General features: G+C 43.7%; 4 protein-coding genes across 7 annotated transcripts in view; all 4 read left to right on the top strand.

Moving 5' to 3' along the window:
- Window positions 1-18,258: 18,258 nt before the first annotated feature.
- Window positions 18,259-35,564, top strand: LOC114550957 (sodium- and chloride-dependent GABA transporter 2). 4 transcript variants are annotated; one of them, XM_028571961.1, is made up of 15 exons: window positions 18,259-18,357; window positions 19,870-20,091; window positions 21,634-21,768; window positions 25,109-25,249; window positions 25,332-25,422; window positions 26,202-26,334; window positions 27,173-27,307; window positions 27,595-27,698; window positions 28,187-28,311; window positions 28,944-29,056; window positions 29,133-29,270; window positions 29,397-29,499; window positions 32,884-32,984; window positions 33,308-33,478; window positions 33,712-35,564. In XM_028571961.1, the coding sequence occupies exons 2-15, from the start codon at window positions 19,878-19,880 to the stop codon at window positions 33,865-33,867; spliced, it is 1,860 nt and encodes a 619-aa protein (XP_028427762.1). In that variant the 5' UTR covers window positions 18,259-18,357; window positions 19,870-19,877; the 3' UTR covers window positions 33,868-35,564. The 4 variants fall into 4 exon arrangements, 3 of the variants coding, with proteins under 3 accessions (XP_028427762.1, XP_028427764.1, XP_028427763.1); XM_028571963.1 differs by having other exon boundaries at window positions 18,272-18,343; XM_028571962.1 differs by lacking the exon at window positions 18,259-18,357 and adding an exon at window positions 19,668-19,778.
- A 2,864-nt stretch (window positions 35,565-38,428) lies between these two features.
- On the top strand, window positions 38,429-51,543 carry adamts5 (ADAM metallopeptidase with thrombospondin type 1 motif, 5 (aggrecanase-2)). The gene is made up of 8 exons (XM_028572140.1): window positions 38,429-39,813; window positions 46,554-46,686; window positions 46,953-47,120; window positions 47,677-47,960; window positions 49,208-49,391; window positions 49,511-49,686; window positions 49,772-49,947; window positions 50,380-51,543. Exons 1-8 carry the CDS (start codon window positions 38,707-38,709, stop codon window positions 51,077-51,079), a joined length of 2,928 nt encoding a protein of 975 aa, XP_028427941.1. The 5' UTR covers window positions 38,429-38,706; the 3' UTR covers window positions 51,080-51,543.
- Window positions 51,544-58,586: 7,043 nt separating this feature from the next.
- adamts1 (ADAM metallopeptidase with thrombospondin type 1 motif, 1) lies at window positions 58,587-64,704 on the top strand. Its single transcript, XM_028572322.1, has 8 exons — window positions 58,587-59,589; window positions 60,418-60,758; window positions 60,859-60,991; window positions 61,124-61,581; window positions 61,722-61,908; window positions 62,141-62,319; window positions 62,594-62,769; window positions 62,878-64,704. Exons 1-8 carry the CDS (start codon window positions 58,965-58,967, stop codon window positions 63,617-63,619), a joined length of 2,841 nt encoding a protein of 946 aa, XP_028428123.1. The 5' UTR covers window positions 58,587-58,964; the 3' UTR covers window positions 63,620-64,704.
- Window positions 64,705-68,039: 3,335 nt separating this feature from the next.
- The window catches only part of cyyr1 (cysteine/tyrosine-rich 1), an 8,388-nt gene continuing 5,148 nt past the window's right edge, over window positions 68,040-71,279 (top strand). The window contains exon 1 of the mRNA XM_028572218.1: window positions 68,040-68,436. Within this exon, the coding sequence (XP_028428019.1) occupies window positions 68,349-68,436 (88 nt within the window). The 5' untranslated portion in view covers window positions 68,040-68,348. The remainder of the gene's footprint in view (window positions 68,437-71,279) is intronic.

Consider the following 71,279-nt stretch of genomic DNA (forward strand, 5'->3'; position numbering starts at 1 on the left):
TGTAACTTTAAGTCAGAACATTTTTCTCAATTCCTGGGCTACATTACTCCAAAACCTTGCAATCGAACAACAGTCCCAGAAGCAGTGAATGTATGTCCCAACAGACAATTTACACTTGATACAAAGGGGAGAGGTCCGGTTATCCATCTTATTATACAGTGTATTATTAATTCAACAACGGTATCGGGTATCGACAGATACACAAAGCCCAGGCATCGGTATCAGTATCGGGACTGAAAAAGTTGGATCGGTGCATCCCTAGTTGAGAAGGTGGTTGATAGCGCACTGTGTTGTTCTCTTGTTAATAGCCACGCTGCTGTAAAAACTAAAGAAATCTGCATTTCAACTCAGTTTAACAGAACTTAAAGCACTCAGGGTGGTTCTTTGGAAAAGAGGATTGAGCGGATGGGAGGGCTTCACACCTGGCAACCAAGAGAATAGCAACAGGTTTCCTTTTGCAGCATGATGCCAAGCCGTAAGGTAGAACAAGCATGCTTACAGGGATGTACACACCCACACACACACACACACACACACACACACACACACGCGCAAAATTGCACCTGAATCATTCCGCTGCTGCTGGTGTGAGGTCAGTCCAAAAGAAACCAAGCCAACAGCCAAAGAACATAGACTGTGTGGAAAGAGTGTGTGTGTGAATGTGATGGGTTGGTGTGTATACCTGATTGCAGGAGCATGATATGCGTTGCATGTGCTCTGCTGTGTGCGTGCCTGTGAATCACAGATCACACACACACACGCTGGCATTGTAGCGCAGTGCAGCAGGTCAGGAGTGTGTGTGTGGGCCCAGGACGGCTGAATAATAATGTCAATGGGTTGATGTGGTGAGGCCTGACATGAGAGCGCTGTAGGTTTGCGCCGTCAGCTGTGCTTCATCTGGGAAACCCTCACCGCCAAACCTCCCTTCTTCCTCCTGCTCTCCTCCTCCGCCGCTCTGTTTTTTCCAACTCGCTGTGTTCCCCTGTGATCCTCCATCTGTTTCTCCCCCTCGCCCTCCACACTACCACCTTTCTGCTTCCTTCCTCCTTTTTAATCTCACTGCTCAAATTTCTAGCACTCAGTCCTTTTGTCTTTCAACGCATGTTAATTCATTCATTCGTTAATTCAAAGTCACAGAACATCAAGGATCCTCCTTCTGTTTAGCACATCTTTAATCTCTCTGCACTACTTCCTTCTCCAACTTTTTGCACATTCTTACATTGTTTATATCTATATCCATTTTTGCCACTCCAACAATGTTCGATCTGTTTATTTTTATTTTTTTACATCTACTGTACCCTGCAACACTTTTTCTCAGACTACAGCAAGGGAAGGGAAGGCCCTGTCCTCATTTCCCAAAGGATGTTGAGGCAGTTTTTCTCACGGTGGTCTGGGCCGAGCCGTAAGCTGGCATGGCTTGGTATAGGTTGGCACAGGAAATGGCTGCCTGAACCCCGTGAGGGATTCCAGCCAGTTCCATTTCCTGTCCAACATCCTCCCAGAGGAAAAGGAGCTCCACGGCGTTAGAGACTAAACTCACAGTGGAGAAACTGGTCTCAGTAAACATTTTATTATGTATTATATACCAACAAAATTCCATTCACCTCCATTGTATTTGGGGCAGAAATCACAGAGCAGATGTCTTAAGACCTGGAAAAATGATTTTCTTTATTTGGGTGAACTAACCCTTTAGTTCCGATATTGTTTTTATGTTACTGTTGTTGTTTTCTAAAGCAGTATGTTGGAGTATTTCCCACAGGTATATTGTACTTTTCAAGGGCTCCTATTCCATTGGGCTAAATTCTTTTCTGTCAGATAACAACCACAAATTCTCATTACTGATAACCTGAGGCCACTCTGTGTGTTTTCTTATGAGGAGGATGTTTCTGCCAGGGTTAAGCTGCATTTTTGTGGGGCACACTCCACTATCTACTACCACTGTCTGGGTCTCTGTCTCCTAAGCTCATGTATTTTGGGTGCGGGCCAGGCGAGACGCACGGCAGAGTTTGCCTCCGTGGTTTTCGGTCATGCATTCTCTCACACGACATTCCAGACAGATCTCCTTACATCCACACATTTTGTCTTTTTTATTTCCCCCTCTCTCATTCCTTCTTTCATTTTGTTTTTGTCTCCCAGGGCAGCATACCACAAAATCACTGGCTGCCACAAACAGATAGCGTTACTTGTTTTAGCTGCTGCGTTAGTGACGTCATGTTTAAACTGTACATACTCAAAGTAGCTGTCTACTCTTGATGACACTATCCATGTTTATATGATGACACGTGAAAGAATAAGACAACCCCCATTTCAAACCTCCAACCACAGCATGAACGCTGAAATTAGAAGCTTGATTTGGAGTAAAACTCTTCATATGCAGGCTGCCGAGCGAACACCACGAGCACAAGGGAGCCACAGATTCGCGGGAAAAGTCGCTCTTTGGTTTTATGACGTGCCAATGTCGAGGAATGCTATTTGGCTGGCTATTAAGAGCTTAGATAGGAAAGAGGCCCTTAAGTTCAGGAAAAGAATAAGGAAAAACTTTAATAGAAAACGTGAGCAGCGGGATGTCGTGAAAGGTCAAGTATGTAATAGAATATCGCCAGATTACTAGATGAAGGGTTTAAAGCTAAATTCATCTGACCTCTCAAGGGGTCCAGTTCATTCTCTTAATTTATTGCTTTGAGGGCATTCCTGTGAGTAAAATCAGCAGTGGTTTTCATCAAGAAACGGACAAAGCAGCAGTATGGAGGCCCGTCTCAGAAAGCAGGTTTAGTGAAAACTCAGTTTGTTAACCCTGAGATGAGGGAAACTCTGGGTTTTCTGTTTCAGAAAGGGAGGTTAATTCACCAGTAATATTATACTTATGATTAAATATGAAATTAATACACTATATTGGAACTTACGCATTTACTCTTGCAGCAATTTTATCTCTCTCTTTTGCAGCAGCCGCTGTGTTGCTTTTTTAACAAAATACATGTTCAAACTCGCTGTATGTGCGCATGAGTGTTTTCGCCGACCAGTTTGTTTGTGGTTCTTACCATGGTGAATCGTAGTATCATGGCTCCATTCATGCTGCCTTTTTATAGTGGAGGTGAACGCACTTAATTCTGAGTCAACCTATTCTGAGTTGATTGAATCAACTCAAACCAGCCGTTCTGGAACCCAAAAACTCAGAGTTTCTAATCTCAGGGTAAATCAACTCAGAGTTCAGGGTTAGACTCAGAGTTTGTTAAACCTCCTTCCTGAAACGGACCCCGGGGACACTCCTCATTGTTGTTTGATGGATTTAAGGTCACACCATCACAGAAGAATCCAAAAGAAGAATCCGTGAAACATTTGTTCACTCAACAGACTGCCAAACAAAGTTGAACTTCCCAAAAAAAATCCTTTCCTCACCTTGAAGAGTGCCATCACCTTTTGCGAGAGAAACGGGCGTCAAAGGACAGCGGGTGCCCATTGTGTCTGGGGGCAATTTATCACAAGCGAAGGGTAATAAAAAGCCTGGAGGGGACATGAAGGCTGACTGTAAATCTAGCCAAGCCACAACAAGCTGCAGGCCAGAGCTGTGTGTGTGTGTGTGTGTGTGTGTGTGTGTGTGTGTGTGTGTGTGTGTGTGTGTGTGTGTGTGTGTGTGTGTGTGTGTGTGTGTGTGTGTGTCTCCTCACTTCTAGAGCCTTATTCTTTCTGATATTATCATTAACTCCATTTAAGCACAGCCGATGTGTGTTGAATGCATTTCCTTTCTCATAATACATTTGTATAGCTGATTTATGAATATTTTAAATCTTGCATTGTTTACATCCTCGTTTTCTGGCTTTCAGTCTTGCCTTATACTTATTGTGTTGCCTGCATGCCCCCTATGCGTGCAGATGCATCCATTTGTATGATGCAAACAAAACAGACCAAATCCTAAAAGCAATTGCTCAATAGCACTACTAATAGACAAAAACTCTACAGGGTGCCTTTAAGTTGTGCATGCTCTCGGCCAGCGTAAGGATCTGTACTTAATCTCTTTCTTCAGTGAGCCCACAAAAGTCAGTTCTACTGTTGTGTTGTGAGCTGTGTGAGTCTTTTTATGTCCCTTCACTGCTGTATTAAGATGTTATTTTCACTATATCATTTCATATTTTCAACATTTTCCATGTTTCCGCTTTTCCTTCTCCTCAGTTTGTTCCTCTTAATTTGATCCTCCACATTGAATGATTACCCCATAGGCTTGAGGTTTTGACTCATGTGTATTGGTTTGTTTGTCCTGGTGTTTCCGTGGTATGATGATGAAGTGTCAGACTATGTCGTTTTCTTTATTACTTCCTTGGTGTCTGATGAGAATCTATGTAGTGACAAGTTGCTCCAACAACAAAGACTTTTATAATGCAGACAGCATGCAGGAGGTTACTATTTTATTACGTTGCTCTTTTTGAAATGAAACACTTGGGCTTTTCATCAATCACAACTCTGGCTTGGATTAGGGCTAAAGGACAGAAACCACACAAACACTTTTATAAATAAGGTGCCAGCAGAGCATAGTGAGGTTATAAGCCTAGATTTGGACCAGAGAAGTGGACCCTCCCTCAAGTCCTTATAAATGTTTCCTCTGACTCTTGCTGCTCTGACATACGAACACATTGCAGCTCCCAAATCTTATTTTTCTTCTCCTGTTCAGCTCGTTCTCGACAGAACCTTTGCACTACAGAGTCAATAAAATATGCAAGGGATTAAAAATGTCCGACATACAGTCTAAAAAGCCACTTTTGCCTTGGCCAAAAAACCATAAACACATGCCTCATTCCATTACGCCACTACCCACCCATGTCTTCTTGTCTCTCCTTATAATCCGCAGATTTTTTCCAAAAGAATGTTAACAGACTGGAATCATGTCCAGGACTGCAGTTGTTGATCACAGCCCTTTCTGTTTACTGCTCAGGGATCCAAATGTGTCATTAGGAAGCGAGGCTCTGCTCCTCACAGAAACTCCGTCAGTTTCCTCTCCTCCACCTACTCCATTTGAAGTAAGTGGTTGTTGAAAGTTGACGGGTCTAATAGAGGACTCTCAGCTCTTGTTTCTTCGGATGAATGCTTGTAAATATTTCACCATGAACAAAATACTTGTGAGCCAGATTACGGACGAGCACACATGAGAGTTGTGTTTGAACAGAGGCAAGATAGACGGCGGACATATGCCCTTCTCATTGTTATAATAACTGTTGTAAGTAAGATTGGACAGAGACAAGGTTAGAGCTAAAAGTGTGATGTTGCATTTTGTCCTAATCATTAGCTGCTTTTATAACACTAGGGCTCACATGCTTCTTTACTGCTGAGGGCCTTCTGCCTGGAACATGCAACTACAGACTGAACGCTCGTGCAGAGATGCCTGGAATGCATCCCCCCCCCCCAAGAGGGGAAAAGGGTGTGGGTATAATTACGCCAAAAATGACTCGGTATCTCACTTTAATAATACAGTAATTACAGCTGACAGTTCAGCACAGGCGCGTGTTTCTTAAAGGGGGATTTCATTGTCCGTCAACACTGTCGGTCTTTTAAAATCTTAATTTTACCCGCTAATGGAAACGGAAAAATAAAACTATTGGCACCAGTGAAATTTGCAGGATCATTTCTGGGTTTCCTTTGTCCATCCACCATGCATGACATCATCATCATCATCATCATCAACACTTAGAGGAGCGAAGCATTGTCATCCCTGATTGTTCAAAATTATGCACACTGGTTTAAGGGAGGACTTTGTTGATCTTGATCTGTCCTAGTGTCAAATAGGGCATCGGCGATGGAAAGTTATTTATTATGGGAACCGAGAGCACAGAACATGATCCACAACAGGAGGACAGACATTATGCTTTAGCAAATATTCAGAGGCCCACATGTTTGTGTTTGTGTTTCTGAAAACCTTGACAGCAAATCTGACTTCTATTTCATCTGTAAACAGTAAGCAGCAAAATCAAGCTAACAGGAACAATATCAAGCTTCAAATTCTAGTTTTGGCAGCTTCTCGCTGTGGTGTGGCAAGGTTTAACATTGCATTGTTTGGGACAAACGAGATTTTAAGCAGGCTGCACATTATATACTTGACTGTATTGATGGCTACTGTATGAAGCAAACAATTTAACCACATACTAATTTTCCCCTCTTTTCTGGCCTCTTCTTTGCCGTTTCATTGACCAACCCAGTTTCTCTGCATATTTTCCCTTCCCTCTGACTCTGTGACCACAGCGCTGTGCCAAATAGGTTTTCTGCATCACTGTCTGTCCATCCTCATTTCAACTCTGTGACTCTAAAGGACCAGACCGAAAGAAACCAACAACTATTGGTTCTTCTATGTTCGGGGTCTGCAGAGGAACCAAAAGCCTCACACTTTGAGCATTAATGATTTAACTTGGACAATTTGTTAATTTTAATTTGGAATTAGGCACCCTAAAGTAGGTATGAATATATCATCCACATTACTAGCAACACACAATGGGTGTGTAAAATCCAATACAACCACAATTAACAGCCTCAAATATCACAGTACAGACAGATTAGAGCAATCATCTTTTGCATATTTTAAGAGGTTATTCCAGCTTCAGCCATTTTGCAAGAAACTGTCGTCATGTGAAAAATCAGAGCTCTTTGGTCAAGTTTAGCTAATGCCTTCCTCAAGGACGTGTCTGCGTTGCACAAAAGTCTAACCTCTGGTTCGGCGACTGGGAGAATCCCAGATAATTTAATATTGAGACAACATAGCCAGACAACATAAGCTGCCAACTCTGAGCAGAGGTAACATAATGTTGTCCTACAGGATTGAGACAAAGATACATGGAGCAGACAGAAGTAGAAGTAGTGTCCAATGTCCACTGGAGACATTTCAGAAGCATCTTCAAGCAGTCCGTCCTTTTAGCAGCCACATTGCCAAAATTGGAAGCATTGTCACTGTGAGCATGTTAGCATTTGTCTCAAAGCACCACTGTGCCTCAGTACAGCCTCATACAGCAGCTAGCGTCACTGTAGACTCTTACTTTACTTATCTACCTACTTGTCTAATACGTACCTTTTGTCATTTGTGGTGAGTGTAGATATTAATATCTGACTACATGAAAACATAATTATTGGAACTATACTTAATGTTACATAGACATTGTTAAATAGTACACACACATACATTCTTATTTAAAAAAAGTTCTCAATTTCGACTGTACTCGATTGTCTCTAATTGTATAATTGACATAATCTGTTGCTCCAGGGCTCCTTTGTAAAAGAGATTTGACTATCTCAATGGGACATCACCTGGTAAAATAAAGGATAAATTAAAAAATAAATAAATAAATAACCGATAAATGGGGTCAGATTTAAACCTCTGTCTTTAAAATAGAGCTACAAAAGAATTAGGGATGGAAAATAGGCTCCATAACCAGAGAGAGATGCAGAGGGAACCAAAGAGACGCAGTGGAAAGCTGGTTATTAGAGCATGTTTATTAGAGCTTGTTTTGCTGGGGCCCGGCGTTTTTGATGAGAGACTGCTTTGGCTTCTATCAGTCGACATCTCTCTCTCTGCCTTTCCCAGAAAACCACTGAGGTGAAACAGATACAGGCCTAATTGGGGTTTTACAATCACATACACAGTGTGCAGTATGTAACACACACACAGAGCTGCACATCACACTCCAGCTTGGGAAGCCAAAAGGTTTTAGGCAGCATTGACTGACAGCCAGGTAGATCTTCAACACTTGCTTCATAAATCAAGCTGATTTATACATTTGAGAACTGCCAATAGAGCCACTAATCCAGGGTCAGGAAACTTGTTTCCACACTTGAGTAGTAAGTTACATTACAGGAAACACTTTCTCTTTTCCAATGCACAATCACAATGTGAAACTGAAGAGGTAACATTAACCCATGTCGTATCTCTTTTATCAAGCTTAAATAGAAATGTAATATAATATTTTATAGCTCCCCCATGTCAAACATTCTCCCCTACAGGTACTGTAGGTCACTTTTTTTACAGGCATATCAGTTATTAAATATAATAAATATAGTTTTACTTCACTGACATATCACCTGCTGCTGGCTACATAATTTGCTGACTCATTCTGACTATGTCTAATGGGCAGGCTGCCAGATGACATGCTGCTGCTATGTGATCAAGAAGTGTATTTGTCTCTTTGCACATGTCTCAATGTCTCCATAAATACTTATGCTTGGAGTGGACGTTTGTGCATCTCTCATATAATATATTCATAAAGCCTTTCATGTAATATACAGTAGTAACTGTTCTCTTCCCTTGCCATATACTAACTTTTGTCAACAAAATGTAAAATACTTTGATTGTCAACGACAGTAATGTGATTGTGTGTTACATGTCGTCACCTTCCTAAAATAATTGCCTAAATCATTTTTTCAGGTTTTTCAGAAAACACAAAAAATAAAACAGCCTAAGTCACATGCTTGACATAGGCAACTATACTTAAGGTGTAGAATCACATGACCTATTCAACTGAGGATGTAGGCAATTTTACCAGAGGTGGCCAGCACCATGAGGAGATGATTTAGGCAAAAAAATCATTTTTGTTAAAAAATGACTTAGGCAATTATTTTAGGAAGGTGACGATGTAAAGCTTGGCTCCTCCTTTATCCAATATACCTGGGATGTCCTCAGTGTACGTCAGTTGAGCCCTCCTTCAGAACAGGACACAAGCTGAAGTGTTACCTGGAGGCTGCAAGCCCCAAAGGTAAGTGAGAAGCATTTATGTAAACTTAATGTGACTATCTACTCACATGTGTTTCATTGACTGTCAAAATTGGCTCGGAATCAAAAAAAACAAACCAACTAAAAACCCGCCACACCTGAATGTTTGAAGCTTATCTTCCCCTTCCACGTGACGTGTGTGTATTATATTTCTGCTCCTGCGCCAACTATAATCCAACACCTGCCAGGACTACGGAGAGAAGTGTATCAAATTTGCATTGCTAGATGCAAGATATTGTGTGTATGCAGGTGTGCGTGACTGTATTTAAGTATAACGCTTACATTTGAGACGGAAATGCAACGACTTTTAAAACAAGTAAAGCAAATATTGCATTTCTACAATGCCGTGAGTCATGTTTGCGGACCTCTGTTTGTCATGTAATATAATATGATGTATTATAATTTCACAATATAATATATACAAGTTGATGGTCAGTGGTGGAAGAAGTCTTCAAATCATTTACTTGTATTCATTTACTAGTAAAAGTAGCAGTGAGTCATGAATCACACCCGGTAAAAAGAACAACTCGCTCCTAAAAAAAAGTATTTTATTTACTGGTAAACTTGATGTGTTAAGCAGGTTTGTTGACCTGTACCTTCAGCAGTGAGTCACTACTATATGACTGTATGACTTCCTTGTGCTCCGCTCTCCAGTCCATACCTGGATGACACAGCAAAATGTTTTGTAGGAGATGGTCAACAACAGTAATGTGATACAGTTACATCGTGTAATTGATGGATTGATGACTGATAACGCCTGGCTCTCTGGAATTTGGATCCTTCACCATGCACTGTAGACACTGGGTTAGTGAATGTAAACATTAACTAGAGTGTAGTCAGGGAGTACATACTGTTACAAACAAACTTATTTTGGCTGGTGGTCTACAGGATAAGCCCCAATCTGTCCCCCAGACATTAAGCACGGCTTTGGCCATGAACTGAAGCCGACTGCGTCTTGAAATAAACCTTTGTATTAGAGAAGTTGTCTTGTTTCTATCAATGTTGAACATTTTCATGTGTCATTAAGTGTACCCATGACAATATTCTGTTTAAAACCAAAATCCATAAAAAAAAGAACAACCAGTTACTTCAATAAATGTTCAACTTTTTGGTGTAAACACAACACACAGCTAAGAGCCATTGTTGTTTACATTAAGTCATATATTTACCTACAGACCTGCTTCACCTCTCTGTGCTACTACAGCGTGATGTCATTCGCATGTGTGTTTTATTTTCAGTCCCTATTTAGCTGCATGGACTTTGAAAACGCCTGCCAAAGAGCACCACAGATGTTTCCAACCCTTTCTTCTGATCCGACCACAGTGCTGAGGCAGCTACTTGGATTTGGCAAAGGCACTTTTCTGTCATCACTGTATGGTGGGATTTTGGCTTGAAAGGTAGCAATGTGCCCCTTTTGATGGGTTGTTGGCAGGAGGATTTCATAGAATAACTGAAAGCAGTAATATGGGCCCAGTTTTTCCCCAATTGCACTGAACAGTTGCCAAGATCCTCGTAGTTCCACTGTCTATGGGACAAGTAGGAACCTGATGCTATGGTGTGTTTATGAACCATAGCTGTATACAAATTAGCTAATATAGGCTGTATCCGAAAATGTATTGTGTCATCTTACCATTATGGAAATAGTATGTTGCCTCTTCATTGGAAACGTGTGAGTTAAAGATGCTATCTACTGTAGCTTTTATCATGTGATTCAGCATTCTGGCCTGCACTCCTTCATATCACAGCAAAAACCAGATGGATTATCTACATATGAATCAGATACAGGCCTAGTTGGGGTTTTACAATCACATACACAGGAGCTGCACATCGCACGCCAGCTTGAGAAGCCATAATGTTTTTTAGGAAGCATTGGCTGACAGGTAGATCTTCAACACTTGCTTCATCAATCAAGCTGATTTATATATTTGAGGACTGCCTGCACTGCCAATAGAGCCACTAATCCAGGGTCAGGAAACGTTTTCCACACTTGAGTAGTAAGTTACATTACAGGAAGCACTTGAAGAATACTGTAGCAATTCTACTGGATTCCAATATTTACGTGCCCTGTTTTTTTTGCTACACTAAGCTGTAGACCCACAGAAATGTTGCAAACCTGTGTTTACATGAGCGCAACCTGTATGTGTTGAGATTTTAAAGCTGTAGGGGGGATCATCAACATACCACAATAGTCAGACAGTCATGACAGAGAACCAACCACAGGCTAAGGAGGCTGTGGATGTCTTAAAAAAAAGAGAGACTATGTAATGTGATGTGTAGCTCTGAACTTCTTTTCATTTTTTTAAGCCTGACAATCCCCTCCCCTCCCTGGTATGTTGCTGTACAGAAATGACAGGCTTCCTCTCTGAAGGCCAGACAGCAGCACATCACCATGATATACAGGCTCTTGGGCCCTAGTTTTGCATGGACAGCCTCTTGGCAGAGTAACATCTGAATTTAGCTGACACTCTCAGCCATATTCTTTGGTTCATATGCTATAAGTAGTCAATGTTAGCATACTAACAGGTTAAACTAAGAATGTAAACATCAGCGTGTTAGCATTGTCATTGTGAGCATTCTGACGTTAGTACTTTGTGCAGCCTCACAGAGCTGCTATAGACTTTTGGCAGTTCTTTTCAAGGCCTCAGTCATGTATTTAAAGACACAATTCATAAAAATGTTAATAAACAACAGCTAGAAATTGTCTGTCAATGTTTTATGCTACCTTGTGTGGACCTTGTGTGCAGTTAGTTCAATCCTTTTCACAAGCGTGCAATCTAACCTCATAATACAGAACATTTTTGGACTGGTAAAATATATCCCCAGGCTCTAGGTCACTAAATACCGAATAATGCTGTTTTCCAATGCACACACCAATTTTTCTTTTTCCCCATTTTCTATATTAATTTAGTTGTTCCTCAAATGTCTGTCACCACACAATGGTTCAAGTGGAGTTTTAAATGCCAGGAATAACCCTGGTGGAAAAATCCCTTCATTTTGATTTGTGGTTTTGACCTAATCATTCAAATGTTGACGTCCATAAATATAATAACTCTTTAATTAATGTGTGTCACTATAGAAAGTAAACTCCTCCTCAGGTTGTTAAAATACCCTCATACAGTACAACATGTACGTGAGAGAGGAAGTGAGTTTTTATTTCCAAATGTCCCCGTCTGACCACTTATCATGCAACACGCCATGTTTTTCTGTAACCTGGCGGGTCAAAGAATCAAGGGGCCCCTTCCCAAACCCCCAGTGGAGCAGTATGGCCCTTGGAGCCCCTTGACCGAAGTGCTTAACCTCAATTAAGTCTCCTGGCATCCAAGCGTATGAAACGGCTGGCTATGGAATGCAAAACCTCGCCTGTGAGAGCTGCCAAGTCAGCACAGAACACAATAATAAAATAACCAAACCAGTTTATAATTGATGCGATGGCCTGTAATGATATAATTACCTTGCAGGTACCACACAACGTTGTTATGTGCACAACAATGGAGCTATGTGGAGTACTAGTCACTTCACAATGGCAGCTTCCGTCCAGCTTCCATCAGCTTGCCTTCAAAGTTAGATTCCCGCAGAGCTTTCTTCATATCTTTAACTTTCCATTTTGTTTTTGCAGTCAGTGGTGGCAGAAGGGGGGGGGCTTATTATTTGATGTTATGAGCTAATCCAGCGCTACATTCCTCCCTGGGGCAACCTCAGCCCAGAGTGTGAAGGTCTGGGAGCCACAACCACATTAGATGGTTTAATCCCTGTACAGCTGACTTGCTAACTGGAGGCTTAACTTCCACACTTACTTTTGTCCTCCTTTTTCAAAATCATACATGCACCGCCTGATACACTGCTGTCCTGTGCAATATATTGTAAAATATAAAGTATCATTGTTACGGCAGTGTTAAATTTAGCTGTCACACTGGCAAACATTCGTCAGTTGACCCACAATTACCACTGTTCATGTTGCTGAAGGGTTAATGCTACATTTAAAGTGAATCGAGGTGTCCCATGATTCCTTAGCCCTTAGCGTCAAGCTCAATGAGCAACAGGAATCCGGGTTTGTTTAGCTTGCCTAGATTTCCCTGGGAGCCCATTTCATCACAGGCAAAGGCTGGATGGGCGAGGGAGAGGCAGGGTGTACTCACTTTGCTGTAAAATCATCCGGACGAACAGGGTCTTAATTAATCCATCTCATTAAGGCGCTACATTGAAGGCTTAGTGAGAATCCACATCCACATAAACAGAGGTAAGTTCAGCATAAGGACAGGCCTCATAGTGAGTCTCAAATTCTCAAAATATATTTTTTTGTGCATGACTTTATTTAAAACTAACTTTTGTAACTATAATGTGTGATCCTAACAACTTTTTGCATCGTTGCCTAGAAACAAGTGGCGGCTCATTTTAAACTCTAAGACCGATTAAATTGCCATCCCAGGAAGCAAGATCTTCAAATCCAACTAGTATCAATTCAAGCGGACACATCTATATTTTCAGAATAACTGTCAAACTTATTTGGTACATGCAATCAATACAAGCTCTATTTGTAGGTTTCCTAAACAGCAATGTATTCAACTTTTGGTCTGGAGTCAAGATGCCACATAGGTCATTTTGTATTGTGATTACAGGCAGTTGGTTTCTTGCTTATGATACTAATGAAACCACTAAAATCTGGATCCATAAGGGGGATTTAAAGGGATGAATTTAGCATGCAGACAGGAGCCAGAATGATTGACTGTTGTGAATCACGTTTATTGTGTATATAGCCTATATATAGAAGTTCTCAAGCATGGTACAATGTCCTGTAGGTTTTGCCCCCTTCTATATCATTAATGGGTTTGAGAATGAGTTAGCCAAAATATTAAAGGAATAGTTCAGCATTTGGGAAATGTGCTTATTCTCTTTCTTGCCGTGAGTTAAATGAGCTGGCGTGGCTCTGTCCAAAGGAAATTACCTTTACATTTTAGTTTTTGTACAGCTGAAAGAAATGCGATATAACTTGTTAATTTGTGAGCTTTAGATGTGTTGATCAGATTTTGTTTTTTCGCTTTGGACAGAGCCAAGCTAGGTGTGTTCTACTGCTTCCAGTCTTTATGCTAAATTACGCTCACTAAGCAAAAGGCTGTTATCATTAGTCTTGCGTTTCTTTGACAGATACGGTACGTGTCCACACAGGCGTTTGTGGACGGTAGGGATCGCCCCGTTTTCCAGCATTGGAGACTTGATGGGCTTGCCACTAGCAGTTATCAATTTCTCTTCAATGACCACTGTCAAGCTAAGAAAACAGGCTACAAACGCGATGACTGCATATGATTGGACGCTTTTAATCGTGGGCTGTCTTCGCCCGGATTTCAAAACGGATCACCATTCTTTCGCTTATAACATAGTTCACTGAAATGTGTTTCTGAAAACATTTATGGCAGAAATATGCTGTGCAGTTGAGTCTTTGTTTCAGATCGATAAAGGCCAGTTTAAAAAATGAAAGCTGGATGCCTCTGATTTGCATAAAGTAACCTCAAAGTAATGCAAATGAGAAGTGGGCAACTCAACGGCCGCGTCTCTCTTGAAAGTTGCCACAACTCTACCGGACTGCATTGCGCGGCTGCTTACATAGACAATAAATGAGAAATGTTGAAATTATGCTTCCTGTGGATATGTACTTTTTTTATACGTGAGAAAATACGTAAGGGGATGTAAAATGGCGAAACATCACAGCTCAGATTGTTGACAGGTCTAAGCAGTGTACGATGGCTGAGGTTACACTTTGCATTCAAACATGCCATAGAAACATTCACAGAAACCAACTGGTATTCAACCACTGGTGCAATCTGACCAACCTTGCTGAGCAAACGTGTATAATGTTTAATAATGTGATAGTAGTGATTTAGATATTTTCAGGTGACCATTAATGATGACCAGAAATGCATCAGGGAAAGAATTAAGACAAAAAAAATAACAAACCAGCATACTGAGATTTTGATAAATGACCTTAAATTTCCAGTAAAGTCACGCAAATATCTGAAAGCAGCACTGCCACATCACGGGACCACCCACTGTGGTTAAAAGAATCATGTAGGGAATTGCCCCTCAAAACATTCCCATAAAATCTCCAGGAAAGATTATCAGCACCAAATATCTGGCCTACCACAAGCCTCAGGGGAGCCCTGTACAGTGTGGACATAAGGACAGAGGTTACATTTAAAAAACTCCTCTTTTACAAGGTATGTTTTTCACATAGGTTGAAGAGGAAGGGGGTTAAGCCACAGGAATGTTTACCTAGTTAGGACATGGGAAGTAGAGTATGGGAAGGAGGTAAGGAGTTAGAGGTCTGATGTTGACCACATCAGGACCTCCTCTTTCAACGGGTTCAAACGAGGCAAGAAGACAACTTTTATTTGAAGGTTGAAAAGCAGGTTAATTTGTCTTGTCTGACAGCATAAAACAATTAGCTTGGGAAAACCCTGACGAAATTCCGGCAAATTTGAGATTTGTTCTGCCAGTCCTTCTGACCAAGAGCCCATTCAAGGCCATTTCCACTTTTTTTCCAAATCGAGTCACCAATCAACCGTTGAGGCGGCCTTTGACGATAGCGCAGCGACAGCAAGCAGCTGTTTGTTTACATTCAACATGACAGCCACCGAAGCGCAGCAACCATTTGATGCTACGTCACAAGGTTGACGTTGGTCTGATTGGTTGAAGGACTATCCAATTGCGCCCAGAGGCATTTGAGCGGCGTCCGTTGGTGACACCCCTTTGGAAATGGGCTGTGAATGAACCTTCCCCAGACCCACTCTCAGCTACAACTGAGAAGGGTCTGGTGTCAACCAGACTATAAAACAATAGAATTATCCTCCAAATATTGAACTACATTCACCTTTTTGGTCTGATAGTTGGCAGACTATAATCAAATATATGGCCTTGTGTTGTCAAACATTTGCGCTGTTGAGGTGCTTTTGAGCAAGTCAGCTGCAGGGTAGCTGCATTGTAATGGCCCTGACCTCTTAACTCCCTCAAGGGGGTAAAAAAGGAAGTCTGTCAAGTAACACATTATCATTATTTCACTCAATTAAACTCGTTAAACCCTTTGTTAAGCTGTCAAACTTCATCTGCATCGCCATTTCATTAAGTACATGGATTCTTCATCTGATCATCAACAAAAACATTACAAAATATTACCAGTGGAAACTTGTCGTGCTGTCGTACACACTTACTATCCTTTGTGCCACACGTAGCTTTTGTTATGATTAGGCTTTCTATTCAAATAACACAAGTGATTGAAGCAGCATTTTTAGCGCTACAAGACACGTCCGCAGTGACCCTAGATCAGAGGTGTGTCTGTATAGCTCTGTCACCTTAGACATGTGGCAGGTACCCAGTTTGGCTTACATTGAATTAGCAGCCAGGTGTTGGGTATCCTTCCTGCGGTCAAGAGACATCACTGTTGGACGACGCAGTGAACCAGAGACCTTCCGCTTGTCAGATGATCTCTTTAACCAATCCCCAACTTGCCAATATTGGCGATGGGGGGTGACTGTAATTTGAGTACTTCAACACCCTTCCTTCAACATGATGCAATTAAAAGGCATTTTCTGCTTACTAACTCTGTGTTTTGCAATGTTGCTTCCTAATAAATGTCCTGATAGACACAGGCTGGAAGAGTTTCACAATGCATACCACTGTATATCAGTGGCCCACTGCTCGTGCCCTGGATGCCAGACACCAATAAAAGCCGCCATAAAGCATGCACAAATTGTGTACGGCTATGCCTGGTCTGAGTTACACACCGTGGCACCACATTTACAGGGGCTACAGGACAGAACAATGGTGACTGTATTGAAGGGCCCTTAATGCTGGGATTTTATTTAGCCCCTGGGCAGCAAAGCAGAGTCTGCATTTGGAGAGAGGACATGCAAGTCGTGTGTGTGTGTGACTGGAATTTGTAGTAGAAGTGTAGTTGAGGAATTTGTGCATTGTATATGATTGCAAGACTTTTTTTTACCACTTCCTGACTCTTGACCTCAAGGTTAGATTTTTTTACTAATGAGGGCGGCAAAAGTAAATTGTAACAAATTCAACGAACATATTTTATTTCATTTTTATAATTTTTATATAATTATATAAATTACAGTAATTTTAAGAACTCCATAAATCTTAAGCTTGATTGATGTCAGTGTTCCAAGGTATCATTGTGGATTTCGTGCGATTCTTACTTTTCACAGTCGGAAGTAATTGTAATACAGGTTTACATATTTTAGAATAAGGAAATCGAAATGTTGACATTGTTGCAATCTGTTTAATTTGTACGCAACAATGGTTCAAGAGAGTTCAAATAACAATTTAACATATTCCCAAGGTATAGATGTGGAAATAATAGTGGAAGTAATCAAATTTTGTGATGTAGTTGGCTATATCCAGTGGAACAATGTGACTTGTGTCTTGGGGAAGTATAATGAAGTTGGTTATCATTGCAAAAGTTATCACTTCTCCAATTATGGAGACTTGGATATGCACCCAGAAATGTAGGATATAGAGTTCTGCCGAAACGCTATTATTTGCACCGGTGCTTTGTTAGGTATGTATGTATATGTGTGGTTGTGGGTGTGTTGAGAGATTGTTTTAAGTGTAGGTATACAGGCTTTTATATAATCAGTGGCTTTGCTAATGGTGGTTGAATGCTATCTAGTCATTAGCCTGTGAGTCAGAAGTTGAAATTTGAAAAAACTGTGGAGATAGGTCTGGCAATGTAAGACTATACTAATATAACCTAATGTGTCAATGCAGGGAACGTCATTCTCTGAATAAAGTCCTTGGAGCAGAGTGCTAGCTGGAGCCTGAACTTTTTTTTATTGTGGCAATAAATGCTCAGCTGAATGAGCACAGGCAATGACACAGCCCATTAAATGTGCTGAGAGGTGCTTGAGGTGGCCTAAATGGTTAAGACGCCGAGACCATGAACAGGACAACAATATGGACAATATGGACCCGAAGGCTGGTGTTTCTCCAGTTCAAGCAATGGCCTATATGGATGAAGAGAAATCAAACCTAGTTATTTTAGAGCGGGTTGAACATAGCACATTTATTTACAAAAATATCAATACATATACAGACACATCAGGAAAAATGCCTATAAGCAAAGACAAATAAAATTCTAGTGTATCTGTCCATAAGAAAAATACATTATGGGGGTGTGGTAGGGAAGGGGTGAGGAAAGTGTGTCCTTTGCATGATGACATCACAATCTGAGTTGAGTAGCAGCAGGATAAGAATTTTAAATAAAGGAATTACAATCCTTTACTTCTTGTTTCCAGCCATATACCGTACATTGTAATATACATGTTGAAATAATATTTTATTTTATCATTAGGCTATATCATTCGTAGCCATGCAGAAGATCTCATTATTAATATCAGTCATTAATATATTCTGTAAATATCATAGCATCCACGCGCCAGGCTAGACCTATAGACGGAATCATAGTCCCTCTTTAAATTTGGATTTCGGCGCTGCGGCTGCACCAGCAGCAGCCCATCACAGTGCGTCCCTAACCGGAACAAACCATTTTCCACCCGGACGGGGGTGATCGTGTTGTAGAGATTGAGAACTACAGGAAACGCAGAGGTAGGAAACCAAAGGTAATGTCGATTTCTCTACAACGTCTCCATTCATACGACACACCAAGCGAAGATGAATGTACTGTTTCACCGTTATTATTACAGAGACTTCACCACGCCTCTCTTGTTCGATTCCGCAAAGATAGCGTGGCGGTCTCGTGAAAGTGTTACATGTTGTGTTCACCTACAACGTAGAGAGGGATGACCTGTAGATTAGCCCATGTGTCGCTACCATTTATCCCGCTATGCTATTTTATTGTTGATTGGCGGGTCAGGTGGCTTATAAAAGGCGGCTTGTGGTCGCTGTATCAGCATAATGTGGTCGCAGCTGGACATGCAGGGGACAACGGTGGAGAGAAAGAGATAACATCGTAGGATGGCGAAGGCATGTCCCGCCCTACTCTGCCTCCGATCAGTTTATCCAGGCGTAAACCTAACCAATCCAAACCAAGAGGCCAACGAGGACTAGCCAATCAGAGGCAGAGTAGAGCGGGTCATGTCTTCGCCGCCCTAGGAAGAAACGCAAATGTGTAAGGTTACGAAACGTTCAAAGCAACAAAATTAAGAATTTCAAGATGCAACAACCCTTGCTTCTATAATGGACAAAATTGAAAGAATGGAAATAACGTATGTTGACAAAGCACACCAAAAACGTGACTGTTTTATTCTAAATACACCATAAAACAACCCCAAATAATACCAGATGAAATGAGAGGATTATAAGTGTGAAAAGAGTATTATCAACCGACTAATTAATTGGACTACAACATAAGGTCCCTATAAAACATCTCTGAAATATGGAGATTTTGTTTTGACAGGAGAGACAAAAATCCTACAATGACTTATACTCAAAAACATGACTTCAATTGGATATTTTAAATATTAATATTTATATGTTTTAGGTTATTTGAGGTACTTGGGGTAAGATAGATAGATAGATAGATAGATAAGAGGAAAAGCGCAGGTGAAATTGATAGAATGAATGATTAATGAAGGCTCTGTTCCATTTTGTAAGTAAGCTATTCCAGTGAGCCAGCATGTGCGCTACCAGGGCCTCCTCTAAGTCTAATGCAGATGTCATTATTGTTATTAAATCCACCTGTGTTGTTCCTACTATGACATGCTGTAAAAAAAGGTCTATAGAACAAAGATTTGTATTTTTGCAGTATAAAATAGTGTTGTGAGAGAAATAGTCCCCCGCCAGATGCACAAGCGGAAATCGTCTGGTCCTTGAGTGTGCTGTGGAGTACAGATAAAGGACACACACCCACGTAAGTCCGTCCTTGAGATAAGTGAGGCAGCCAAACCAACAGTCAGAAAATACACCCAAATTCTAGCTGTATAATCCCGATGTGAGTGAACCCTGCTCGGTGCTCCTTTTTGAATAACTTCACAATATGTCAAGTTTTGCTAGAGGGATTACATTTGTTTACACACTGCAGGTATTTTCCTTTTGACATTTGGACTCCTCTTCCCAACTTTTTTCCTAATGACTTGTGTTTTTCTTAAGGGGTGTGTTTGTGTCTCTGCCAGAACCAGTGATGGCCGACCAGCTGCCTTCCCAGCAAGGAGACCCGCTGCTGAATAAGTGCTACCAAAGGTGCCTCCCCAATGGGAAAGAAGGAACCAAAGACGGCCTGCATGCTAGGGGACAGTGGGCTAACAAGGCTGAGTTCCTCCTGGCAGTGGCGGGGCAGATCATCGGCCTGGGAAACGTCTGGAGGTTTCCTTACCTCTGCTACAAGAACGGAGGAGGTACAGCATGTGGGATATGGGGAGAAGAGAGGATGTTTCAGCTTAAAAGTTGTCACTGTCTTTGTCTCTCTCTCTTTCCCCGTCTCTTGGCTATCTGTCTGTCATTTGCCCTTGTCTTTTTCTTTTTTTTTTTTTCTTCCCTCATTTTCCTATCCTCTAAAACTAGGGATGCCATTTGCAAGGTGTTTGTTAGAACTGGGGATATGTGTATTTTGACACTTATGATATCATATAAGTTCTCCAAAATGTGTCTGTTACACTGATTTCTACTATTGTATCGGGTCAGATTGGTGACCAGGATTTTTATTTAGGGTTAAAGTTACTATATGTAACTTTTAAATGTTTCTGAAACTGTGTAATTTTTCAGCTGATGATCATAAATGACCCGTAACAGCAAACGAGACTAACTGTGAAAAGAACACTATTTCAGAACACAGATTTCGGCCAAAGCAGCCACATCAACACAAGCTGAAAAGTTACATATAGCCACTTTAAAGGAACATGCCGACTTATTGGGACTTTAGCTTATTCACCGTATCCCCCAGAGTTAGATAAGTCCATACATACCCTTCTCATCTCCGTGCGTGTCATAACTCTGTCTGACGCACCCACCGCTAGCCTAGCTTAGCACAGATGCTGGAGGTAACCGGCTCCATCTAGCCTACTGCTCGCAATAAGTGACAAAATAACACCAACATTTTTCTATTTATATGTTGTGATTTGTATAGTCAAAAAAACAATAATAAAAAACTATAAAAAATATAAAAACTACAAAAAGCAATAACTTTAACAAAATTATTATATTATTAATATAGTATTATATTGAATACTTTTTACCTGCCTTTTAGTAAGAGATATTGTAAATGAAAAAAAAAAAAGAAGTGATTTAATGTGACAAAGCCATCTTCTAACCGTATACATACTGGGAACTATATTCTCAGAAGGCGAAGCACTGCTACTTGGGCGGAAAGATATTATTCCAATTCTGAGCGAACTCTCTGCTCCTCACCGCATGGCTTCAGGTGCTACGAGCAAATCACTTGGTGGTATTTTGTCACTTATTGGGAGCAGTAGGCTAGATGGAGCCAGTTACCTCCAGCATCTGTGCTAAGCTAGGCTAGCGGTGGGTGCGTCAGACAGAGTTACGACATTCACAGAGATGAGAAGGGTATGTATGGACTTATCTAACTCTGGGGGATACGGTGAATAAGCTAAAGTCCCAATAAGTCGCCATGTTCCTTTAATATTAAAATCATTGAAGTTTCAGTGTAAGGGTTACTTTTGGGTTATTAGTTACTTCAGAATTAAAACTGGTGTAAAAGTGATTTCAGGGTTAGATATTGGGTTGAGTGAGTTCGTAAAGGTCCTCACAAGAATATTGTGTGTGTGTGTGTGTGTGTGTGTGTGTGTGTGTGTGTGTGTGTGTGTGTGTGTGTGTGTGTGTGTGTGTGTGTGTGTGTGTGTGTGTGTGTGTGTGTGTGTGTGTGTGTGTGTGTGTGTGTGTGTGTGTGTGCGTGCGTGCGTGCGTGTGTGTGCGTCCAGGTGTGTTCTTCGTTCCCTACCTGTTGTTCCTGGTGCTGTGCGGCATCCCCCTGTTCCTCCTGGAGACCTCACTGGGACAGTACACCAGCATGGGAGGGGTCGGCGCCTGGAGGACTATCTGCCCATTATTTGGAGGTACGCTTATCTAATTATGTCATGAATAGACTATCTGAAGCTGCAGTTTGGTTTGTTGCTGGGTTGCATTGCATATTGTAATGTGTGCCCAGGTTTTGTTTTTAACAAACAATTATTTTTTTTAAATATTGATTTAATCTACAGATTATTCTCTCAAGTAATCAATTAATGTTCTTCCATAAAGTGTAAAAAAAAAAAGTGAAAAAAATGCCATTTGATAGGAGTTGATTATTGGCTACTAGTACGTCCCACAGCAGGGATTGACGTATCCTTGTAGGATACACTAAGGTCAGCACAGCATGGATTAGGGAGTAACGAGCGTTACTTCCACCCTGGGGAAACATATACTCTGAGCCTCCAAACCTGATGCAGGGGGAGACGCATCTCGCATACCTTCATCCCATGATATTGCTCCTATGACCCACGAGATAATTATCAAGTGCAGTTTCATATGATGCAGGTTAGCTGCCCACTCCGAATCTAATGGCGCTTTTCCATTACATGGTACCTACTCGCCTCGCCTTTTTTTTGTTTTCCATTACGAAAAAAAGTATCTGGTACCTGCTAACAGGTACTTTTTTTAGTACCTGCTCAGTCGAGGTTCCAAGCGAGCTGAGGTGAGCCGAGAAGGTGACGTGAAACCCTGCAGGCTGCTGATTGGTCGGAAAGAAGCGTCACTGATCACTGCATTGCTAGCGAGAGACGGCATTTTTAAATAGTTTAGCCAGCGGTGTTTTTTTGCTGCCGGAGGCTCCACGCAGAGCTTTCTCCGTAGCATACAAGTGGCCTGATGGTTATACTGGTGCGCTGGTGTGTGCATGTGTGATGTGTGTGTGTCAAGTCGCCGTATGTGTGTGTGGGGAGCTAGTGAGCGAGGGAAAAGTGAGAGAGTGACGGCGATTATCTCCGCAGCGAGTAGCGACTCTAGAGTCATATATGTGACAGAAACAAAGCGAGTAGCGACTCTAGAGTCATATATATGTGACCACGGTGGGAAATCTGGAGCAGTAAACGTTAACTATCTCTTTGATATCATGTTGTTTACAAAGGAGAACCAGGAAATGAGTCGGGGGAAATGCGACGCCACGCCCACGGCAGTCGCTATGACGACCAGCCACGCTGAGGCGATACTAAAATCTGCAATGGAAAACGGACGCACAGCGAGTCGAGGCGAGTAGAGTCGAGTAGAGTTGAGGCGAGTCGAGCAGGTACCATGTAATGGAAAAACGCCATAATCGGATGGATGCAACATGGCCAATATCTATGTGTCACTTAAGGCTCTTAAATACTAGACACAGCCCAGCTGGCGCGTGCAAATGTGACGTCATGGGATCGCCGTGACTATTTAAACCCACGCTGGTGCTCGCGACACTAGCTGCAGTCTTCTCCTGAACAGCGGTGGCGCTAATGAGCAAAGGCTACCGACGTTGCTCTTTCTACGGACTAGAAGAAGAAGGAAAAGATAAACAACGGCAGAACTGGCAGCAGCATTGCCGTCAATTCTTCGATTTGATTGGACGACCTACTTCGGCGGATCATGCCTTTCATTCACCATAAAAGAGCTCATCTTAACCCAGTAAGTTTACAAGACAGACTTGCAGTCACTCTGAGAGTCCTGGCATCCGGTTGTCGTCGAACTCGTTCAGGCCCCCTGTTTGCGACCTCTGCTTGCGCGCTATAAATCGGGCGCACCGGCAGGATATTACGTCATTTTGACGTCACGATAGCTCGCGCCACCTTGGATGCGTCTACTATATAAGAGTCATTACTCGTTCTCACTGTATACTTATACTCTCTCCTATACTTGTCTCCCCCCCCCCCCTCCAATCTTTCTCCGTACGGGTGCAAGCATTCAAAAAATTCCTATGTCCACATCAATACAAAACCCATATTAACAATCTGACCACTATTTGGCATTCCCTGCCAGCTGCATGCGTGCACAGTTCATATTCAATCTCAGCTTGTGTATCAAAACAATTCAAGAGTGCAGAAGGCAACGCGCTCCCTGCCTGCCAATACGCCAATAAAACACACACTTGAGGTTGCATGTCTTGTTTTCATGCTATCCTGCTATCCAAACAAAGTTAAGCATTAACTTAACACGCAATTACACCAGTTAAACAGAACCTTCCGCGTGGTGCTTTTTAAGAGAAATGAAACACTGTGTGAAGTTACTTAAATTGTGATCCTGTATTACTGAGTTAAGATGAGCTCTTTTATGGTGAATGAAAGGCATGATCCGCCGAAGTAGGTCGTCCAATCAAATCGAAGCATTGACGGCAATGCTGCCTGTAGGAATGGAAGCAGGTTTAGACAATTACACATCTGGATGGTAGGAATGCATTGAAGTATCAAGGAAAGGCTTACCATCTTTAAGTAGACCTGCACACTGTTTACAGTTTTCCTCTGGATATCAAGTTGGACCGCCCATGCTGTAAAGGCATTATAGAGGACTTAGGACTTTCCTGGCTGTATTTATTCATATGTGCAGCAGAATGACTAATTGGTGGGTCAATATCCATGGAAGACGTTCTATTTAATTTAGATTTATGCAAATTTCAAGCACAAAACTGAACTAATGAAGTACAGAAAACAACACAAAGTCCATTTGGCGTGCAGGTGCAGCTACGGCCAGTAGCGCGCCAGCTGGACCACCACATTGAAAACAGATTATGTGTGTGCTCCATATTGCATTCTTTTTTTTTTTTTTTTTTTTTTTTTTTTACCCTGTTCAGTGACAAATATGTGCTGCTCTGCTCTTTGGTCCATATGGCCTGCAGATGCACACACATACACTCACACATTTGCACATGCACACAGGGTTACCAGTATTTTGTTGACAGCTGGTCGTGTGAAGGCCATGTGTTTAGCACAGGGACAAACTATGTCGACAATATGCAGTACTTACTCGGGCACATTTGTTTGTATACCCACAAACAAAGAAATGCTTCTGTAAGTATTTCATCACTTTTAATATGCCATCATTAGATAAAGGCCTGAATTTCATTACAGGACACCACAAACAGCCATTTGTCTAGGCAAACAGCCCACACTTTCCAACCCACTCAAGGCCTCATAAGACCATCATTCATCCTTAATGAAGATATACTAGATGTGGGCTGCGAGTCGAGTGTCTCAATAAATGGATGCTCTCATATGAAACTCAAGTGACTTGGAACTGATAATAGAATGTGTGTTCTTGAGTGCTTTGAAGCTCATTTATTTGTGTAACGGCAACTCTGGACATGTATCCGTCTGTAATCCTGCTGCACATCAGCCAGTGGTAGGTTCTGCTTGTGTAAACCATCGCACTTTTTATATCGGTCTTATGTCTCTGCAGGCCTCGGCTACGCCAGCCAGGTGATGATCCTGCATGGCTGTGTGTACTACATCGTCATCCTGGCCTGGGCTCTCTTCTACCTGACCTACAGCTTCGAGGCGGAGCTGCCCTGGTCACACTGTAACAACACATGGAACACTGGTCAGTAGAGACAGGAAGTTAGAAGCTTCCGTCATTGCACTTTGAGGCCGCTGTGTAAAACCTCCCATGTGTTCTCCTGCAGAGGCGTGTGTCCTGTTTGACCGCCACAACCAGACAGGCAATGTGAGCAGCCTGCCTGAGAACGCCACCTCCCCTGTCATAGAGTTTTGGGAGTGAGTTCCTTGGTTTGTCACCTTTTTTTGTGGTATTGCTGTAAGGCTGTCTGACGGCTCCAGCGGCATCAGGCCAGCACAGATCCTGCAGGTGAATGGTTCCAACAATCCTACTGCTCCGAATAAGTGACAAAATAACGCCAACATGTTCCTATTTACATGTTGTGATTTATAGAGTCACAGCGTGTACAAAAAACAACGTAACATGAGACACAGCCGTCTTCTAACTGTAAACAAACCGGGAACTATATTCTCAGGCGGAAGAATATAGTACTTGGGCGGTGTGATATGCTTGCAACAAGCCTGTCTGACAATATAGTTCCCGGTTTGTTTACTGTTAGAAGATGGCTGTGTCTCATGTTACGTTGTTTTTTGTACACGTGTAAATAGGAACATGTTGGCGTTATTTTGTCACTTTTGTCACAATTGGGAGCAGTAGGCTAGTTGGAACCAGTTACCTGCAGGATCTGTGCTGGGCTAAGCTAATGCTGGAGCCGTCAGACAGCGTTACAGCACGCACGGAGATGAGAAGGGTATGTATCGACTTGTCTTACTCTGGGGGTTACGGTGAATAAGCTAAATTCCCAATAAGTCGGCGTGTTCCTTTAACAGCGGTGTGTGTGTGTGTGTGTGTGTGTGTGTGTGTGTGTGTGTGTGTGTGTGTGTGTGTGTGTGTGTGTGTGTGTGTGTGTGTGTGTGTGTGTGTGTGTGTGTGTGTGTGTGTGTGTGTGTGTGTGTGTGTGTGTGTGTGTGTGTGTGTGTGTGTGTGTGTGTTGTAGGCGGGAAGTGCTTCGTCTCTCCAGCAGTTTAGACGAGCTGGGTCCAATCAGCTGGAAGCTTGCTCTGTGTCTCGCCGTCATCTGGCTCGTGTGTTACTTCTGTGTCTGGAAGGGAGTCAAGTCCACCGGAAAGGTGAGCGGAAAACATACCACCATCATCACGCCTGATTGCCATACTCCTTTTCAACTCATATCTCAGTTAACTCTAAACACGCAGACGTTATATACATATCATTACATATATATACATATAATCTAAACATATGTGTATCATGTTTTGCAACTTTCAAGTTGAAGTTGAAAGTTGACAGACATGATGCACATATTTTTAGATTCATTGTGACTTACACTTTTTGACGATATAATTGTTTGTGTATGAAACTTAATAAAGCCAGTTAAAAAAAGACACTCCTTATATCCCAGAGCTTAACTGAGCATCATCACATTTTAATTGGTAGTTGTCTGTACATCTGTGACTACATTATAAACCGGAATGGCTAATAGCTAATTCGGCATATTATATATGGTGATTATTTGACCTGATGTAATGGGGCACAGTTCTCTTAAGTTTGTCTGAGGGGGGCCCACAATGTCAGACTTTGAAAGCCCCTGCTCTCGATTAATCCTCTTTTTATTTGAGTCCTCGGAGCGCAGAGAGCACAAGGCCAGAAAAGTAGTCTTGCTCTAGGTACAGAGCTGTGTGACTGAGCGTTGGCAAAGTTAGAACCAAAAAATAAATTCTCTTCTTTTATATGGTTGGCAAATGAAATAAGGGCCTGGGCCCTGCAGCAGTTTTGTAGGATTTGTTTGTTGTGTCACTGCCACCATCTGTCAACAGGTTTTAAGACTCCAACTTTCCACGGTTCCTTTTCAGTATTTCACCTCTGTTTGAGGACATCACAGCTGTGTCCCTGCTGTTTTCTGTCTCTGTGCTGTCCTGACCACATCCCCGCATGCTGTGTACATTCTAGGTGGTGTACCTGACAGCCACCTTCCCATATGTCATGCTGTTTGTGCTGCTGGTGCGCGGTGCCACCCTGCCTGGGGCGACCCAAGGCATCATCTACTACCTCAAGCCTAACTCCGCCCGCCTGGCAGACCCACAGGTACAAAAAAAAAACCACAAACACACTTTCGTACACATTCATGCCTTATTTTAGACAATATAGAAGTGAGTTAGATTTATTTGTGTATTACATTTTGTCATTTGTGTGAATGAAAATTGACTTTATTGCATATCTTACAGCTTAGATACTGAGAATGAATAGGGTCTAACTACCACTGTCGCTATACAGACTGCAGGGATGTTGGAGGGTTGATTTTATTTTTTTTTCTCTATTCTGGCTTTAATAAAAGCTCAGTGTTAATGCACAAGTTCCCTCTCTTTCTATAGGTATGGATGGATGCGGGTACCCAGGTATTTTTCTCATATGGAATCTGTTTGGGAAGTCTCACGGCCCTCGGCAGTTACAACAAATACAACAACGACTGCTACAAGTGAGCGCCTTTGTCACACACAAACACACAGCAGCAAGTGTACCCACACAGCGTCTCCTTCCACTCCACTTCAGACAAACCATATTCACTGAAATGTACGCTCTAAGCTCCCACCGGTCAGAGGGCTTCCAGAAGGAATGGCTGGAATGGACAGAGAAAACACAATGATACAGCCACACCTTAAAGAAAAGCCCTCGCTGCCATGTTTCCCACACTCTAGGACTCCACACACACACACACACACACACACACACACACACACACACACACACACACACACACACACACACACACACACACAAACACAGAAAGAGTAAAGCACTTAACTCTTAACTTGTATTTACAGTAACAGGCCAGAGCTCCACAATACAAGGCCAAAGACCCTGATTAAGATCTCGTGGATTCCGTTACGGCCACTTGTCTACATGTACTTTTTGTGTCTTGCTATAATGCTAAATCAATTGTGTTTTGTTTGTATGGCCCCCCAGGGACTCTTTCCTTCTGTGCCTCCTGAACAGCGCCACCAGTTTTCTGGCGGGCTTTGCCATCTTCTCAGTGCTGGGCTTCATGGCTGAGGAGCAGGGCGTGGACATAGCCACGGTGGCCCAGTCAGGTGAAACAGAAGTGGGGAGATCTCGTTTAGGAAAACGGCTCAAGGGACAACCGAAATGAATTAATTTCACTGTGCCATAAGTAATAACTATGTTCTAAATGTTTCTTATCGTCATCAAATCCCATTGAAAGACCAACAGGTACTACTACTAACAGGTATCCTCTGTGAGCCAAAGCCTGAAATAGCTTATTCCGCCATTGTTGTCCAAAAACTATTAATCTGTATTACTCCACGGCTGAAAATAGTCCCTATCAAATGCCCTATTTAATCCTATTTGAGTAATGTGTGCTAAAAAAAAATGACAGAGCCCAGTTGCTTTGGGAAATGACTTAGCCTTTTTTTTTTTAAGTAAAATTAAATATAGTGTGGCCTGTTTTTAAAGATTTACACCTTCAGTTAGAAAAGGAACACCGGCCTTATAATACTATTTTTATTTTTCTTTATTTTACCAAAAAACGATTACAAAAGACTTCACCCTTTATGGCCTAATTTAGCTGAAAATAGTTTTTTAGTCTAGTTATTGCTTTCTTTTCTTCCTCTTATATAATATGATAAATCACATCACATAGGTATGTGACACCCAATCTTTCTCGTGTTTCAATAACATGTATTTACTTGGTTCATCCTGTCAGGACCTGGCCTTGCCTTCATTGCCTACCCGAGAGCTGTCGCCATGATGCCTGTACCCCAACTGTGGGCCGTCTGCTTCTTTCTCATGATCATCATGCTGGGGCTGGACACACAGGTAGAGACACACACACACACACGCATACACTAACATCTCACACACACGCTGACCACGTCTCCCCTCTGCCGCCCAGTTTGTGAGTCTGGAGGCCCTGATGACGTCCGTGACCGACCTTTACCCTCATCTGATCCGACGAGGCCACCGCAGGGAGCTGCTGCTGCTATTCGTCTGCATCGTCTGCTTCCTGCTCGGACTGGTCATGGTCACGCCTGTAAGTCCCACTCAGCAGAGATGGATGTACAGTAGGTGAGGTGTACGTGATCCTCTATGATCCTCTGTTGGTTTTAATAATGTAGAATAATGGCATTTTCTCTCTTTTGTGGCCACCCCGATGCAGGGTGGTCTGTATGTGTTCCAGATCTATGACCATTTCTCCTGCAGTGGAGCCAGCCTGCTGCTTCTCTCCATCTTCCAGTCTCTGGCCATCGGCTGGGTCTACGGTACACATCTCAACTCCTTTTTTATTTATTTGTATCTCCCCTCCACCTTCCTCTCCAGCCTCACATGTTCACTTTTGTCTTTGTTGTCTTTTCTTTAATCAAAGACACATTTTATATGTCGGAAATATCCTACCATCGCATTCCATGTCTGAATTTAATGAAATTCTGTCGGAGCTCATTAGTCTGACAGTAGGCTAAATAAATCTTAGGTTGACTGCTGTCAGTACACACGGAAAATATAAAGAAAGAGCGGTGCCAAGAATTAAACACTTTATCCCTCCACTAATGAAAGTAGTTCCTAAAATCTGATTAACACACACAGTCCACGTCCTCCCCTCCCTTCTGCATTCCAGTTGGAGTCAGTAGACAGTATATTAACATGGCTGCAGCTACCCACTGTTGTAAGGAGACTGGCTCCTAGCCAGGCCCCTGTCTGTCTCCTCCGGGCCCTAAATCAGCCCCCGGGCCCCGTCGCCTCTCAGTCTCAGTCTGGCGGCCCCAGGGAGCCCCTATCCCAGCCAAACCTGGGGGCTCTAGATCATTTACAAAAAACAATGTTTGTTTAAGAGTGAGATGGGTGGAATGTGCCCCCGCACATACATCACGACAATACAATAACGATTACCTAGTATTTGGTGAAGAATTAAGAGCCAGAAAAGTTGTGACATGTTAAAAAAGATAGTAGTGCCATCGCAGGTGATAACAAAAAGGTCAAGTAGATGAGCTGTGTGTGTGTGTGTGTGTGTGTGTGTGTGTGTGTGTGTGTGTGTGTGTGTGTGTGTGTGTGTGTGTGTGTGTGTGTGTGTGTGTGTGTGTGTGTGTGTGTGTGTGTGTGTGTGTGTGTGTGTGTGTGTGTGTGTGTGTGTGTGTGTGTGTGTGTGTGTGTGTGTGTGTGTGAATATGAATACCAAGGAAGCCTGTTTTTATGGCTCTCCCAGCAGGAGGTGAGTGGAGCAGCACAGTTTAGCAGAGGGGTTTTTAGTGGACTGGGTAACAGCGGTCAGGACCCCAGTGCACCTTTTTATGGCTGGGAATGTACAGTTTTTTTTGTTTTTTTTTAAGGACTCAAACATACACTAACACTCTTCTGTTGCTGGCTATGACTCGCTCCACGGGTTGGGTTATTTTAGAAAAGGAACAGCTACTTTTACTGTCCTTTTCTTACTTCAATTCTGTCGTCAGATCAACGTAAAGATGCTGCTACTTCAGTTAGTCATTACTATATGTAGAAGGAGAGATGAGTGCTATTACCTAGTAATAGTGTTCAGTTATTGTTTAATAGAAATCTTTTTTACAGGTCCCATGACATGGTGCTCTTTGGATGCTTTTATGTAGACCTTAGTGGTCCCCTAATACTGTATCTGATGTCTCTTTTATATAGGCCTTAGTGGTCCCCTAATACTGTATCTGAAGTCTCTTTTATATAGGCCTTAGTGGTCCCCTAATACTGTATCTGAAGTCTCTTTTATATAGGCCTTAGTGGTCCCCTAATACTGAATCTGAAGTCTCTTTTATATAGGCCTTAGTGGTCCCTAATACTGTATCTGATGTCTCTTTTATATAGACCTTAGTGGTCCCTAATACTGTATCTGATGTCTCTTTTATATAGGCCTTAGTGGTCCCCTAATATTGTATCTGAAGTCTCTTTTATATAGACCTTAGTGGTCCCTAATACTGTATCTGATGTCTCTTTTATATAGACCTTAGTGGTCCCCTAATATTGTATCTGAAGTCTCTTTTATATAGACCTTAGTGGTCCCCTAATACTGTATCTGATGTCTCTTTTATATAGGCCTTAGTGGTCCCCTAATACTGTATCTGAAGTCTCTTTTATATAGGCCTTAGTGGTCCCCTAATACTGTATCTGAAGTCTCTTTTATATAGGCCTTAGTGGTCCCCTAATACTGAATCTGAAGTCTCTTTTATATAGGCCTTAGTGGTCCCCTAATACTGAATCTGAAGTCTCTTTTATATAGGCCTTAGTGGTCCCCTAATATTGTATCTGAAGTCTCTTTTATATAGACCTTAGTGGTCCCTAATACTGTATCTGATGTCTCTTTTATATAGACCTTAGTGGTCCCCTAATATTGTATCTGAAGTCTCTTTTATATAGACCTTAGTGGTCCCCTAATACTGTATCTGAAGTCTCTTTTATATAGACTTTAGTGGTCCCCTAATACTGTATCTGAAGTCTCTTTTATATAGGCCTTAGTGGTCCCCTAATACTGTATCTGAAGTCTCTTTTATATAGACCTTAGTGGTCCCCTAATACTGTATCTGAAGTCTCTTTTATATAGGCCTTAGTGGTCCCCTAATACTGTATCTGAAGTCTCTTTTATATAGACCTTAGTGGTCCCCTAATACTGTATCTGAAGTCTCTTTTATATAGACTTTAGTGGTCCCCTAATACTGTATCTGAAGTCTCTTTTATATAGGCCTTAGTGGTCCCCTAATACTGTATCTGAAGTCTCTTTTATATAGGCCTTAGTGGTCCCCTAATACTGTATCTGAAGTCTCTTTTTCTTTAGACCTTAGTGGTCCCCTAATACTGTATCTGCAAAGCAGAGAAAGGGGAGGTAACCTTGCTCCTTATGACCTCATAAGGAGAAGATTCCAGATCGGCCCATCTGAGCTTTCATTTTCTCAAAGGCAGAGCAGGATACCCAGGGCTCGGTTTACACCTATCGCCATTTCTAGCCACTGGGGGACCATAGGCAGGCTGGGGGAACGCATATTCAAACCTCATAAAGTGAAAATGTTTAATGCCATGGGACCTTTTAAGGAAATGTATATATTTCTTACAACCTGGGTCTTATTTTTTTTGGGTGTTTTGACCATCATTTGTATAGGTTGTGATAACATTTAATTTGCCAACTAAATAGCTGAGATATGGTGACATAGCATCATCACCTAAATAGATTCCAGTAGGGCAAGACTTATTAGGCTATAATTGAATCCTAATTTATGCTTTTTTTTATTAAGTGAAACCAATGTGAACATTAAAACGATTACACAAATTATCTTCAGTAAATGTCTGTTAGATCTTTTAGAGCAACTTCCTGTTTTAACTTGGGCGTTGAACAACATAAACCCTACGTACTGCTGCTACTACCATGCTTCCGTCTCCTGTTAAATCTACGACTCTCATTGTACCACGACTACCACTGATTCTGCCGGCACTACTGCTACGACATATCCGTTTAAAGCCATTTAAAGACCTTTTTTGTAGTACTTTCCTCTATAGTGGTGGATACTGGCAAACAAAATGTATTCCAAGTGAGTGAGCCACTGCCACCAAAAACAACAAGCCGGTCGTAAACCAAACCATGATGTCAAACCAAACCACAACCACTCATGGTGAAGTTGTTCTTGTTTTGGCCACAGGAGCCGAGCGCTTCAGCGCCAACATCAGGGATATGACCGGCTACAGCCCCCTGCCTGTCTTCAAGCTGTGCTGGAAATATTTGACCCCGGCCGTGTGCTCTGTGAGTGACCCCCCCCACCCCCTCCCTGCTGACCTGCTGTCACACTGTTTTGTGTCTGCTTGCTGTGTAATAATATACACATTAACGCATGTGCCTGTCAATCAGTCTTCGCATGACAAATGTGGTCTTTCCATGTGTCTAAATATGTTACACCAAGCCATAACGGTTTGAAAAAAAAACAACTGACATCCAAAACTTGGTGATGGACTGTGATGGTGTTACCGTGTCAACCTGATATACCTCAGTCCAAACGCATGTTGTACTGATTTGGGTTCTTATGCGCCAAGACTAACTGACCCAGTCCTCCGTCTTTCTGCCCACAGGCTACCTTTGTGTTTTCCCTGGTGAGTTGGTCTCCGTTGAAGCTGGGTAAAGGCCTGGTGGCTCCAGCCTGGGCCACCGCGCTGGGCTGGCTCCTTACTCTCTCCTCCGTCTCCCTGCTTCCCATCTGGGCCATCTACGCCCTGGCCACCACCCCAGGAACCCTGCCACAGGTTATACCAGCACTCTCTTTAATCCACTTACCACCGTGTGCTGCTGATGTGTTAGTTAACCCAGTGATGTTAAAGAAATCTACATATGTACCATGTGGATTTTCCTCAGATAATTAAAAGGAAGCGAAATTTTAAAACGTAACACGCCGAATAAAAGACTTCAGAGTGGTGAGTAGAGGTTAAAACGATCAACTAACTGTACATTTTTGTCCCCCCCCCCGCCACCCCCACAGCGCTTCCAACGTCTGTGCAGTCCTGCTGAAACCTCATCACGGGCCCTCCACTACTTCCCCGCCAGCACCCCGGCACTCCTCTACAACCCGGGACTGCCCCTGACCGAGAAGCAGAAGGAGCCGATCACGGACATCATCCAGAGTCCTGTCACCTGATGATGGTCACTGGCGCTGTGACACTGGATGCTGGGCAGGCAGTTAGGTGTGGCAAAGGGGAGGGTCAAGGTTCGATTTAATGCTGTTTAGGATTCTAGAGCGGCAGAGGCCTGTTTCAGTTAAAAAGATCTTGTTAACCCTATCTGCTTCAAATCTATAGCTTTTCTTTTATGTAGCAGTTGGATATCACTGTACTTGTGAACCATTTCATCACAGCCCCTTAAGCCATCTAAGGCTCTGTTCTCTGCTGTTGCCAGCATTATTGAAGGAGTTGGCGCTCTACTCTCTATGAGGGATCACTGCATGCTCGGCTTTGACTCTCCACTGAATATTTGTTGTTCCGTTTTGGGTGCTGGTATCCTCTGATGAATCTATGAGTCAGACATGTTTTATACAGCGATTTGCCTGGAATGTTTTTGTATGTGCTTTACCCTCTGTGATCGCCATACCATGGAGTTTGAATGGTTCATAACATGCCTTATACCCGGAGCAAGATTTGCGTTAGCAAAACACTTGTTTTTACTGCCAATATATCAAGTGCTTAACTTGATGTCATGGTTACACTTAATCAATAACAAAATGATCGAAATGTGCAGTTAACTGTTTGCATCAATTATACTCGTCTATCGTTTGAAAGAAAGTAGGCAGGAAAGTTAGTTGTTAGTTATTTTTTTGTTGTTGTTAGTGCAGTTTCTGCTAAATAAAAAGGCGTTACTAGAACGTCTTTGCACTGTACCAAAAATAACTATCATTTATCAAGCTGAGAAACATGCAATCATCGTGTCTGAATCAGCATGTATTAACACAATATTGAAATGTCGCAGCTGCTGTATAGACAAAACTGATTGATTTATTTATTTTATTTTATTTTAAGCCCAAAACATTTAAGGTGAAATGTTGAAGTAGGTTTTTAATAAGAAAATACCTCTGGCACTCCTGTGTGGCATTACAGTATATTTCAATGTAACATGCAGTGCAACTTTGAAGTGCAAATCTAAAGTGGCAAATGAAGAAGTGACCTCTATGCAGTGTAGGGATGTTTATATTCATCAGAAAAAAAACAAATGCAGAATGTGAAGAATCAAGTCGGTTTTGTAGAAACGTGTTTTGTTTTGCTTTCTTTCTTTCTTTCTTTTTATAATTATTTTTATTATTTCCGTTTTCTTTCACTGACCTGATTCAGGAAGACAGTGCTATGTTTTATCAAAATGAAGGACACTTGGAACTGTGTAGAACTTTCCTAAAAAGGGTAGTTTATAATAATTGCAGCCTTGTTAATAAAAAAAAAATATTTTTCATATATCACTAACTGTTACTACAGACTTTTAAAATGTACTTTCCAGTGTCTCCGGGGTTTCGGTTGTGAAAGAATGTACTCTTCACTGGGAGAACTCTAACTTTAAATCTCTAAAACCAGAAGAATGAGCAATATTTTGTGAGGGGGCGTGATGTATTTAATATGTTTGAAGATAAAAGGTTCCTTTTGTAAACTTGAAAAAGCTGGTTCACCTTCAGACCTGGATCAGGTTTCATCTTTTGGATGCTCCTCTGAGATTAATTTAAAACCCATCTGCTATCTTATGAAAGGCAATCATTTACTTCAACTAGATCCAAGTGTTGTATTATCTTTGTTTACAGATGTATACATGTGCCTTTTTATTTCTTTTTTACATACATACATTGTGGATAAAACTAAAGTTTGTGTTGACTGTGTTCATTTTTTTGCAAAAAGGTGAGAAGCTGTGTGCGTGCAGGTGTGTGTGTGTTTGTGTTCCCCAGTGCAGAGTATACCTGTGGTGGATGGCTATAGCTGTCACCCAGGAGATGTTGCTCTCTCCCTTGGCACCATGGTAACGGATGCTAAGAACACACCTGGTTTCTAAGAACGAGAACGAGAGGAACTGAAGGGGAGGTGGAGGAAGAAGGGACAGTACACACACACACACACACTCCATCAGCCATTCAACCATCACAAGAACAAGCACTTTGATTGCTGTTCCCTTCATCTGAAGCATTTTCATCCTGATGGGAATTACTGGTTTAACATCCAGGAAGGGATAGAAGAGTAGGACGGAGGGAGAGATGGAGCAAAAGAGGGATGGTGTGTGTATTTGTGCGCAGAGGAGGAGAGGGGGGGGGGACTCTGACACCACCACTTAGATAGAGCCTGGTGGTTATGTAAAAGGCTCGGCCTGTCAATTAACCGTATTGGATTGCCTCCCCTCCCAGCCACCGTAGAAAGTGGGCCGGTCCCACACACGTGGCTCGGCACGCGGGTTCACACACAACTTGTTTTGGTGACGCTCAATACTGTATGCAGACTGCTTTGCACATGTGATCTGGGTTACTGTGTGTGTGTGTGTGTGTGTGTGTGTGTGTGTTTTGTGGGGATAACGGGGGCGGTTTATGTCCATATGGTTGCTTTGGCATACATCTCGGTTTCAGATGATGGGGATTAAAAATGATCCAATGGGCTGAATGTGTGAGATTCAAAGAGGATGGGGAAGAGGGAGGGAGAGGAGGACATTGTAGGGAAATAAGCTAAAGCGTGTGTGTGTGTGTGTGTGTGTGTGTGTGTGTGTGTGTGTGTGTGTCTGTATGTGTGTGTCATTACAGTGTAGCATTTAAATATGCTGTGGAAAGTTGCCTAATTTTTGCTCAGGCTCAGTGCCACTGGTTTGCAGCTGCAATACATTTCAACACATATTAATCCTTTGGGTGTACATGTATGGGGATGAACTCAAAATACTAACATGCATATTGATGTCTCAAACACACACTCACACACAAGCGTCGAAGGTCCCTCATGACATCACTCTGTCCTGGTCAAACATCCTCTCACGCACAGCTCTGGTTTGCTCTGTCTTTATAGGTGTCGTTTTACTGCAGGTAATACACTTGACAGATCGGTGTAAAGGAGAAGCAGCTGGAGGTGGGGTGATGGGGACAAGACTTGAGGACAGAGAGAAAAAGAGACGGGTAGTGGGGGTGGGGAGGTGCATTGCATAACGGTTGATTTGGACATGAGGTTCAGCTCGATACTGGACGAGGGCACAGTGTCTTTACGTTCAATATTAGGTTGCAGGGCCGTAGCGGAGATTTTGAGCGAGCCCATGGCCCCCCATCGCAACCCTCCTGTTGAGGAGCTGTCAACATTCCTCTGGAGGCTTATTTAAATGCAGAGTGTATCCTTGGTGTGGGATGTTTTGTGTGGATCGTACCACGGTGGGATTTGACAGGGGCGGCGAGGCTTACGATGGCAGCACACCGTGTTCCTCTTTTTGGCTGCGCGTCCGCCCACACGCCCACTCCCTGGCTGCTTTCCTGCAAGCGCCAGGCAATACTACCCACACTGCTCAGTCACGTAGAAGGGGCTTTGGATTAACGCGCCACTTTAGGAGAGCCGACACGGGCTCAAACCGTTTGACGCAGCAGAGTTGAAACGTAATATCTGCTTTCAAGTTCTGCGTGGGGTGTGTGTGCATCCACAAAGAGAGGCCTCCCTCTTGGCATGCAGACACACACTGAAACCCCCTCTGTGGTGTGCGGAGGTAATAGCTGTTAGGTGACTCAGCAAATGAGCAGTGTTTTGGAACTTTTAGGACTTGACAGTGGGTTTGTGTGAGACATAGCTACTTCAGCTCGCAGTGAGGTATGCATGGCTCAATCCCTCTCGGCACACAAGTATGACATCCCATTGGCAACGCAACATACACTTCCCTAAAGGTATAATAAATAATCAAGACAACTCCCAGGGCAGTTTCAGGCCCAGTCACACACCTGCAAACTCACAAACACACACATACACACTTTTTTTCCCTTTACTTTCTCATACCCAAGTGCTCACAGATTCCCTCCACTAGCCATTAAATGTCTAACACGGGAACAGTGAACTCCCAGAACTCTTATTCGGACACACGAACAGCCATAAATTATCTATTCCCCTCTAGTTTCCTGAAACTCTCCAGTCAAGCCATGTTGGACTTTTAGCCTTCAATTATTAAAGGAGTCAAAGTGGTAAAAGTGTAAAAATAACAGGCTGGTGTTTAATGGTTAGGATAAATGGTGTTGGTCCCGGGAGTGGCAACATGTTGCTGTTTGGGAACTTGTTTTGCTGATAGTTTTATGCTGGCTACAAGTAATGTTGATATCCTGAAATTGATGAAAACGAGAAAGACGAAGGGGGTGACTGCCACTGATAAGGTAGATTTTCTAATTTAATCATAACCAGAGGTGATTGTTTGGAGGTTCAGCTTCTTGCTTGCATCTTTTTCTCTGCCTCTCGAGGTGTTTCATGAGGATTTTGATGGACTTGCAGAGTCTAACAGGCTCCTCTTTCTTTGCTGAGGCAATGGGAAATACTCCAGTGACAGCATTGTTCAAGTTTCTCTCCTCTCCTCCAGCACTTGACTTTACTCTGATTTGAGGCAGAGAGGGGGAGAGAGAGAAGAGGGGGGTGGAGGGGTGGTGATTGAGCGCAAAGGGGGCAGGACTTTTTTCTCTCCGGGTCCTATTAAGAGCAAACTTTGTGTTTTTGTTCTCCAAGTTCAGCTCAGTGCTCTCCAGCCTAGACACACTTCCTCTCTGCTGCTCTTTTTCATTTCCATTTTTTCCCCCCCTCTCAATGGTTTTGTTTGCTCGCCTGTTGGTTACTACTGTGTGTGTGTGTGTGTGTGTGTGTGTGTGTGTGTGTGTGTGTGTGTTTGTGTGTGTTTTCATTGGGGATTCGGACACCGAGAGGATGCGCTTTTTGGAGGAACAAATACTCAAAGTTGTCTCTTCGGCCGGTCCGGGGTTGTTTTAGTGGATAAATACATGTTCTTCAGGTTGGAATGAACAATGTTGCGTATCCTTGGTGCTCTGGCCGAGGACATGCTCTGGTTTCGGCTACTGTTGCTGTGCGTCGTGGAGTTGGAGCTGGGAGCTGGGCTTTCTACTTTCCAGGGTTTCTATCTTCCACCTGCGAACGGGTCGCTTCTCGCACCTGCCCGGAGGACAGACGGAGTCGTGCGGACCATTGACCGGATTTACCACGGAGGTGGGAAGGTGGGCTACCTGGTGTACCTGGATGGGAGCCGGTTTCAGCTGGACATGGAGCGGGACGAGTCGGTGCTGTCGCATCACTTCAGCCCCCAGTATGTGCTCGCTATGATGGGGGACAGCCCTGCGCCTTTGCAGCGGGAATGCGTGTACCGTGGGACAGTGGACTCCAACCCGGAGTCCCTGGCCGTCTTCAACCTCTGCGGCGGGGGTCTCGAGGGCTTCTTCGCCGTGGACCACGCGCGCTACTCCATCACGCCTATCGTCAGGGCGAAGGGACACGAGCACGACGTGCGTGCCCTGCACGACAAAGACGCGGAGAGCGCGCTCCACGTGTTCACGCGCGAAGGTTTCAGCTTCGAGGCCATGCGCGAGGGGCGCGAGAGCTGCGGGACGCGCGACGGGCGCAGGGGACGCAGGCATGCGGCGGGGAAACGCCGGCACAGAGGTCGCGGGAAGGGGACACTGGGCAAAGAGAGACTCGCGGAGGAGAGCGCAGATGAGCACGGCGCGCGCGGGCGAACGTGGTGGAGCCGGTTCGCCAAAGCAGCAGCTGCTCCGGAACCTGGCACACGGAGCAAGAGGTCAGTCTCTCGCGCCAGGCACGTGGAGCTGCTCCTGGTGGCCGACGACACCATGACCAAGAAATACGGCAAGGACCTGAATCACTACCTGCTCACACTGGCCTCCATCGCGTCCAAGCTGTACGGGCACGCCAGCATCGAGAACCCCATCCGGCTGTCGGTGGTGAAAGTGACCGTGGTCGCTGAGAAGGAGAAGGGGCTCGATGTGTCTAAGAACGCGGCGGCGACACTGAAAAGCTTCTGCAAGTGGCAGAACCAACAGAACCCGCTGGACGACGACCACCAGCACCACCACGACGCCGCCATCCTCTTCACCAGGCAGGTAAACAAACTTCCCTCTCTCTCTTTGCGCACCTCCACCTGTCCGCTCCTCTCACCTGGCGGGCGCCAGTCTCCCGCCTGCCTCCCTCCCCGTCCCACACTCTGCGGAGAAAGAGGCGGTTAGCGGCCCGGTGTGATGCCAAGGCGGCGGAGTGACGCCACGGTTTGTTTTTATTTTGATGGTGCACGAGGTGGCAGCTGCAGCTAAGCACTTGGCAGATTGAGCCTTGGATGGCTTATTGAAAATAGCTTAGCAAAACACACGCTGTCATGAAAAGGAACTGACACACATCACCCCTTTTTATATTCTATAAACGTAATTGCCTAATTGTACGGCATTTTCCTCTTGTTGGTAAGCGACACTATCTTTTTTTATTTTGGCCGACTGTAAACCATATCCCCATTTGCATCACAGTCAATCAGAAGTGAAGACTGAACAACCTGCTTCCCACATGCCCTTGGTTATTTCCACCCCTTTTGTTTGCGTTTTTCTTTCTCCTTCCGTTTCTTCTTTTTGCCGAATCTCTCGTGCGTAATGCAGCGCAGCGTCTGTAAAAGTCCATTCGCCTGCGCCTGGTGTTTTTCTAGGCAGGCTCTTCTGTCTCTAGCCTCCCCCTCCCAGTCCCCTGACGGTCCCAAAGCCTCGAAGTCTGTGTGATCTGAGGCGCGTGCCCGCGGCCACGCACGCACATTCTTCCCAGGGTGAGAGGGAGGTTTGAAATCAGCTGCTTGATGCATTGCAGAAATATCCCTAAAACTCCCTTGCAACTGCAGTTAACTAGGTAGTCATCCCAGCCTCTCTCTCTCTCTCTCTCTCTCTCTCTCTCTCTCTCTCTCTCTCTCTCTCTCTCTCTCTCTCTCTCTCTCTGTCATCACTCCAGTCTGCACATTTTTCCCCAGTTAGGCTACTTTTCCAGTGCCTGTCAGCTGGTGATGGGAGCTGTAAGAAAAACAAACACATCCACCCTGTGAGAAGCCCTACGTTTACCGAGACCACACTCATTTATCCCTTCTTTCACCGTCCCTTTCTCTCTCCTCCTCTTCCCTCCCTGCCTGGTCGAAAGCCGCAGGGCAGCATCAGATCTACATGCATTTTTCACCTCTCCGGGTGTGGCTTCGTGTGGTGGTTTAGCTCCATTTGACGAGTTGGATAGCTCGCCTTGGGTTGCGGTGTGTTCAGCTCATGCAGGGTCTTGTCGTGGCTTGGGCGGAAAAAAAGCAAGCACCAATGGTATTACCTCGGATCTCCTGGCATCGGCTGCAAGTTGGCAGCGTCATGCATTGGCAAGGCAGCCGGTTGTGCATAGCTGAGGTCAGCAAGCTGGCAAAGTGGCACAGTTCCTGTGAGCCAACCACCTCGTCGTGGCTCCATACTAACATCTGTTGCCACTACACCTGCACGGGCAAGACGGTGCCATCCTCCGGTGGTTGGGTTTGGCAGCCGGGTGGGCAGGGTCACGGCGAACAGCAATCCAGATACCTCTAAAGCATGGGATTTACAACAGAGGGGCCGGGTCCTCAGAGTCAATGCAGGGGGGGCTCCAAATTATTGTTTATTCAACATTTAAAAGTCTTAACATGAATCCAACATATTATTTGCAAATGTAAATCCCCACTGATGATAGGCTTAGTGGCCTATATGTAAGGTAGTCACAGATACAGTTCATCCCAAGTGTGTATGTTTAACATTAAAACATGATTATAAAACAATCCCAACAATTATTAGGCTATTTTAATAGCTTAGTATTCTATGTAAACATGTATAAATGCTTTAGGCCGCCCTACAAGTTATTGTAGGCCCAGTTTAATATGCAACTATATTTTATACAATATATTTAGTAGGGGGGTCCCTGCTCCATCTCTCTTTAAGTTAAGGCGTCCTTGGCTTAAAAAAAAAAAGTGCTCTAAAGGCATCATACTCATGCTCATCCTGAAAAAACCATCCACTCTCTGTATCTTTCCATTGATTTAAAATGTATTTTCATCTCATAGCAGTCAATGTCAAGGCTTTACAGTTATGCACAGTTTCAGACTGTATCTCGTAATATCATTGATATCATTATATTAGACACTTTTCAGAACTTGAAGTCTGCAGTTTGGATGTGATTTTAGTTATTTTTAGAGGAGAAAAGCCTCTAAAACTACGTAGAAACAAAAAGATCCAACTTCCATCGTAACAGAAGCTAATAAAAGGCCAATATTACCAGTATATCAGTCAGAACCTAATTTGTGTCTCACCTGTCGCAGCACTTGCATTATTCACAAACCTGTCTCCTGCCGCACTCACACATCTCAACTTCTCTATTGAAGGTGGAGGGCATACTGTGGATGTTACCTGTCAGCATAAGAAGCAGGTGATCCCACTCTGTCGCACACAGAGCATATAATCATCTACTATGGCCCCTGTAACCCAGTACAGGCCTCCTGAGAAACATTACAAGGCGGGTTTCTGATCCCTATCTATTGCATTTCTTGCAGCTAAATCTGTGTGCAGAATAAGTACACAGCTATTGCATGACTTCACTTTAGGGTCGCAACCTTAATAAATCATAGAAAGCAACCACTGCATTACTTTGACCTTTAAACTCTTTGACTATTAAAGGCCATTTTCAGGCGTCTGTCTTTTTGCTGAGTGCTTTTACTGCTGTTATTTTACCTTGTATATCATTAACGGGTAGATGAGCAGGGCTGAGGATTGTTTACAGTGCAGCTAAACACTGCAGGAAAACAGACTCATTTGTATTCACTCTTATTCCACCCTTAATGTGGAATGGGAAGATGCTGACATCTTGAAAAAAAATGGTCGTTTTGCTATATTCTTTAAGAGAACCACACTTTGTTTTTTGCAAGACTGGCTCCCCCATACAATGTTAAGAGCTGCACAAAATCTGTCACTTTCCAAACAGATTAGAGCCATTAGAGTTTCCATTGACAGAATGCCAATCTGGAAATGATTTGGCTCAGTTACCTCATACCTTTCATGCTGCATTTTAGATTTTAAAAATGGAAAGAAAAAGATGTTTGATATATGAGGCATGGTTACTTTTTTTGTCAGGACTTTCTCAGCAAAAGACAAACCTAGACGTTCTGTAAATTCACTTCAGATGTGTTACAGGAAGTGGTCTGCCTAATATTCCATCATACTGTCGGAGGTGTGAAGTATTAGTTTATGTATGAAAACAAATAACCTTTTTTCATCTGCGTATTTGGAGCAACTGTGGAGCAGAACCTGATAATTGTGGTTCGCTGACCTAGAACTGAAGCTCATTGAAGATTTTGTGACTGTGAAGTCAGACCAGTCCATTGTTCCCAGATGAGAGAGGAGGGAGGGGGCATCAGGAGCGCGCAGGGTTGGAGGGAACTCGTCTCTTTGTGGTCGGGTCCAATTACTCCAACACCCGTACCCGCAGTGAGCTGACCCGTGTGGCGGTGTCACCCTGTTCCACACATACCAGCACCAGAACAAAACAACGGGCACATTGAGGGGACTCGGGACTCGGAGTGTGTATCCATGGAACATTAAATGTTATGCATGGCTGTGTTCACTTGTTGTGAGCTTGGACAGTGGACAAAGCCCTACTGTAAGGTGGCCAGAGAGAGCTGCAGAGATATTGACATATGTGTGTGTATGCTGCCATTTAAGTATTTAGTATTTGTGAAGCCAGTGATAGTGAAGTGCTGACTTTTTTTGACCTGGGTTGAGGTCAGGCCACTGTCAGATTTGTGACAATACATGCCAGATATAAGCACTTTATAAAACGTTATTTTGTTTAGTTTTTTACATTTTGCCGTTACATTTTTCGGCATTGAGCTGACTGCCACGTGGAGACTGTGAAATGCAGATGAAAGCTACTAAGTGGACCTCGAGTTGAGATAGTTCTGTCACATATACTGATCCCAACTTCAACATACAACTCAAATGTCCAGTTTAGGTTGAAATAATCAATATCATGCCATTAATAAGGATATCTTGCATGCCAAAATGTTTACAAAATTGATATCACGAGAAGATAATTCTGTATTAAGACCATATGATTCCATTGATAAACCATAATAGTTTGCAGAAACACTAAGATGGCTCTTATGTAATGATGATTAAAGCTACACACTAATGTGGACACAGCATGTATAGTATAAACAAACCATTTCCTCCACATGTGTGTTAAACACATAGTTATGTCATTTTCCCTCGGACGGTGAATGTGCACAAGTGTATAGTTTGGAATCCTCCCTTTCCTGTGCACTTGTCTTCCTCCTCTTCCACCATGTATTTATATGTGTGTCTGTCTGTACATTAAAGTGTACATTTCCCAGGCCTCGCCCCCGTCACAGCTAGCCCCTCTATTTGTTTTAACTGTTCTTGATATTTCACAAGTGCTAAACCTCGTCTGGTATATGTTGACAACCTGCAGACAGTTCTTGGATCCCAAATCCTCAACCCTAGTGCCGGGTCTGTCGACATACGCGACTGGCCGGAGAGAGAGAGAGAGAGAGAGAGAGAGAGAGAGAAAGAGAGAAAGAGAGAAAGAGAGTTCAGTCTGCCCCGGTAACAACACTCTCTTCACACTGTGATGCATCAGTGACTTTAAACTGCACTTGTGTTTACGATCATGGTCTGAAGTTTCCTTTGAGCACCGAGCTGTCATTCTTGCAAAATCAGCCTTGTGGTTTTTTTTGGGATCTCGCGTACGTCTTGTTGTGAATAGTTCTGCCAGCTTTGAAGGTACTAAACAGAAAGATTTCTGTGGCTAGCGTGGCTTAACAAATACAATATTTATCGAGTTTAAGTATAATCTAGCGTGGAGATGAAAGTATTTGACAATCTGTCAATCACTGGTGACGAATCATTAGTGACCTGTCCAGTCACTGATGGAGAGCGGGTAGCTTTTGATTAGCAGGTCTGTTGGAGTCTGCCTGCAGGGTGTCTTCATCACACAGAGTGAGCTAAACTCACTGGCAAGAGGGATTTTCATGTGTGTGTGTGTCTGGGTCTGGCTGGCTGTTTGTTTAACACAAGCCTTGGCTTAGATTGCAAGTGCTCTTGTTACACACACACACACACACACACACACACACACACACACACACACACACACACACACACACACAGATCGCCTCCTGACCTTAACAACCAGCTTGCCACCTGTTCTCCTGTTATTTCTGCCAATATTTCAGTAACTCCTTGTTCTCTCAGTTCTTCTCTTTAATATCCGGCATCCCTCCATAGTTTCTCCCCTCCCCCCAAGGACTGATTCTTGTATGTATTTCTCTCTCCCCTCCCTCTTTTTGTGCTCGTGTGAGAGGCCTGAGTAAACAATACGCAGATAGGGATGTGAGTTTACGGGATATTATCATTCTTCTACTTTTCATCCACGCGTTCCCTGTTACACTGAAATCCGTGTTGTACAAGAGAGATGGAAACAAAAACAGCTCTCGTAATAGAGCCGGGGAGGGGGTGAATGAATAAATAAATGGAATGGAGGGAGGTGTGAAGAACGTCGGGGTGGGAAAGTGAGTGTGGGAAACAGCGAAAGAGAAAACTATGAAAATCTCTCTCTGAAGCCAGTGTCCTCTGGCTTGTGTGCCCATAGAACAGTCAGGAGAAACTTACATGCATGCAGCAAGCGTGTTTGACTTGCCCTTGGTCTCCAGCAGTCAATGTCTCCAGCAGTCAATGTCTCCAGCAGTCAATGTCTCCAGCAGTCAATGTCTCCAGCAGTCAATGTCTCCAGCAGTCAACTGGCAAAGCAGGAACTCTCTTTCTCTTTTCTGTATGTGAGTGTGAGTGTACCATCATTTATATGTGCTCCATAAGTATCTACCCATGTATTGACATTCACTTCCTATAATTGTGTGTGTGTGTGTGTGTGTGTGTGTGTGTGTGTGTGTGTGTGTGTGTGTGTGTGTGTGTGTGTGTGTGTGCGTGCGTGCGTGCGTGCGTGCGTGCGTGCGTGCGTGTGTGTGTGTGTGCATGACTGTGAGAGGTGGTCCCACCCAGTCAGTCAAGTGTGCGAGTGAAAAACACAAGGCAGTTTGTTCCAAACCCGCCCCTCTGGGAACGGGTAAACACCCTCCCAGACAGCCTCTCACACAGGACCGAGCAGGCCTGTCAGCACCACTTAACATGGCGATTCATCCTCTCCACAGGACGTGTGTGTGTATGTGTGTGTGTGTGTGTGTGTGTGTGTGTGCTTTTTTGTTCTGCACACACACACACACACACACACACACACACACATGGATGTTTGTCTTCATATGTTTATGTGCCCATGTACCCTGGATGAACATGTGCATTCCAAACATGTTCTGCTGCAGTGTGTGTGAGTGTGTATGCACGTGCACACAGGCCCATGTGCAGGCGTGTGAACTCTGATGCAACAATTCGATTAACTGATTGGCAGGACTGAGCAGTGCACCCCGAGGCCTTGTCTGCATGGACGTGTGTGGGAATCAAAACCAAAATCAATACTGTGTGCTCAGCCTGTTCAAAACGACTCAACTGACCTCACTGGAATATCTCAGACTGCCTGCGTTACAAACTGGAGTTGTAGAGTTTGAAAGGCAGGGAGTTTTTAAAAGTTTACATTGAATTTGTAACTGTTTAAAGAGAGGATTTCTGTAAATAAGGCTGTTTATTCCACAAGTATTGGGATGAATTTTTTTTTTTAAACTATTTAAATGAACAGGTTTTCCACAATTTTTTGCAGATTAATGTAAACTTAGAGCATTTCTTCTGTCCAGGACCTCTGTGGCCACCACTCCTGTGACACCCTGGGCATGGCAGACGTCGGCACCATCTGCTCTCCGGAGAGAAGCTGCGCCGTCATCGAGGACGACGGGCTTCACGCTGCGTTTACAGTCGCGCATGAGATAGGTAGGCATGGGATATACACACACACACACACACACACACACACACACACACACACACAAAGCTATGAACAGGCCAGGGCATGCACATCTGTCAGCACATCTCTCTTGCTGATAAATATCACAAAAGTATTGTCTGATGTCATACTCCTGATAACTGAGCTGTTTTCTTTTCTCATTCTTGCTGCATGTGCAAACCCGCGACAAGTCTCATTGTTTCTCTCCCTTCCACCCACTTTGTACATCTTGTCCTTTCTCTCCCCGCCTCAGGCCACCTGCTCGGCTTGTCCCATGACGACTCCAAGTTCTGCGAAGAGCGTTTCGGAGTGAACAGTGACAAGCGGCTAATGTCCTCCATCCTCACCTCCATAGACGCCTCCAAACCCTGGAGCCGCTGCACCTCGGCCACCATCACAGACTTCTTTGACGACGGCAACGGTGGGTGTGGGAGAAAACACAGAACAATAAAGGCACAGGGGGGAAATAAAGCTTCCATGCTCTGTAGTTCTTTTCACCGTGAGAACTTTTCCCAGCCAGTAAAAGTTTTATTTTCTCCATCTACATATTGCATCCATGTGAATTTGACATGTGATGGCTTTTCTCCCACAGTACCTTTTACTGAGGGCTGTTTACTTCCAAACAAAGCTGTAATCTCTAATGGGAAGTTATTTACGATCCTATTACCTTTTTTTTATCTTTATCTTTGGCTGAAAAATCAAGATGAGTCATACTTCAGCAAGTCGTGCCATTCATTATGGCCCTAAAGCATTGTCGGTTGACATCATGTTTGCATAATTCATGTAGCAACAGCATTGTTTCAAGCTTGACAGTACCTGCTGCTCCCGCACTTTAATTAACTGACAACTCATATGGACCTCATTTGTCTAAACCAAAATAGACTTTTATACACCAAGACCTGCCAAGAGTATGCAGGTTGCAGCGCCTTTGTTTTTTAGTTTTTTTGAAATGCCCTACTCCTTCTTTCCTGCCACAGCTGAGTGTCTTCTAGACTCTCCTCGCCAGCCCCTGCTGGGCCCTGAGGAGCTCCCTGGGCAGAGCTACGACGCCGTCCACCAGTGTCGCCTGGCCTTCGGCCCTGAGTACACCGTCTGCCCGGGCATGGACGTATGTTCTCGCCTGTGGTGCGCCGTGATTCGCCAGGGGCAGATGGTGTGTCTGACCAAGAAGCTGCCGGCCGTGGAGGGAACGCCCTGCGGGAAGGGACGCATCTGCCTGCAGGGGAAGTGTGTGGACAAGACCCGCAAGAGACACTACTCGGTAAGTGGTATCATTATATGGAGGACACAGAGGTAGAGGGTGACTAAAAAAGGACTAAAATCTAAAATAGATTCCTTTTTATAGTTCAAAAACTGATATTTTAAGCACTCATTTCCACATTGTACAAACTTGTCTGTGAGAGACAAACATAAAAAGGAATAAAAGTAATATACAGTAGACAGGGCAAAAAGATAGTAGAGAAGAAGAGAAAAACTTGTCACTGGTTCTTCATTGTGTGGTCTGCTTTATTTATTCCACTGCTGATCTGTGCTATTTGTTTTCTTGGCCTTGCTTAAACAGATCTAAATTGAATTTGGCCTTAATGAGTTAAAGGACCGAATCTGTTCTTGGCGGCTGTCGACACTCTGTGTGTGTGTGTGTGTGTGTGTGTGTGTGTGTGTGTGTGTGTGTGTGTGTGGTGGGGGGGAGGAGTCAAAAAGAATGGGAAAGAATATTCTTTGTGTTTATTTGTCACATTTGACAGGTCTGACTCGATCTTTGGCAAAAGACTGCATGTGTGGATCCGGCCCAAGTTCTGACTCGTTTCAGTTTTTCACTGCCTCTTATGACGGCCAGTTTACTGCTCAGAGAAACGCTAAGCCCCTCCATTTTAGACTTCAGAATCTTTTAACCTCTATGTATATTTCTTGTATTATGATTGCAGATTAAGTGGATTTTACTGTGGAAAGAAGTACTTTAGAGACTCGGCAGTGGAACTAAGTGGAAAAGCTTTCCAGAACTTCAGGATTATAAAATCAACTTTGTCTCATAAAATGTTAAATGCTACTTATCCAGTCATATTTTATCACGGGTGACTCATGTAGCGCCGGTTGGAAAAACACAAAAATAAGTACTTTAAGAATTTCATTCAGGCTGTTCCTCAGGGGAAGCATGTGAGCTGTTACACCACAGATCCAGTCATGCTGTCTTAATAAAAGGCTGTATCACATGGGGATAGCTTCCTCTCTTTTTCTGTCTCTTTTCCACACCACAATGCATGCCACATTTTTCTTTATCACAAATCTCTTTCCAAAGGGCTTTCCCTGTGACACGTGGCTCGGCCAGCAACCACTCTGACTTCCAACATGTCTGATAAGCACTAATTGTTCTCTCTCATCTCTTTTTTTGTCTTTCTTTTCCCTTCATCCCTCTCTACTCTCTGATCTCTCCTCTGCTGTCATTTCCCCCAACTCTTATCTCCTCTTTCATCTTCCCTCTCCTCTTCAATCCTCTCGTCTCTCTCCCAGGCGTCTAACCACGGCAGCTGGAGTTCCTGGGGTCCTTGGGGTGGGTGCTCCAGAACTTGCGGAGGCGGGGTGCAGTTCGCCCAACGCCTGTGCAACAACCCGCCACCACGTAACAACGGGCGCTACTGCACGGGGAAGAGAGCCATCTATCGGTCCTGCAACGTCACACCATGTCCAGCATCAAGTGAGTGTTAACAGCCTGAAAATGCATGCATGATTATAATAATACAAGCGAATGTTTATTTATCATGTAAAATACATAGTTTTTCATGTCAAATTTCTTTTAATGGAACTTTTCTTCAGATAAAAGTTTCCGGCAGGAGCAATGTGAAGTGCGCAACGGTCCCCAGACAGATCCTAAAGGGGTGAAGACCTTTGTTGAGTGGGTGCCTAAGTACGCAGGAGTCCTCCCTAAAGATGTGTGCAAGTTGACCTGCAGAGCAAATAGGACAGGATACTATGTGGTGTTCTCTCATAGGGTGAGTTAGTGGAAAAAAAAAGAAGTGTGCACTGTATTTAATGGAAACAAATGTGGGAAATGATTTTGTGACTGTTTTTCTTCAGGTGGTAGACGGGACCGAGTGTCGTCCCTATAGCAGCTCGGTATGCGTGAAAGGGAAGTGTGTACGGACAGGCTGTGACGGCATCATTGGCTCCAAGCTCCAGTTTGATAAGTGTGGTATATGTGGAGGTGACAGCACAGGATGTATACGCGTTGTGGGCAACTTCACCAAGAAGAGGTAAGAAAAACTACTTTTGTGCACATGCATCATAGGGGAGCCTCAGTTTAGTGATAGTAATTTTGCACAAGCAGAATTTAGAGAAATGTTTTTAGTCTTTTTTTCCTGGAGATATCTCAGGACTTTTACAGTATGCTGAAATGATAATGCTACACACGTGATGTCAGCGGAATGGGAAGAACATGAAAATTTCAAACGTTAACACAATATTCCAAGACAGTCACCCCCTTGCATGCTTCTTCACATTATCTCTGACATGTGATGATTGATCTGTTCAACAAGGCTCGCTTATTTCCTCCATTTTGCGTTCGCAAGCGGAGTGTTGCTAACTTGCAAGATTTGTCACAGTTTGCCAACAAGTGAATAGCTTCTATTTTTCCATTCTTGCGTGCTGATCTGACCTCCCTTTTACTTTCTCTCTTGCCAAAAAAGTAAGGGATACACTGACGTGGTGAAGATCCCTGCAGGCTCCACCCACATCAAGGTTCGTCAGCACAAGGCCAAGGACCAGACCCGCTACACCGCCTACCTGGCCCTCCAACGGCCCAACAACGAGTACCTCCTTAACGGCAAGTTCGTCATCTCCACCTCAGAGACAATCATCGTCCTCAACGGTTCTGTGCTTAACTACAGCGGCTGGAGCCAAAGGGACGAGTCGCTCCACAGCATGGGTCCCCGGGCCCTCGAAGAAGCCTTGGTGGTCCAGATTCTAGCAACAGATGCTAAAAAGCCTCTGGATGTTCATTATAGCTTCTTCATGCCGCGCCAAACAGCCCCACAGCAGCCATCAGCTCCGCTTATCCCCAAACCAAAGTTGACCCTTCCACAGAGCACTACAAGGGTGTCAACCACAACGAGAACCACCACCACCACCACCACCAGTAGCACCACTACATCTTTCTCCACTTCCCCTGTCCTGGTCTCAGGTCCACCGACAGCTCCAGGTCCCTCCACCCCCACCCCGGGGCCCCACTGGGTAACGGGATCCTGGATGACCTGCTCCAGGACTTGTGACACTGGCTGGCAGAGCCGGACAGTGCAGTGTAAGGACCAGGATGGAAAACTGTCCAAGGGCTGCATGTTAGGTGCCCGACCCTCCGCCTTCAAACACTGTCTGGTGAAGAAATGTTGAGGCGGCAGGAGAAGAAAAATGATTTGTAAGACAAGAAACGATTGATTGGAAGAAGTTTAATCTGTACATCTGATAAAGGTCTTAAGTGCTGGATGTAGGACTATGGACCAAGGAATTGAAGAACCTTTAACAGGACTGTGAATGTTGGCTAAAGGGCGTGGACCAGATACACAGAGACTCAGAGACAGATTGTCACGACTAAATTGACTAAATGCCAGAGGAATGTCCTGGAATCAGCCTGGTCTCACAGAATTCCGTGAAATGATCACGAACTGTTAACACCGCATTACGTGGTGGTGGCACGGAATGTGTGAAAATTCCGTGTGGCCACCACGAAAAGCCATGGCAATGTAAAGTAATATATACAATACACGTAGCATTAGGAGCAACTACGGTAGTGAGTAATATGAAAGGCCGAAAATCCGCGTAGGGAGATTGGTTGGGGTGGTGGATGGGTCAAACAACACAGGACTTTGACCCAGGAGACCGGGGATCGTGTCCCACGTGTCACGTTTCCCAAACCCAACCGTAACTGTCCTGTTCTTTTCCTAAATCCAACCGTTTATTGTTTTCTTAAACCCAACTGTCACGTTGTTGTCCCGCGTGTCATGGAAACGTAAGCCCACCCACAACCTTTTCCTTAACTTAAGGGGCCGTGTTCATTTCGCGGAATTCTTCCGTGGGCCCATCACGGAATCTTTTGCGATTCCGTGAAACTGCTACCGATTTTGAGTGAAGGGGCCGTGTTCATTTCACGGAATTCTGTGAGATCAGGTTGAATCATAGTAGCTATGCAGAGCACAAGTAGAACGGAGGACAGTGTCCATATGTTAGCGACAAGTATCTCCCTGGCATAGCTAAGGACTTAAATTGCATGTCATTTCCACATGGACAGTAACTGATTGTCTTTACTTCAGTCTCCAAACCCTGGAGGCTTAGTGTGTGTTGCCCTGTAATGGCATGCCTGTTGTCGTGTTTTTTTATGCTATTCCCTGTGTTCTAATCACTGTGGGGATTTAGAAGCCGCACCCCTTTGTCTTTCGTCATGAGTGTGTCCGAGACTAGAGCACCAATGATGGGAAGCACTCGTTATTCACCTTATCGTCATTTTTGCCCGAACCGCAGTCCTGTTTCACATCCGTCATACTGCGTCCCATATTACTCCCCTTATTTGGACATTTCAGTCACTAAACAGCTCGTAAAATGTTTTACGATCAGAATTTTGAACATACAAACTCACTGGATGGTCGGCAATCTTCGTCGAAACGGCTAAGACACCAAGAAGGGTCTGTAAAATCGTAAAATCACGGCATGTCTTTTTCATTAACAAACTTGAGTACATCTCTGCAACATTATTCCTGAAATGGTGGTCTCCTTATTTTCTGATTGCCTACCAATATTCTTCTCTTAAAGTAGAAAACTACAAGTTGCAGGAGATGTCCATATGTATGATGGTCCTGGATCAGGTCTACACATATTCCCCGACTATAAGCACTATGTGTCTTTATTTGACTAAACTCTCCTGCTGAAAACCAAGAAGCAGCACAAGAAGGGAAGACTGATCATAAACTATTTCCCGTAGTGTTGACTATTTTGTCAAGAACATCCAAAAGATGCTTTCTGCATAGGAGAAAGCCTCAGCATGGGAGGGTGACTTCATGACCAAGAATGAATAGGTAAAGCCAGACATTTGGTTCATGGATGGTGCATTGCATCCTAGATCCAGCCAGTCTTAAACTGTTGAGACACTTCTGTGCTCATGTTCTTGAAAGGTTTCACTGCTCCGCAACAACTTGGGAAGAAAGACACAAGTCACCTCTACAGCGTAGAAACAGACGCATGGTGTGATGGCATGGAAAGGGAAAGTACGGTGGCCTTTAGAGGGCAAACTTTACAACAGTTAAATTGACAAAGGGGCAAAGTAACCATGACACTCCTTAACATTTATGGAGGTTAACGATGACTCACAGGTTTGGGGAAATGCTTGATTTTGTGTGTGTGTGTGCGTGTGTGTGTGCGTGTGCCTGGTCTGTGTTTTAAGAACATACAGTATGTACCATGAATGTGTACGTCTTGAACCTTTTCACTCTCAGTTCCATTTGTATCAGTCATTAAGCTGGTGCTGGGAGGTTTACGGCCCTCATGTTTTATTGTGGCGGTCAATATCAGTTTTTTTATTGTCTGTTTTATCTGTTTAGAAAGTAATGCTAATATGACAATGTGTGCCCTGGATACTCCCAAAGGAGATACTAATGCAGTCATTAATGTCCTTTTGCAATTCAACTCTTTCTTCCTTTTCTTTCTTTTCATAACTCTATCTCACAAATTATTGTTTTAATCTGTTTCCAACCCTGATGGGTGTTGTTTGCCACATTACAACAATTAAGTTAGTACTACAGAATGATTTTAAAGGATCAATTCACCCGAGTTTTGAGATATCCATCTGGTGCCTCCACCCCAGTAGATGGATGGAATTTCCTTTGTGGTTTTTGTGGTAGAGTTTTACATTTGTACCGTTTCAGCAGAAACTCCAGAAACAATGACTCAGTTACTTTAGACAATCCACTGACCTCACTATCAACTATTTCTTTGGAACTACTTTGTGCTGAAGAAAAAGTCCCAATGACTAAAGGGGGACACTGATGCTGCAATTGAATATTGCTCGTTGATTTAAAGAAATAGTTTGACATTTTAGCAAATACACTCTTTCATTTCTTGCAAAAGAAATAGATGACAAGATTGATACCACTCAGGCCTGTCCAACCAGGAAGTTTAGCATAGCTTAGCATAAAGAATAGAAGCCATTGAATGTACATACGTATATGAGTGTGGTATCAATCTTGTTGTCGAACTCTCAAGAAAGTAAATAATGATGTCAAAGCTATTCTTTTAGGCGAAACAAAACTATCTGCATCACTAAATACCACTAGGTTAAAGTAAGGAAATGCGCTTTTTTGTAATTTTGGTGAACTCATGCTTTAATGTTGTTATTTAATGCAAGGATGCATTTAGAGTGTAGACAATGTACATTACATATCAAACTGACTTTAAAATCCCTTCATGTAATTTTGTTAACATTTTTTTTTGTGTGGCAAACCTCACCCATATGGCACCTGTGCAGGATAAAACAACCCATAAGAAAGATTTTCAGATAGTACACATGACCCAGGTCAACCTCCCACTCACAAAATGTTCTCTCTTCTTCCCTCACACATTCAGATTTATTTACACAATGTAGACATGTTTGTACCATGATTAGATCTTTCATATATATGTTAGTATTCAACCATATTTACACAGAAATGTACACAGACAGACACACTGAAATAATCCAGCATTTTCAGAATTTCAGAAACCCTCACACACACTCCATACATATACACACATAGACACACAGCCCACTCTGACTCTTCCAGTAGGGAAAGCTCTCTCGCTGAACGACAGAAACACAGCACTGAACTTGTAATTTATTGTTTGTACAACTGGTATGTGTGAATAAAAAAACAATGAGATGAGTTTTATTTATTATAGTAATTTTGTATCAAATTACTATTTAACTTAGGAATATGAACCATTCCTTTGTAAGAATACATTGTTTCTTTTCTAGTCATTCACATGAAATGTACATAAAATCTATATATTTAAATATTGTGTCTGCGTTGTTAATTTTGTCACGGCATCAGTTTTAGGCATATGTGTTTTAACTATTGCAAATCAGTCACTATCATCACACTCAAGATATATATATATATATATATATCCGCATCCAAACTGGCCCTTTTATTGTAATGTTGTAGATGGTGGGTTTTGTTCTCATTTTAACAACCTTATTTACTGTTGGGAAGGATTATAAGGAACACCTGTTAAATTTCACATTAATGAAATTATCTAATCAACTAATCACATGGCAGCTGCTTCAATGCATTTAGGGGTGTGGTCCAGGTCTAGACAATCTCCTGAACTCCAAACTGAATGTCAGAATGGGAAAGAAAGGTGATCTAACTTTGAGCGTAGCATGATTGTTGGTGCCAGACGGGCTGGTCTGAATATTTCACAATCTGCTCAGTTACTGGGATTTTCATGCACAACCATTTCTAGGGTTTACAAAGAATGGTCTGAAAAAGGAAAAACATCCAGTATGCTGCAGTCCTGGGGGGCGAAAATGCCTTGTTGATGCTAGAGGTCAGAGGAGAATGGGCAGAGTGATTCCATCTGATAGAAGATCAACTTTGACTCAAATAACCACTTGTTACAACCGAGGTACGCAGCAAAGCATTTGTGAAGCCACAACACGCACAACCTTGAGGCGGATGGGCTACACCAGCAGAAGAGCCCACCGGGTACCACTCATCTCCACTAAAAATGGGAGAATGAGGCTACAATTTGCACAAGCGCACCAAAATTGGACAATTGAAGACTGGAAAAATGTTGCCTGGTCTGATGAGTCTCGATTCCTGTTGAGACATTCAGATGGTAGAGTCAGAATTTGGCGTAAAGAGAATGAGAACATGGATCCATCATGCCTTGTTACCACAGGGCAGGCTGGTGGTGGTGGGGGTGTAATAGTGTGGGGGATCCCTTTCTCCTTCAGAACTGCCTTAATTATTTGTGTCATTGATTCAACAAGGTGCTGGAAGCATTCTTTAGAAATGTTGGCCCATATTGATAGGGTAGGGTCAAACACGGTATTAGTACGGTGTTCCTAATAATCCTTTAGGTGAGTGTATATGCTATCTATAGTAACATATTTTATAAAATGATCATGTAAAATACTAATCTGCAAAGTAACGATAGCTGTTAGTAGAATAAGAGGTGCAATATTCCCCCCTGAAATGTAATAAAGATGAAGAAGAAGTATAATAAAATGAATACTTAATGCTCAAAATTTTACTTACAAAAATTACTATATGAAGGAATGTATTTTGTTAATTTCCACCACTGGACAGAATAAATATGAATACTTTACTAGCAGCAGAAGCATGCAAATACACGTAACATCATTTACTGACAGCACATTGAGTGTAACTTTTACATTAAGAACAGTAAATATTCTATTACAAAATGTTTCAATTGCAATTTCTCTGTGGTTTTAGTTTCCTGTCATAGTTCCACAATAAAGAAAACATGGGTCAGGATGGCACTTAATTAAGCTTCAGATTGGATAAGAGCAGATTTCACTTCCTGCAATTCCCACATGAAGCCTCATTTAAAGGTTATTTTTGGGGGCTTTTCCCTTTATTAGATAGTGACAGTGGATAGACAGGAAAGGGGGAGAGAAAAAGAGGGGATGACATGCAGTCAGATTCAAACCCGGGCCGCTGCAAAGGCCTCAGCCTACGTGGGGAGGACACTCTTACTGGGTGAGCTAGAGGCCACCCCCTGAAGCCTCATTTAAAAAACTACATTAAGGTAATGGAGTTTGGTGGTTTTCTTACACTGATAGTACTCTCTGCAAATGCAGTTCATCCAGTTAGTTACTAATTGACTTGAGTGGACAAATGTCAATCTTGAATAGCTCTTTTGTTGTCTGTAATTGTCACATACGTATGTTATTACCCCTCCCTATTTGCCTGCTGTGGCTTCATTGGCCTCTTCAACTGGCAGTCTGGGAGGGTCAACCTAGTCTATAGCTACCAGTCCTGTCTCATTACAGTCTGTCTCTCTCTCCTATAGGCTCCACGGCTCTCCTGGTTAGTGTTTGTTTGGGTCTCACCCATACACTCCATGCACCACTGATTCCATTACTCATCACACCTCATGCTTTTGTAAATAGTTATCCTGTTTGTTTAGCAATACAACTTTCTTTGGCACTTTAATCTGACTGGTCTCCCCTCTTTGTCTCATGCTTTGGGCCGGTGTGTGACACAGATATCAACACATATTTACACATGTGAAAAGTGTCTTCTTAAAAGTGTAATCTGTGTTCATACAGACATTAAATGAAATTGAAAAACAGAAGATATTTTCCAACTCCACTACATCCAAATGTCACCTGGTTATCATCTCATAAACTTGCCATTCTGACCCAGGAGGAGCATCCTCAAGCAGAGGCACCATTCTCCACAGTACATTAGTGTACCAGGACTGCCTCCCTGCGGTCAATGGCTCACGACTTGCACCTTTGCAAGCTCCCAAATGTGATGCCAAGACGCCACCTGTTGGCTAAACTTGTGATTGGTCCATATTGTCATGGAAAATCTGTGCAGCAGTCTGGGGAATTTTCATAACTCATTCCTACCATCTACTGGGAAGTTATTAAATTACAACTTTTCACTTTTTCTGGCATGTTCCTTTTAAGGTGGACTTCCATAATCTGTCTCTTCAGTTATGTTTGCTCCAGTGAGTCAAAAGTTACACACTGCAGTGGAATTTGTGCCAATAAGCTCTCTGGGATCCATATAGATTGTTATGTACTGTTTAAACACCAATAACACCACACCTAGGTGTCCTCATTGTTATATATATTTTTTATATTCTTATATTTTCGTCATTTCTTAGATATTTCACGTTTTGCTGCACTTTCAGCTCTATTTACTATGCTATCCTTCAAAATATCAAATGATTACTTTAGTTCACTTTCCCTAAATAGTTGTCCTTTAACAGTCTGAAATTAAAAAATATATATATATATTTGCTGTGAATGAAATATCACTTGTTTGTGATGCCTCTCGATGCACTGTAGGATTTCTGCTTTGGCAGTTATTTTTAATGAAACTCCAGTGTTAACTCTTCCTGTCTGTTGGAGAGAAGGAGCAGTCCGGGCGGCAGGGAGAAGAAGCCGGAGGACAGGGGCTCTCCCTGCCTTGGTTTGAGCGCAGAGTCCGCCCGATGGGAGAACCGCTCCACCTTAAGACCTCAGCGGCCCCTCTCTGCTCCCTCTCCCTGGGGAGCAGAGCTGCTGAACCCGGCCACGGCGCACCACAGCCGGCTTGGCATGGAAGAGGTGAGTATGACTCCCGGAGAACTTGGCCAGCACGATATGGTTACCATTCCGGACCTGCTGCCATCTACCTTCTCCAGTTGCACTGACACTACAACACTGCTCCACATCAGCTCCAGATTTATGTTGGAATGGGCATGAGTTTAATAAGTGGCATGAAGCTCAGTGATGAAGTTAGAAAGTAGAGTACTGCAACATTACCACAGTTTGTTTTGGCATTTTGGCCACTCATATCATGAAATGAAATAAAAAAGGGAAATGATCTACAGGCTCTATGAAAGATAATATTAGAATATATTCAGTGATAATATCCGTGGGTTATGGCTGTATATATGTAGCCTATATCTTGTGACAGACAAGCAGAGTTTGAGAAGAAAACGTTTCTCTGCCCGAAGCTCTCAATCCCCCACAATGATTGATGGCAACGCTCCAGGTCACTGGTGCGTTTTCGTTGCGCACGGGATTTGGCCCCTCTCAGATCAAAGGGCCCTCAGGAAAGGGGTGGTCCCGAGGCAGGGGCATATATAGGAGGGACCTGCTCTATTCTGACTGCAAGGCAAGAGCAGAGAACAGACTAAACGGGCCAGCAGAGAAAAAAAAACCTGCCCCCGATCTCAAAGAGAGCTAGAAACTGAGACATCTGCTGATGTTTGGAGAGAAAGAGACCTGTTGGATTTACTGCAGAGTTCCAGCTTTTATTTTAATTTAATGAAAGGACATTTTTTTGCAACAAGTCAGACCTGCACATAACTTTAACTGAGTTTGCACTGGATTTGATCCCTTTTTAGATTGTTATTCGTGTGCGTAATTTGGGGGACAGTTTGTGGAAGTTCAAAGACTTAGGGTTTGTAGCTTATAGTGGAAAACCTTTTAAAGGATTTATTTGCTTCCTCGTAGACACTTTATTATCCATTTGTCTTTCCACTTGTCGGATTTCACAGTTATATGATGTGGGGTTTACACGTTTCCATTGGTTTAATCGCCGCTCTGTGCGTCGGCGCGGCGCACAGCGCCTGGGAGGAGAGCACCGTGGTGCCGGTCAGACTAGACCCGGCGGCCCGGTCGGAGAGCGAAACCGAACCGGGGCGGACTCTCTTCGCAGAGGAGAAGGAAAAGGAGGCGGAGATGAGGGAGTACCGGTTGGACGTATTTGGCAAAGAGCTGTTCTTGCAGCTAGAGCCTGACCAGACCTTCTTGGCGCCGGGTTTTGTCTTCCACATTGTGGGGAGTCCTGAGTCCGAACTGACACACGAACCCAAAAGCGGAGCCGAACCGGGTTGTTTCTTCTCTGGCACGGTGAACGGAGAGGAACACTCTGCCGCTGCGCTCAACCTGTGCAACGGACTCAGGGGCGGATTCTACTTTCAGGGGGAAGAATATTTTATTCAGCCCCTTAACTCGAGTGACTTCATGGGCACCGATGAGGATGTCCACATGATCCGCCGGAGAGGTCGAGCAGCTCTGGCTGAGGAGGGGAGCGCCAAGTGCGGGGTCAACGAGGACGAGGAGAAGGTGCCAAAGAATCTGGAGAAAGAAGCCAAGCACGGAGCCGCTAACGCAGACCAGACAGGTAAGGCTGCAGAAATGCTGTGCGCATTTTACGCGCTATTCCTCATTTAATATTAGACTAAATTGAAATGATCCCACCAGCAAACTTAAAAGCGGCCATAGAAAGGGATGTATTTACTCTGTAGAATGAATACAAACAAGCAAATTTCTTATCTTCTATATAATTAACTCAATATAGTGAATATGCAGACCAAACTGCTGTCAGCTGGAGTTGTGCGTGTGCCAGGTTTCACAGCATGCGCAATGGACTCAGCTACCTTTTTTGACAGCGCCGTCTACGCACTACCAGAGATGAGGAAGGGAGGGGAGGAGAGCCTGGGGGGGCAAACTTCTCCGGGGAAAGAGGAGGAGGAGGAGTGATGCAGGAAGGGGAGGGGAGCAGCGGGGTAAGGGCCAGCCAGAGCCCGGCGGTGCTGAGACGTGTAAACTCGCCTCCTGGTACAACTCGCACCGGCAGACATTTTCCCCCTGAAAGGATTTTCTCCCTTCGCATAATTTTCCACCAGAGAAGGTCATTTTCGGAATGCGGACCCTGAGGAGGAGGAGCCGCCGGTGGTGTGACGCTGAGTCACGGCAGCCAGGCTCCTCCAGGCACATCCGGAGCTCTCTTTGGAGCCTCTATTCCTCTGAATAAAATGAGCCTTTGTAGCTGCTATTTAGAACACAGTTTTGCATTGTGCAGACTGTTTCAGACAAACTAAATAATTTCTATCAAAAAAGAACTCAAAGGTTACAATGCAGTAAAATTAAGACTGAAACCTGATATCTGCTCACATGAGCTGTTAACCTAGTTTGGTCTGACCTCCCTGTGTCTCTTCTCTCCCCTCAGCCCACCACAGAACCAGGCGTTTTGTTTCCACCCCTCGCTACCTGGAGATCATGCTTGTGGCCGACCAGTCCATGGCTGAGTTCCACGGCGCCGGGCTCAAGCCCTACCTACTGACCATCATGGCAGTGGCATCCCGCCTTTATCGCCACCCTACCATCCACAACTCCATCACTCTGGCAGTGGTGAAGCTGCTGGTTGTATACGAGGAGGAGAGAGGCCCTCAGGTGTCCGCTAACGCCGCAATGACTCTGCGCAACTTCTGCCAGTGGCAGCGGCAGCATAACCCACCAAGTGACCGCCACCCGGAGCATTATGACACTGCAGTGCTCTTCACCAGAACGGTAAGTGGGAGAAGAGGAAGTGTGTTAAGAAAAAAAGAGTAAGAGAAGAAGCACTGAAGAGTATTCAAACATTTATTTTGCCTTCTGTCTGACTATTAAGGATCTGTGCGGTGCCCACTCTTGTGACACTCTGGGCATGGCAGATGTTGGCACCGTGTGTGACCCTGACAGAAGCTGCTCAATTATTGAGGATGATGGGCTGCAAGCAGCATTTACTGTGGCACATGAGCTGGGTAAGTACAAAAAAAACATGTTCTTGTGTGTAAAAACACCTTATATAATATAATATAATAATCACACATGCCATTGTTACAAGAGGGACTCAAAGAACTCTTTTTTCTTTTTTTTCCATCTTCGCCCTCCAGGCCATGTCTTCAACATGCCTCACGATGATGCCCAGCTGTGCGCCGAGGTCAACGGTGCTCACTGGAGCGCCCATATGATGGCCTCCACCCTGTCCAACCTGGACCAGCAGCAGCCATGGTCCCCGTGCTCCGCCCTCATGGTCACTACCTTCCTGGACAACGGCCATGGTCAGTGCCTGCTGGATAAACCGGTCAAACCTCAGCCGCTCCCTCAGCCCCTGCCCGGGACGGTTTATGATGCCGACCATCAGTGTCGGCTTACCTTTGGCGAAGACTCCCAACACTGCCCTGATCTGAGTACCATGTGCGCTACTCTGTGGTGCACTGTGACCACATCCAATGGTTTGCTGGTGTGCCAGACTAAGAACTTCCCCTGGGCTGATGGAACGGCATGCGGGCATGACAGCTACTGCCTGGCCGGACATTGTCTCACTAAGAGCCAAGCCGCCAAACACCAGGTAAGAACCAGACCCAGTCAAATTCCACTTTTAAAAAAACACTGCATAATCCAAAAGTAGTTCATATTTTCTACAGCAGAGCAGGCAGCTGTAATCCAACACAGTTCAAATTGTAATGCTCATGTCCCCGGTGCTTTTAGACTGCTGTCAATGGTGGCTGGGGACTGTGGGGTCCCTGGGGCGACTGCTCTCGGACCTGTGGTGGAGGGGTGCAGTATTCCTTTCGTTCCTGTGACAACCCTTTGCCCAAGAACGGGGGCAAGTACTGTGAGGGCAAGAGGATCCAATACCGCTCCTGTAACACGGACACCTGCCCTGATACCAATGGTAAGACATCTTTGTTACCACATCCTAAATCTCAGATAAGATTTGACGAAGGTTTGAAACACTGTCTTTCTGTCAAAGTTTATTATATGGAAATAAAATGACTTTGCACCATATACTGTGGTTGTTCTCAGGAAGAAGTCGTGTTTTGATGTACCTTGCACATTGGTGTGAAAGTTAGCATGCGGGTCAGGCTGAACAAGAAGTAAATCTGACCCCTCTGTTTCTTTCTCAGGCCTGTCATTCCGGGAGGAACAGTGCCTGGCCCACAACGACATGTCAGCCCAAGTGTCTCTGGGTTCAGGCGAGGGTGTCGAGTGGGTGCCCAAGTATGCTGGAGTTTCACCCAAAGACCGCTGCAAGCTGGTGTGCCGGGCCAAGGGGACTGGATACTTCTTTGTCCTGAAACCTAAGGTGAGAGTTGTTAAATGCTTGATTATGTTGATTTATTATTTTTTTTCAGTTTTAGAATGGTGTTTTCAGGGTCTTAGTTTATCTCATAATAGTAATTTTACTTGTGCAGACCTGCAAGTTGAAGGATAAGCTATTGTAATTTCTCTCAGCCCCTAGGCTACTGCCTTGCTGGTTTTTTTTTTTTTTACTTTCTACCTTTTGACTCAGACTCTTATGTAACAGTTTTACTAGAGATCTCTCTAAAGTTCCATTTGTGTCTCTCTGCTGCCCCCAGGTGGCTGATGGCACACCCTGCAGCCCCGACTCCACCTCAGTTTGTGTTCAAGGCCAGTGTGTCAAGGCTGGATGTGATCGCGTCATCGGCTCTAACCAGCGCTTTGATAAGTGCGGTGTGTGTGGTGGAGACGGCTCTACCTGCAAGAAAGTGTCTGGCTCTCTGGAGCGTGCCAGGTAAATATCTAGCACACGACATAATGTCTTATAATATACACTGAAACATCATAGCATGTCAACATAATTGTTATGGCTAAGTCTGACCTCTGTCTGTCTCTGTTGCAGGCCTGGTTACCAGGATGTTGTAACCATCCCTGCTGGTGCCACCCACCTTGATGTCAAGCAGCGTGCCCCAGGCAACGGTCGTCCTGACAACAGCTACTTGGCAGTGCGTCGCCAGGATGGAAGCTATCTGTTAAATGGCGAATACAAGCTGATGACCATGGAGACCGACATCACCTTGCAAGGGGCACTGTTGCGATACAGTGGCTCCTCCGCCACCCTGGAGCGCCTCCGGAGCTTCGCCCCACTCCCCGAGCCCCTCACCATCCAGGTGCTCTCTGTGGGGGAAGCCCCGAGGCCCCGGGTTAAGTACAGCTACTTTGCCCCGAGACCCAACAGTGCTGCGTCAGTCTCCAACATCAATGGAGGCCGCCGCCAGTCCATCAATGCCATCAGAGAGGTGGGTGGAGCCGAGTGGACCCTGAGGGAGTGGGGTCCGTGCTCCCAGACCTGTGGAGTAGGTATGCAGCAGAGAGAGGTGGTGTGTCTAGATCCCCATGGTCGTCCCTCCAGAGATTGCCCGGAGGAGCTGCGCCCCTTGGCCTCACGGTCGTGCGCCACCCAGTCCTGCCCCTCCTGGCTTCTCGGAGAATGGTCGGTATGCTCAAAGACCTGCGGCCGAGGCTTCCGCAAACGCCCACTGCGCTGCGTCGGCCACGACGGGCGCACGCTAACCCATGACAGCTGTGACCCCAAAGACCGGCCGCGACCCCTGCTGGAACTGTGTAATCAGAGTGCCTGTTAAGGACTGCTCCCACAATCTAACCTCCTTTTCATACCCGCAGCTTTCAGGAAGACATCAGATAGAGACTCTGACCTTCACTGCCTCCTCTTTCCCACGGGCAAACTAAAGAGGCCGATGAATGTTTACTTCCAGAGCGAGAGTGGTTTTTCATGGGTTCCAGGTAGTCTTAACAGTCCCACAACGGCTCCACAGTGACTACGACAATAAAGGCCCATTTTTACCCATTCCCTCCATCCATGTTGGGGCCAGACGTTGGTCCACAGTGGCCCTGCCTCCTAGTTGAAGCAATAAAGACTGATTACGGCTTGCTGCCTGTCTGGCCTCAGCGCAGCAGTGGCATATTTTGCTTCCCCTCAGGGGGAAGAAAGCATGGACATTCCTGATTTCCTAAAGGAGCATGCTGCTTACTGTGCCAATGTCATGCTTTTGTGTGTGCGTGAGTGAGTGTGAGACTGTATGTGTGTTTTAATGCATGTATATGATGTTTGTCCAAGCTGGGCTGGACGGACACATAAAGGTTGGGGTGGGGGAGGTTATTGCAGAGTATATAAAGAAACAAATGAAACAAATGAAAGCGAATAGCTGATATTGTACTTACTCACCCCATCGGGTATGGAAAATAAGATAGCTAATAGTCATAGTGTATATGTTCAAACTTGCCAGTTTATTTATCACAAACCTGTGGCACTTCATCTTTGTTTTTGCCAGCGGCACATTGTAACACCCAGTTGTCTCTAAATGCCTCAGTATGCTGTACTTTGTCCTTTAGCCATATCTTGCCCTACACAGCCTTCAATGAGGGAACTCCTAATGGACCAAAGAGGAGTGTCTGTGTGAGTATGTGTGTGCATGTGTGTGTGCGTGTGTGGAGACCTAAAGAGGGACTTGTCTCCTGCTACTACTTCATAAGTAAGTCTCTCCTGCCTTCTGCGAAGGCACCTTGTTTTTTTCTATCAAGTCTTTTCCTTTTGTACAGAATATCCAAACATTATTTATTTTTGTACAGCCTATAATCATGTGGCTTTTTTAAATATTATTTTTATTTGTTATTGAGATCACAGAAGGGAGTAGAATATATAGAGTATTTATACAGTGTTATACATATATATATATATATATATATATATATATATATATATATATATATATATATATATATATATATATATATATATATATATATATATTTGGTCCTAGGTTCATGAATAAAGTATCACATGACTTGTGAAGCTAATGTCTCAAGAGTGGTTTGTCTGTTTGGAGCACTACACATTCTTTATTCAAATACAAGTACAAAGTACTACTACTACTAAGTCCTTACACTTAATATAGTTTTGGAGTGGTGTACCTACCCAAAATGTGATTACATGTATTGTAATTCAGGTTTTGTCCACTAGATGGGAGTATTTCAGCATCTCATCAAATTTGGATACCCCATCCCTCCACATTTCCTTGCAGGAAAAGGACAGTAGTCATCCATGGCTTAAACTGCTAGAGAGCAAAAATGAACTAATCATCTTTTTAGGGGCCCCTGGTCTGGGGCTATGGGGTAGTTGCAAAAATTTCCCTGGTTTGTAATTAGGACTTGAGTCTGAAATTGACTTAAAAGCTATATAGGTGGCCTTCTAATATGTCTTATGTCCATAATAAGCTACATGTTAGCCTGAGATACTTAAAAGCCTCATGCTGCTGTTTCTTCCGCCTCTAAAATTGCTCTAATCAAATCTAGACTAATACACATTTTTTGGTGTATGGCAAGCTACAATAAGTGGGTTATTTTCAGTGATGAATCCATGAAAGGAATTTGATTTGAATATACTGTCTCTACTTTTTAGACTGATGAAGCAGAAATTACCGTTTGAAGGTCAGTGATGTATTTTTGCCTCAGCGTATACGAATTGTGATTGCATCCGTACCTTCTTGTCTGTTTTTTCTTTCCTAGCTTGAATTTTCTGTGGTCAGGCAGCTCCTCTGAACTTTCTGAACCCCAGCCGGGACCAGAAAATACCTAGACCAAAAGCCTGTGTGGCACTTCCTGAGGCCCTGAGGAAGATGATCTCCAGCCTTTTTCGGCTCCCACTGCTGCACAAAGGAAATCATTATCCCGTAATTATGGATGGTTAAGAAGAAGATTGGCCATCTCTGTAATCTGCATAATAGCATAATATGTCAGCAGACTCTGTAAGACTAAACAACAGGCGTAGGCAATGATGTCCCCTGCATGTTTTTTTTCTGACTTTGTGATTGACAAAGAAAAACACACACTCGTCATCCATAATCTTTACGCCTGGAATGAAACTTGTGCCTACTTTTTTACCAGCTTGTTTTTTTGGTGTCTCAGCATCACATCATTACAGCTTAAAAGAAACATCTGGAAGGCATTATGAATCACCACTGCTCAATGGGTGGCATTTCCGAGAACTAAATTATCTTCATCTTTTTGCCGCCCATTAAAGTTTGTTTAAATCATGGCAAACGTGAATCAGTTTTCAAAACTTCAAAATGAACAGCATTCGTATTTAAGAACATAAATCCATTATGGCCAAAAGCTTCATCAGGTCTGTAAAAACCAATATGTATGTAATGTGATAAGGATTTTGTCAGAGCAAAGTTAAATGTTATTAAATGTACACACCATTATTGGATGGTGAACTTTAACAAGTACTAATGTTCACAGCCTACCAGGGGCCTTTTCGGAACTGTAATTTAGCTTTTTCAGGATGACTGTAGTTAAATTCCTACAGATTAGCACAAGTGGCGTTTTTTTGATGAAGTATTCCCAACACAGAGGGAGGTGTGTGGTGGAGGTGGTCTGCCCCTGTAAACTTTTGTCTACAGGGTCAAGGCTATCTTTTCAGTTCTAAATCAAAGCTTCTTCCCTAGCAATTTGCTTGACTCTTTGTCCCCCATCTAGGGTGGTGGTGGTGGGGGGGCTTCTATAGGCATGACTGGAACCTGCTTGAGGGCTCCTAGCAAAAACCACAAAAGGCTCTAATCTTCAGGTGTATGTCCTCGGTCTAATGCAAGGGTGTCAAACTCATTTTAGTTCATGGGCCACATACAGCCTAATTTGATCTAAAGTTGGCTGAACCAATACAACCAGTGCATGGTAACAAATGTGTCCCTTTCTTTTTAGTGTAAAGGGGCACTCGATGAATCCATTTACAAAACAGATGATGAACAGCCTGCTATATCTTAAGAAAAAACGTGCAATTTCAACAATATGTCTTAGTTTTTAACTGCATTCTGGTCAAGATGGGAAAGGAAATTAGTCTGATAGTGGTGCCGCACATTATATTCCTTGAGCAGTGGAAGGTTCTGGAAACACACCAAGCATACTGAAGAAGTATGTCCATTTTCCACCGGCGACTCATGCTTCATGAGCAGTAGCCTATGCCTGACAGTGTAGCCTGTATGTAAGCATGTGGAAGCTATAATAGCATATATCCAGCATGGGGCCTGCTACTATTATTTGGACAGTGCAACCCCCAGTAAAAAATAAAATTGGAATTAATGACTTTTTTGGGCCGGCTTGGACCCTTTGAGCGACTGGTTCTGGCCCTAGGGCCATATGTTTGACACCCCTGGTCTAATGAGTCTGTTTAGTGTTTTTGACATTAGGCTACACCTCTGTGTTGCATACGTGTTAATGGGATGTAGTCTTCACGTTACCCCATCCCTAACAGTGACACAAATGGCTCCAGGAGCATAACAAGAAAGTGGGGCGTCACGTGTTGTTTTTGTTCCTGTAATTCGTACCTTGTCGTCACCTTTTACAGCCTGGTGGTCGCACACACGTGTTAAGCGGCATGCTGTGCCACCTTGGCCTTATTATAGTCTGATTCCTCTTTCATGGTCGAGGTCGTGATGTGACGACAGCATGTGAAGCTCGCGCACACCGCGCGCATAAGTAGACACCCATTCACAGGCGGCAGCTCTCCTCTGGCTGCGGCAAGCTTGGCGAACATAACTAGAACATGACCGGAAAACAGGTAATTCTGCCTTAAAAATAAAAGCACACACGAACGCAGCAGCCATTAAATATGACTTTAACTAAATACTACGGTTTGTACGGTACTATGACCACTTCTGCACATATTAACACTATAAACTTTTAACCTACTAAATATATTTTTTAAATGTTTATAATCATTCATTTGACAAATCATGTTAGAGAAGTATCCATTTATTTGAGTTATTTAAAAAATAATGTAGGCCTACAGCGCCATATCAATTAGAGTCTTACTTTGAAAATATCAACCAGTTTTTTTCATATTGTGTCTGACTTCATACTGCTCTCTCTCGTTCTCTTCTCTCTCTCTCTCTCTCTCTCTCTCTCTCTCTCTCTCTCTCTCCTCAGTATAATGGTGTAAACTCAACAGGGTAATTTGAGCAAACTGGGGGCGTCGGGGGAGGGGAGGGGAGTGGAGTTGAATAAAAACCTCAGCAGTCAGTCAGAGGTGTGGGAAACATACGGAACAGCCAAAGAAAAGACGCGCACACGCGGACGAACAAACGGAGCTTAACTTTTAAGGGGAAATATGAAAGGAACCCAAAGTCATAACGAGCAGTCGGCTGCTGTCTTTAGGAGTGGGGGGGGTGCACAATAATGCTCACGAAAGAGCCAAATAGGTGACTGGAAAGAAGCGCTTTTTGTTATCTTCTGCCATTGATTAAGAAAATAAAAAGCAGCCCGGAAAGTGGGCACAGGCACGGGGAGAGAAGGGTCATGGAAAACCCCTGGAGGAGGAGGAGGAGGACGCAGGCGGTCAGATGGAAGTTGCTGAGGAACTCGCTGCTGCTTTGTTTATTCACCGGTGAGTTTCGGGTCAATCCTTTTAAATACTCTTCTTCCCGCTTTTTAAGCAGCCACATGACCATATTGTACCGTTTCTATATGTTTTTATTAATGATGTGACTCCTCTAGACTCAGATGGGCTGCTGCATTGCTGGCAAAGTCAAGAAAATCCTTCAGTGATGATGTTATAATATAAAGATTTTATTCCAATTCCATTTTTGGGAACCTCCACTTTAGCTGCGTTTTCCTCCAAACTAAACACACACCAAACAGGAAAACTGCTGGAAACTTTTTAAAACTGAGTCAAGCCTGCGGTACAGTGCTGTGAAGGGGGGTAGGGGAGAGGACTTGTGTGTGTGTGTGTGTGTGTGTGTGTGTGTGTGTGTGTGGGTGGGGGGGGGGGTAAAGGACATTGACTCTCAGTGTGTGGAAAGACAGGAGCCAGGACCTCCGTGGACCACCCATACAGAGCCAGCAGTCTGCTGGTGGGACCTCCTGTAGGCCTTTTACATGGAGATATCTATGTTTTTCTGCAGGGATGTAGTGTTAAATCTAAAATGGTGGGTTGACTCTGGCCTCAATCATAAAGGAAACATCCATCCAAACTTGCTTTGATCAGAAAAAACACTTTCTGTCTTAAAAGTGCCCAAAAAACCTTTGTAGTGCACTGTGAAATTGGGTTTTAAAGACTTATTTGCAGAATAAAGGCGTTTTTCTCCACTGCATCCCCAGTTTATATAACGCTGTGCAAGTTATTTGAGAAAAGCATCCTTCTGTAGTAATTAAAAGGTAACACTTGTTTACCTGTATGTGAAGCCAAGCCTGTATAGGCCTCCAGGCACACATCATTTGAGTGTGAGCGATTGCTGAGAGAAAGCAGATCTTTAGCAAAACACACACACACACACACACACACCTGCAGAGAGCTTGTTTTCTTTGCAGTGTCCATTTGAAGTGCACGCTCTGGATTGTTAAATACTGCCAACCTTCCACACGACAGTGAAAAACCTAAAAATTGCAGCTCACATGGAGAGAAACCTTCAGATGAAAAAGGCTTGTGTCTTGGCAGCAGGTTGAGACGAGTACACAGTGAGGCACAGCTGTGTGTACAATGCTTTTGAACATGGAGGCTTTGGCAGAGCAGGAGGGTGGGGGTGGTGGTGGTGGGGGGGGTAATGAACTACATTAATCACACACCCGCACAAAAGCATGTAATAGATCCTGCAAATGTCACGTCTACCCGTGGCAGGATTAAAGATGTAAAATTATCATGCTGGATCATGAATCTGTGCAGAAATGCTAAATGCTAGTTCTTATATCATCTTTAATTTAACCCCACACGTCAGTCATACTGCATCCCATTCTAATGACCTCCCACTCAAAGTAATTAATTCAGATGCTGGATCACTGTGGCTCACATCCTGTGTCCATCATGCACAGATTTGACATTTTCTGTATCTTGGCACAGTTTGAGAGTAACCCACATCAACTCCTGAACAGATCTCTGTGTTACTGTTAAAGGTCCCATGACATGGTGCTCTTTGGATGCTTTTAGTGGTCCCCTAATACTGTATCTGAAGTCTCTTTATCGAAATTCAGCCTTGGTGCAGAATTATAGCCACTAGAGCCAGTCACACAATGAGCTTTCCTTAGGATGTGCCATTTCTGTGTCTGTAGCTATTGAGGTGAAGAGAGGGGGGGGTGGTGGCCTTGACCAGCTGCCACTTTGCTCGTTTGAAAGCCATGATGTCTCTCTCTCATGGGTGGGCTAAATTCTCTGGGTGGACAAAGCAAAGAAAGGGGAAGTAACCTTGCTCCTTATGACCTCATAAGGAGAAGATTCCAGATCGGCCCATCTGAGCTTTCATTTTCTCAAAGGTCAGAGCAGGATACCCAGGGCTCGGTTTACAGCTATCGCCATTTCTAGCCACTGGGGCAGGCTGGAAGAACTCATATTAACGTTAAAAAACCTCATAAAGTGAAATGTTCATGCCATGGGACCTCTAAAGGGGCACCCCAGTGATGTAATATTGCACTTCCATAACGTTAGGGAATTCACAAGAGGCTCAGATATCCTGGCTTTTATTTTTTTAGCTCCAAACACGCTGGATCCTATTTTCCCATAATGAAACTCTGCCTGACATCAGCAGGGTTTCTCAGACTTCCAGAGTGTAGTACTCCCTATAAGGAATACACTTACACTTGTGTGTAACATTGGAATGCCCCTATAAACTCCTGTTAATAATAGATGTGTACCCACTCGATCGTTCTCTGGGACATGTTTTCTGATCGAATGTGTTTGTAGCTTGAAACAAGCCAGCGCGGACCGCTGATTAGCTTACAATGCTAGTATTTGGGGCACAGGGAAAGTAAAAACAAATCGCTATTTATACCACTAAAAAGGCTCAAAATATCACCAAACTTCAACGGTAGCATAATGAGGGTCCCTAAATCTTAACCAAAGCACTGAGAACATTGTAAGTGTACAGACAGTTTATTAAAAAGATAGTATCTATCTATCTAGCTATCTAGCTATCTAGCTATCTAGCTATCTATCTAAGGTTCGTCCAAATACCATCCTAGATACTCAAAATATCCTCCTGACAAAACTAACCAACCAACAAATGTGTGAACGCTTTTACAAAAGAAATGCTGAAAAATAGGACTGAACCCATTTTTCAGCTATTTATGCCATTACATTCCAAAAAGATAACTAAACGATGGTCCAAACTCATCAGTAATGTGCTGATTTTCCCGGCTGTGTCAGAGACTTGTCTGTCAGATTCAGCCAGTTTGCAGCCTACAGAGTTTGAGTCGGCTGTTCGGCCATGTGGGCTGATTTGCTGCCTCCGTCAGCATGGA

Source organism: Perca flavescens, chromosome 24 (genome assembly GCF_004354835.1).
Source record: "Perca flavescens isolate YP-PL-M2 chromosome 24, PFLA_1.0, whole genome shotgun sequence".
Classification (NCBI taxonomy): domain Eukaryota; kingdom Metazoa; phylum Chordata; class Actinopteri; order Perciformes; family Percidae; genus Perca; species Perca flavescens.

Excerpts from the sequence above, each read along its gene's own strand:
- LOC114550957 (XM_028571961.1), top strand. The coding sequence starts at position 19,878 with ATGGCCGACCAGCTGCCTTCCCAGCAAGGAGACCCGCTGCTGAATAAG. Across the intron at positions 27,308-27,594 it reads CCCGCCTGGCAGACCCACAG|GTATGGATGGATGCGGGTAC; the intron begins GTACAAAAAAAA and ends CTCTTTCTATAG. Across the intron at positions 33,479-33,711 it reads CCCCAGGAACCCTGCCACAG|CGCTTCCAACGTCTGTGCAG; the intron begins GTTATACCAGCA and ends CCACCCCCACAG.
- adamts5 (XM_028572140.1), top strand. The coding sequence starts at position 38,707 with ATGTTGCGTATCCTTGGTGCTCTGGCCGAGGACATGCTCTGGTTTCGG. Across the intron at positions 39,814-46,553 it reads CCATCCTCTTCACCAGGCAG|GACCTCTGTGGCCACCACTC; the intron begins GTAAACAAACTT and ends TCTTCTGTCCAG. Across the intron at positions 47,121-47,676 it reads CTTCTTTGACGACGGCAACG|CTGAGTGTCTTCTAGACTCT; the intron begins GTGGGTGTGGGA and ends TTCCTGCCACAG.
- adamts1 (XM_028572322.1), top strand. The coding sequence starts at position 58,965 with ATGATGTGGGGTTTACACGTTTCCATTGGTTTAATCGCCGCTCTGTGC. Across the intron at positions 59,590-60,417 it reads CGCTAACGCAGACCAGACAG|CCCACCACAGAACCAGGCGT; the intron begins GTAAGGCTGCAG and ends CTCTCCCCTCAG. Across the intron at positions 61,909-62,140 it reads CACCTGCCCTGATACCAATG|GCCTGTCATTCCGGGAGGAA; the intron begins GTAAGACATCTT and ends TTTCTTTCTCAG.